Source organism: Indicator indicator, chromosome 12 (assembly GCF_027791375.1).
Source record: "Indicator indicator isolate 239-I01 chromosome 12, UM_Iind_1.1, whole genome shotgun sequence".
NCBI lineage: Eukaryota > Metazoa > Chordata > Aves > Piciformes > Indicatoridae > Indicator > Indicator indicator.
The window spans coordinates 13,853,086-13,924,268 of record NC_072021.1 but is presented as its reverse complement, the minus strand read 5'-3'; the positions used below and the strand labels follow the sequence as shown (position 1 = coordinate 13,924,268).

At 45.0% G+C, this 71,183-nt stretch overlaps 2 protein-coding genes across 3 annotated transcripts; both read left to right on the top strand.

Moving 5' to 3' along the window:
• Window positions 1-1,401: 1,401 nt before the first annotated feature.
• KLHL38 (kelch like family member 38) lies at window positions 1,402-6,452 on the top strand. Its single transcript, XM_054385604.1, has 3 exons — window positions 1,402-2,760; window positions 4,146-4,251; window positions 6,166-6,452. Exons 1-3 carry the CDS (start codon window positions 1,411-1,413, stop codon window positions 6,450-6,452), a joined length of 1,743 nt encoding a protein of 580 aa, XP_054241579.1. The 5' UTR covers window positions 1,402-1,410.
• Window positions 6,453-35,623: 29,171 nt separating this feature from the next.
• FBXO32 (F-box protein 32) lies at window positions 35,624-55,381 on the top strand. Of its 2 annotated transcripts, XM_054385388.1 has the most exons (9): window positions 35,624-35,739; window positions 38,845-38,957; window positions 40,610-40,659; window positions 41,321-41,413; window positions 48,380-48,473; window positions 49,284-49,468; window positions 52,967-53,149; window positions 54,256-54,399; window positions 55,039-55,381. In XM_054385388.1, the coding sequence occupies exons 1-9, from the start codon at window positions 35,624-35,626 to the stop codon at window positions 55,126-55,128; spliced, it is 1,068 nt and encodes a 355-aa protein (XP_054241363.1). In that variant the 3' UTR covers window positions 55,129-55,381. The 2 variants fall into 2 exon arrangements, with proteins under 2 accessions (XP_054241363.1, XP_054241364.1); XM_054385389.1 differs by lacking the exons at window positions 48,380-48,473; window positions 49,284-49,468.
• Window positions 55,382-71,183: the final 15,802 nt, after the last annotated feature.

The window sequence follows — 71,183 nt, the reverse complement described above, 5'->3', positions numbered from 1 at the left end:
CTGTATGAAACATCAAGCATCATCATAAACTTCTCCAAGAGGGAACTTCCAAGAAGGGACTCTGCTTGGTAGAGGTAGCTGGTCTTTGCAGGGGGTCTAGTGCATCAGCATCTCCCACCAGACTGCAATGGACCGATGCACCCAGATCTCTCCATAAGGTGGGGACACGGTCCAGCCCACTGGGGTCCCTGGAAGCCCTTCTCTCGCCTTCCTTCTCCATGAAACTGCGGTGACAGTGTGTTACCTAGCACAAGAAATTGCAGACTGTTTACAGGCTTCTAGAGTTCCCAGGCACTTTAGGACAGGGTCCTGCCACTGTTTCCAAGCAGACAGCCAGGACTTTTATAAGTGAACTTTCCTCTCCCTGTCTATTTATTATGTGTAAGCATTTGCCAGAAAAACAGCACCGGGGCATGCTCAGTCCTGGCCAGGTCATTGCAAAAGGCAGCGGCGGCGTCCCATGTGATAAGAGCGAGGAGCCCGAGCGCGCCTATTCTTAGCGCTGGAATGTATACAATGCCCCTCCGCCCCACCGCTCCTGCGCACAGCGCCCGGGAGCGGCAAAAGTGACTGCAGAATAAACACGTCCAGAAATCACCCTCTATGAATCACTTCCCTACTGAAAGAAACCTCCCGTGGGTTTATAGGTTTTTATCCAGGCTCTAGCTATGGAAAATCTCAGCAGAGAATAAACGACAGAGAGTAAATGCATGCAGTGAAGGACAACAGAAGGTAAACATTTCTACCCTACCGTTTCACTGCAGGTGGAGCAGCCATGACGATAGATGCTCATCATACTGTTGTTCTGCCTGGTACTTAATTTAGTCATTGTGTGCCTGATTAACATAAAAACCCCCACAGCTAAGCTGAGTTAATAAATAACCGTTTTAATGCAGATTCCCAGTCTCTAGGGTTTCGTTTGTCCTGCTGCAGAGTTCAGTTTTGCCAGCTTTACATTCTTTGGGAGTGACTAACTCTGGGGGAAAGAGGCGCAAGCTACTAAACTGCTAATACATTAAAACAGTGAATAAATGTCTAAGTGCATTTATTCAACGTGATGAAAATGAACAAACCAGTTGCTTCAGCTGTCCAGCTTTCATCTCAGATCAGTGAGATAACTTCAGCACTTTCACTTCTTGCCAGGGACACAGGCAGTGCTGACCTCAGAGCTTCAACCTATCTGATAACTTTATGAAAATTTTAAAGGCTCTTAACGACCTTTTAGCTTCTTTATTATTTTTCCACTGTGCTTAACTCATGTTCCATTTTTATGCATAACAGTGAACAGATATCTAGAGCAACATCAAAGTCCCAGTGTGCTCCTTTGGATCTGGATAGTCCAATAAAAGCTCCTAAGAATTTTTTTTTTTTTTCTGCCAAGTCCAGACTTTGTCTCTCTCCTGTTTTGCTATGGAGAAGGGATCCACTGAGGAGCTTCTCTTCAAAGACCAAGACTTCTCCTGTGCCCTGTTGATGCAGCTGAATGCTCTGCGTCAGAGCAGGATGCTGACTGATGTTACCCTCTGCTCTGGGGGCTTTGAAATCCCCTGCCACCGGAACGTGCTAGCTTCCAGCAGTCCATATTTCAAGGCAATGTTCTGTAATGATTTCAGAGAGAGTCGTCAGGCTAAAGTCATCCTGAAGGGCATTGACGCTGAGATTTTGGACCAGATTATCCTTTACATTTACACAGGGGAGATTCTTATATCCACCGAGAATGTCCTGTGCCTGTTGGAGGCAGCCTCCATGCTTCAGTATGATAAACTGTTTGAGGCCTGCTCTGCTTACCTTCAAGACAAGCTGACTCCTGACAACTGTCTGAGCATGATCAGATTGGCAAAGGTCTTGAACTGCCAAAGACTGAATAAGAAAGCCAAGGCTATGGCTTTGAAATGCTTTCCTCAGGTGGCCTCTTCTGAGGAACTGAAGGACCTTTGTCCCTTGGAGCTCATTGAGTACCTTGGGGATGATGAGCTCTGTGGGGAAGAGGAGCAGGTCTTTGAGGCACTGATGGTCTGGATCCGGCATGACCTCCCGGCAAGACAAGGCTATATCCAAGAGTTGTTCAAGAAGGTCCGTCTTCAATACGTGCATCCAACTTTCCTCTTCCACTTCATTGCCAATGACTCCCTTATTCAGTCCTCACCCACTTGCAGGAGCATCCTTGAGTCAGCCTGGAGACATATGTTTTCCTTGTATAGCACTAATGTGCCTGACATTAAGCCCATGCTGCATGTTCCTCGCAGGTACTCCAACCAAGAGTTCCTCATCATCATCGGTGGCAGGAAGGACAGCCAGCAGACAACAAGGGATGTCCTGCTCTATGATGACAAGACAAACCAATGGCTAAGCCTGGCCAAACTTCCCATGCGCCTGTACAAAGCCTCTGCAGTGAGCTTACACAGCAATATTTATGTGCTCGGAGGGATGCCTGTTAGCAATAAGAAAAGCCCAGTCAGTGATAATATTTACATTTACTCCCTCAAACTCAATCAGTGGAGGTTGGTTGAGCACATGTTAGTACCACGTTATTCCCACAGAAGCTTGGCATACAAAAATTATATCTTATCATTCGGTGGAATAGGCAAAAACCAGGAAATCCTGAATTCTGTGGAAAGATATGATAGCATTTACAACACCTGTGAGAGCATGGCAAACATGCCTGTCGCTGTCCTTCACCCTGCTGTTGCTGCCAAAGATCAGAGGGTCTACCTCTTTGGGGGAGAAGATATTATGCAAAACCCTGTTCGGTTGATCCAGGTAATGATCAGTCCCGTTTGTCGCAGACAGTTTCATCTACAGTATTCAGCAGTTCACCACCCTCCTGAGGAAATCACCCCCCAAAAACCCCTTTATTGTGAGTTGCAGAAAGAGGCAGGATGAGTTGACACACGGCTTCAAAGAAGGCTGCAAAGAGCATTTTCCCTTTAAGTTTTTGTCAGGGAGAAGCCCTGCGGTGCTTCTTTGGATGTCAGTCAGCTCTATTGCTGGTGGACACTGGAGCCAGGGCTGCTGCAGGTGATGCTATGGTAGGCAGCAGCTGACCTCCCTGCCCAGCTCCATGCCTGTAGCCAATATCACTAAAATCAGTGCCTTCCACTTGGCAGCTGAGCTGGGGTCTCAGCCATGCACCTGCTCACTCACAGCAAAAGCAAAGATTGGTGATCATTAGAGCAATTAGATTTCAACTCGTCAAAGGGCCAGGACTTGAACTTAGAGTTACTTCTTACAAACAGCTGTGGTAAAAATGTGGGTCCTGCCACATGTTGCTGGCTCTGTGCCTGCTTTCAGCAGTTACATTCTATGAGAAGGAAAAAAATACACAAAATCTGTTCTCAGCTGATTCGATGCTTTAGCACTGTTGTAATGTTGCTTTCCCTGTGAGTGTTTGTCACTGGTTTAGGCTAAGATAGCAGCCCACACACCAATACTTCCTTACAGTGATAACAATATTTGGTTATCAGGGGGAAGTAAATGTATTTATCAGGTAGTGTGGAGATGTCCTAGAGATATTTGCTATATTAAGAAGTGGATGACATGACGTAAAAGTTTGTGGTGCCCACATACAGATGACTGAGTGATCATCATCTGGCAACAGCTCTTTCTCTCACATAAATTGATGACTTAGATACCACTCTAAGTCCCATCAACAAGTCCCTTTGCCAGTCTGAGTGCATACCAGCCACCAGCATAAACAGAGCAGCTGGGCAAAGACAGTGGCTGCCAGCAGAGCTAGGTGAAGTTGAGGTTTGATTGTCCAGGAAATTGTTAAGAGTAAGGCAGGAACACACAGAGTAACTGAAAGAATAAATGCCTTGTGCTTTGGGAGAACATTTTCCAGGAGTTACAGTGATTTAATGGCCATGCAAAGATTTACGGCCAAGAAAACTGCATATGTCAGATACATTCTGCTTAGTGCACGTGCTGGCATCTCCTGGGCAGACAAGTCTGGAGAACTAGAATGCTTTCCAAGGGACATATTAGGGAAAAAAAAAAAAGTCGATAAATTCTTGAATTTTCAGCGGTTCAAGCCAGAGGACTGTATTCATTAGGACAAAATAAAAACCATAAGTTCCTCTGTAATGACAATTGCCAACTAAAATGCAACATAAACACCTGCATGTATATCTTTATTTATTTGTCAGGTCTACCATGTCTCCAGGAATATGTGGTTTCGAATGGAGACCAGAGTGGTGAAGAATGTCTGTGCACCAGCTGTTGTGATTGGAGACCAGATTATCATCGTAGGTGGTAAGGACTCTGTTTCACCCTCCCTCCCACCTCCCCATGCTCAGCTCCTGTGGGATTTCGCATCCTTCTTTCTTGGGGTGCTCCCTTAGATAAGATGTAGAGCTTGAAAAGGAAAGGAGGAGTGTGTCCATGCCTGTGTAAGCAGGGACAAGTTCTCCACAGGGCACCTTCTTAATACAAGTAGCAGGACCTTGCAGCAGGGCGCAGATGGGGGACGACACTGGGGTAAAGCCAATGCAAGTTACTGCTCTGCAGAAGAAGGGATGAGGCCAAGGGCATGGGGGTCCTGCTGCCCCCCTGCAAACTCACAGCCTGGCCCTCCCAGACTGCTCTTCTTGGAAGGGTGGAGAGCACAGTTACTACAAGTCCATGAACAGCTCTTTGGGATGTGTGGGCTACAGAGCTAGGAGGAGTCAGTTGGTCCTGTAGGTGTCTCCTGGGGGTAATTGTGAAATGTCCTGAAAAGGGCATGAAACACAGAGGGGAAGCTTAGTGTCTTTCAACATGAGGATGAGCCTCTGCCCATGGCACTTTGGGAGGTCACATCATTGGTAATTGTACACTCTATAGTCCTTAGTGCTGCTCCCCTGACCATAGGCTGCCACAAGGAAGCATGTGTTAGATTATTTAACAGAAAATGAGATGAGGGGAAGCTTTAGCAAAGCAGAGTTCTGAACCCAAATTACACAGGCCTCAAACATGGTGTCATCTCTCAATGGGAGACCACTGCTACTCTGAACAGAGGAGAGCTGAATCAAAAAGTCCAGGACTATCAGCTTTCTGTGACTATCAGCCAGACTTCAGCCAACAGTGCCAAAAATACAGTGTTTTCAACTCTCTTCAAATGCATTAATCTGAAGGGCCTGCAGTGACCCAAGCCTGATGCTGCCAAGCTTAAGTTCTCAATTTATATTTTATTTATCTAATGAAAGCCACAGAAAATCATGTTAACTTTAAACATCTTTCATTTTTCTTGGCAGTAGAGAAACACACCATGGTCAGGTTTTATTTAGCAGCTTCCATGCCAAAACATTGGCCAAACACTCTTAGTTTATCAACAACAGTAAAACCCACAGAAATGTTTTCTCTTAAAAACAGCTTTCATCACATTTCAGGTCCTCTTTGCATGGCTGATCACATCATAACAAAGGGGAGTGGGTAGGTTTAAGCAATACAGGCCTTGATTTTTGTTAGGGAAAGCGGCTTGAAGGCTTGCAAAACATGGTCCAAAGCTGTTTGTTTGCAATGTTGATTATCTAAAGGGCAAGGTATTGCTGGGTACCAAGCTTCCACACCTACATTGCTCCATGGAAATGGCTTTGATAGAGCCCTTACCTCTCAGCAGATGTGAGGTTACATCAGCCTTCAGTGGAAGAGCTGTCCATTGGATCATTGGAATGGTGGCCAGCACAGTCACGGCACCAAGGGTTTTGGGAGAGGAGCGAGCAACAGTGAACACTGAGCTATTGAGCACCCAGCTCTGCTCAGTAGACAGCTACAACTCCAATCCAACAAGGCATTGTTGCTGCATTCCCATGTGCCTTTGCTTTCTGTATTTCCAAGTGAAGCTGTAGGAGTCTGTTGGGTGAAAAGAAATACTTTGAGACATTTGAAGGCACATGCAGAAGCTGCAAGCTCCAACTGTGTTTGACAGGTTGCTTGCCTGGTTAGATGGATTTTATGGTGTTCATCAAGACTTGGCTGCCAAAATGCTATGAGAAAGGGTGGGGACAAAGAAGAAGGGATTCCTGTGATGCACTATCACTTCCCATTTTAGATATATTAATTCTGCCAAATTATGTACCAGTATAAAATGTTTTATTGAAGACTACCAGGAAATATATTATCATTCCTTCTGCTGTCCATAAGCTCTAATTCCCAATCTGTCTCTTCCACATCTGGCTTTGCATCTAGGGTACACACGAAGAATAATTGCTTATGATACAAAAGGCAACAAGTTTGTTAAATGTGCGGACATGAAGGACAGAAGAATGCATCACGGGGCCACTGTCATCAAGAGCAAGCTGTATGTCACAGGAGGACGATGTCTCACCACAGACAATGTCATCGAGGACTTGGATTCTTTAGATTGCTATGATCCAGAGACGGATACATGGACACCAAGGGGAAAACTGCCACACAAACTCTTTGACCATGGGTGTCTTACACTCCAGTGTGTTCCTAGTTCTAACCTTCTCTGAATAACCTTTGACACTTCCAAAGACATTTTGTGCTTTCCTTAAAGGACCCACCTAGTTCTGTCAAGAGTACACGGGGAATCCTCATGGGGTCTCACAAACTCCTGACCTTGAAGATGCCAATGGCATTAGTCATTCCCCAAATGCTCTGCCAAAAGGTCATGAGCTTGGTGCTCATGCCATATTCACCTGATGAGTATGGAACATGGTGCTGCTATGTCCAGCCCAGGGGACTTACCTGGAGTCTCAGGACAAAACAGGGAAAAGACATCTTCTGGATGAGAACCTGGTGCAGCATTTAGCCTTATACAGACTTTAAAATGAACAGTGAATAAGAATGGTGGTAACTCCAGGGAAAGTAAGAGCTGGGTAACCTGCATTTGTTGTCTTGTAAACTCAGCTGCATGCCACTAGCCTTTGCTGCTCAGTGCTGACCAACATTTCTATTTCGAGTAGTGAAGGTGTTCAGAATATAAAGCCCCAAGCTCTAGTCTTGTAGTCAGCCCAACAGCAGCTACCTGTGTTAGCTGTGGTAGTCATCTCATAAGACGTATAACGTATGATGATAGCATATTTTTAATGTTCCTAACATCAAACTAGAAATGAGCAAAAAAGGCTGATGCTTTGATCTGAGCTCTGACATTGCTACAAGATGCAGATTTCACTTCTCTGAGCTACCACTCTTTGACAGTGCAGGAAAGGTTTTTGTTCCATCAGCCTACTTACTCTCTGAAGGAGCGGAGAAGGTGGGATGGAAATGAGGATCATGAGGGATCTTGTTTTGCATGAGGGATCTGCTTCTGCACAGGGATGGCAGTTAGGAAGCCCTTGGATGAAATTCCTGAAATCTGAAATACCAGAGAGTACACATGGAGGAAAGATGTAAAAGAGAAGAGGTATTTGGGAGAAATAATTTTTTTTTGCTGTTCCTACTGACTCCAAACCACTGGAAAACAGCAGTGAGAGAAAACCAGGGACAGGAAACCAGCTTTCCAAGAAGAGCAAGTCAAAGTTTGCCACTTGGCAGAGCACCTCTGGCTCCACCAACAATTCTGTGGGGTTCTGCCACTAAGTGCATATTTTTAAAGGGAGGGGATTAATCATCACATACTGAATAGGTTGTGAACTGCTGCCAGGTCACCAGGCTTGGTAAGACTGCTGAGATAGCAAGAAGCTTTAAAGATAGCACTGGTGACCACCATCCAGAAAGAAGATTGTAGAAACGACACCTCTTTTTCCTCATATTTGAAAGAAAGTGGGACTTTTTCAAGGATACAGAGGGGCATGAGGAAAGCATGCTCAACTCTCCTCTTCACAGAAGGCTGCATGGCCATGTGGTCACCACCACATTGCAGGATGCCAGCTCCAGCTGCCAAGATCTCTCCCATAAATCTTTGTCTGGAGGCAGAAGGGTGACAGAAATAGTTAATGAAGTGGGGACCTGGAAGTAATAATTGCATATCACTGTTTTAACAATTCAAAATAAAAGAGTTATTGTTTGTAAGAGCTTTGTGTTCTGGAGTCCCCATTGTTCCCTCTGTTGATAAAGGGAATTGGTTTTGTACCAATGTTTTTTGACAGAGTTTCCTTCTAAGGATCTGAGTAAATCTGCAAAAAATGAGTGGGAACCCAAACTCATTTTCCAGCTCAGAAGCCTTTGGCTATGTTTTTCCTCTGTCTTTCAGTCTATATCATCATCTCCTCACCATGCAAATCAGGGCTAAATCATGACACTTGCCAAACTGGACCAGAGCAGTGATTCATTTTGCTTCCTCACAGGCCAGCTCCAGCTCTCTGGAGAAAGAAGCCTTGTCATGACCAATTATGGAAAATCTGCCCCAGGGAGATACTTATTCCTAACTCCTCAGTGCCAGCTTCCCAAACTCCTTCCTGTTTGACCCCACGTGGCTCCAAAACTCCAGGACACACCAGTTGTTTCTATGCATTTTAGCTGACATGGATTCCTGCCAGACTCGTGACTGTACCCAGAACTGAAAGGGAAAAAAAAAAAGCTGACTTGGGGCCATAACTCCATGTTTGCAAACCATTGCCACAGTCATTGGCTTACACTTAGAAGCAAACAGATTTTTTTTTTTATTCCTGCATCATATAACTAGTGATTTTCTCAGCATTCATGCAAGGACCAAATGGTACATTGAACAGATGTAGCTGGGCAGGAAATGGGGAGTGCAGAGAAGAGGCAAGATTGCAGCAGCAGCAATGAGCACAGCATCCTTCCCCAGGCCCTTGGGGAGCCCTCATGTCACCTTCAAGTCCTTGGAGATGCCAAGGGCTATAGCCAGCTCTGCTTCAGCTGCAGCCCTGTGCTCCTTCCTTTCACAAACTCCTTATCTTGTGCCTGTAATTCAAAGAATTTGAGTTTTCTGGGCAGTGAATAAAAAGCCTGGGTTTTGATAGACTTCTGTCTCGTGGTCAGTTTTTACACAACCTCTAACGAAAGCTTTTGAGGCCCTTTGCAAACAGGGTTGAAAGCAGAGAATGGTGTTACCAAGGCAGACAAGGGCTGGCAGTCCCTTGGTTACAGGGAAGGCAGCAGCACACACAGCTTCAGGGCAGGGGCTATGCAGCCCCTGGGGCAGACATTATGAGGAGAATGGATGCTGCCTTTCTAATCAGGCTCAGGCTACCACCTGCTTCACCCAAAGCAATACCAAGTACCATCTCAAGTGCTTTGCAGTTGTCCTACATAGTGGTGCTAAGGGTGAAAGCACTTCTAGGAAAGACTGACCAAGGTATCCCTTCCTCTGGTGTCAGGAGGGGAGTTTCCCAAACAGGAAACTGTAGGACTGCATGGCTGAAAGCAGCAGCTCCACAGGACCCTGAATTACCCAGTCCCTTGTGGCAGGTACTTGTCCAACACATTTAAATTCTCCCATGGGAAACACTCTACTGCCTCCCTAAGTAACATACTTGAGCACATTATAAACCTCACAGCTTTAAATACTATTTATCCTAAATCTTCTTTTCTGTACCTTCTGCTATCCTCACAGAGATAAAGGGCAATCACTAACCCTTTTTTGATACCAAATTTTTTTAATATCTTTCAAGTTTATTAGGATGTTTCAAATTCTCTAGACTAAACAAACCCAGCCCTTTCAATCTTTCCTCATAAGTCATGTTTTCTAGACCTCTGATCATTTTTGTTGCTCTCTTCTGGGCAATTTCCAGTTTTTCTGTTTGGTTTTGGGGAGTTTTTGTTGTTTTTTTTTTTTTCTAAGTGCAGGGCCATGGCTCAGCCTCCCTTCTGCATGTTACCTACAGCACTCCCTGTTTCACAGCACAGAAGAATTTTTGCTTTTCACAGCAGCAGCAGATTCCTGACTTGGGTTCAGTTGTGTTTGGGATTATGGAACGTTTACAAGTTTGGGCAAGGCCTGAAGGATCTCCTAGGGTTATGCTGTAGCTCCATCTTTGCTTTGGCTCACCAGAATCCCAAGCCAGATCACAGTGAAAACAATAAGTCTCTCCATGGGCTTTGGACTGGGTCCTAATTACCATGTTCTCATCTGGGTTCATCACTAATTCTATTAATTTTAACTGCAAATATTTAATGTTTGAGTCATTTTTATACTAGGGGAAAAGTTTTAGGCAAAAAAAAAATATAAAAAATTGAAGGGAGGAGATTACATTTTCTTTTTAACTTTCTTCCACCTCCCTTACTTAAGCTCAGGGCTGAATGCTGCTGCAGCCTGTGGTGGCAGGTAGCTTTGCTTTGATCTTAGTGAAGAGCTTGGTAGGTTAAGCCTGGGTTTTTTCATTGGAACCGTTTATCTAACAATACATTACATTCCAAGGGCAGCCTTTTTCTTCTGCAGTAATATGTTTATAATTATAATGCATTTCCTGCTTCTTTTTGATTAAACACACCTGACAAAGTAGGAAAGATGTCAATGCATAAATAAACGGGCACTCTGAGTTCATCAACGAGGAGTTCATGGTGAGGTGAATCCTCCAGTTGAGAAGGAAACAACTGGGGAGAGCATATATGAATAGCCTACAGGGTAATTTATCCCTGGCATTGTTCCTTAGCCTGACCTGAAAGCCATTAATAATTGACAGCAGCAGAAACAATCCCTTTTTAAAAAATATAAACATCCATTCTTTTTTAAAAGCTGCTTGAATGCTCCCCCACAGAAGTTATACAGTCATACTCTCCATGGCACAAATGAGCATGAATTCCTTGGTGCAAGCTTGCACCAGCAACAGAGCTGAGACCTCCTAATTAGTGAACTGCTAATAATGTTTTCAGTGGCTGTTTCTGATGAGCTTCTCCAAGGTATAAGTGAAGCACAGTGCAGGCAGAGAAACTGTTGTCTCAGGCTGCCACTGCCACCAAAATTGTGTTCCTCAGGGTTGGTGCTGGAGTACTAAAAGATTGATCTGGCCTCTTCTGTTTATTGAAGTTTCCAAAATAGTAGCAGAGTAGTGAGGAGCCCAAGAGCTCTGTCACTCGGCAAGTCACCCATCAACTTCAGCTGCTGCTTTTCAATTCTCTCCCCAAGGCTCTTTGTTTGCCTGCACTTCTTTCATGTTGCAGGAACCTTTTCTGAGAAAAGCAAGGAGCAGCACAACTTGAGCATTAGGTGGATGCTGCATGGATGCTTTAAACATGAGGCCACCCCATAGCTGTTGGAGATGTTTGGCTTTAGGCTAGGGGTGAGCCATGGGAAAACAGTACTGCTGGAGGTGAGGGAAATGGCAAAATCTGGTCCACTTCTTCATCTGGTCAGGTCTATAAACCATCCTCCTATATCTAATCCTCCCATGTATAGTCTTCTGAAGTTTGTTTCTTGTTCATGCTGTGTATTCTGCTGCATGAGCCATGTCCCACTACTCCTCCCTAAAACAGGGATGCTGGAACAAGAGCAAAGGCATGTCCTCTTTAGGTGTCCCAGCACCACAGCTATAGTAGCATCCCCAGAGTGTTGCCCTGGTCTTGGCATGTTGCTCAGGTTTCTCCCTGTTCTCAGGCCACACAGCTGGGCAGGTGTGCTCTGCAGGTGCCCTGCATTCATGTTTGGAGGTGATAATGACCACTCAGAGCACAGGCAAGTGGCACCACGGACTCTCAAGTCCAAGTTCTCAAGTTGATGGCATGCTCCTAGTCTGACAAGTGCAGCCAAAACCATTCTAAGCCTTAGAGCAGAGTCCAGATACCTGTCTGTGAGAGCTGGGGGACTGCACAGGAACATGTCCAGCCCCAAGAAACAGAGAGCAAACTGCACAGAGTGTGCTGCAAAACAAAACATAGCTACAAAGCTTCAGTGATGGGAAAGTGCAGTGTTTTATCCACATCAGCAGCAAGCTCTGAAATTAATAGGGTTGATTAAACCATTTTCATGTGCATGGTATGTGGAGATAAGAGCCCAATTCCCAAGGGCTTCCAGTGAAAATTAGATGCTAATCATAACAGCACATGACATCTCCTGACAGGGGTGAGGAAGGCTGCTGGAAGACAAGAGACAAGTACAAACCAAGGGAGCAAAGAGGCATCTCTTGGGAGAGCAGAGTTACCATGAAATTTTGCTGGATCTATTTTGATGCTGAAATGATGTGTACCCTGGCACCAGGCAGATCGAAAGCAAGGGAACTGTGCCTGCTTTATGTTGTTATGACACACATATTTCCCTGAAAATGACATTAAAGAGTAACAGAGGCTCAAACATTGTTCTGTTTATCTGTTCCCTGGGTAGGGCTCTTATTCTTAGAGGAAGCCTAAGCACTGCAGAATATGACCCCTGTCAAGAAAACTTAGCCCCTGGCATGAGAACAAGTTAGCAAGCATGACATGGGAAGCCAGCCCAGGTTCAGGGCATGCAGGACTACTGCCGCTGCCACCTAGCAGGATGGCATCCTTTTGAGACACACAAAGGGATGAGTCACCAGAGGAGACTCCCCTGCCAGGCACTAAGGTTCATAGATAGGAAGCTGATGGCAGAGGACAATTCCTCCCCAAGGTGTTGAACTAGGGGTCAGCCTACGCAAAAGCATGGAAAGGTTGCTCATCACTCAGGCTGTGCCAATGGTGAATCCAAATGTTTCAGGCCTGGGATCTCCTTGCAGTGGAGCTTGCACATCCATTAGCCATTAATGGAATGCTAAATTCCCTCTACCCCCGGTGTGAACTAATCCATGCTTCTGCAAGCTAAGCACACAAAACCATGGCATCCTAAGGAGAAGAGTCCCAGCACTTTAATTGGGTGCCACCTCAAAGTTTGACCAAAGAAGAAAGCAGAGAGGTCCTGTTCCTCAAGATGCTGATGTTTGATGGGTAATTCAGACCTTTTTAAAAGAAGGAAGTCTTTGGTCTTGGGAGATGCTGGCTAAAGCTCTGAAGGCTTCTAGCTGAGTGATCCTGTTTGGAACCTAAAAGAGTTGTCTTTCTGCTCTTTAAACTTGGAACAAATATAAGTAAATAAAGTCTGTTTCTTCTCCAGGTTTTGGAAACTTTCTCAAGAGAAAAACAACACCACACAGTGAAAGAAGCAGTGCCTCCAGACTGAAATACAAATGGCAGAGAAGCCAAAAGCATGTCCGTCCTTCCAGCCATGAGCTTATGTTTTTAATGTCACGAAATGTGGCATGCACAGTGGGTCACAGCTTTCAAGCCAAGAGTCTGTTATTTTTGATGGCAGTGCAAAATACACAAGTCCTTACTCCAAGGAATCTACAAGAGAGTCAGAGTAGACAACAGAGATGACCCTTGGAGCATCAGCAGCTGGAGTTTCAAAGCCTCCATTTAATTTGTCAGGAAAGAACAACACCTATACCATAACCCAGATAACTCAAGTACCCCTCAAACTAACTAACTGATCTTTCCTATGATTCTCTGGTCCACAGCCCCTGCCACAGATCACCACACAGATTTGATCAAACAAGTGCCAGGCCCACGACTTCCTGGAAACTCAAGCAACATGTAGAGAATGGGCATTAGCTGTCTAACACCTTTTCTGTCCTCAGGTGCCCCATAGTCAGAAGGGTTTCATTAGCCTAAAGCATGCCTAGGAGAAGAGGGTTTTTTTCCCTGGTTTTCAACATCCAGATTTCCCCCTTCCCCAGGAAAGGTAGCAGAAGGTTTGGGAAAACTCTAATAGTAGGCACAGAACTGGAAAAGGGAATCCCTTCTGCTTTTAAAAAAAAATGCTTTGTAAGAGTGAGGAGGGAGAACATTCAGACATCTCTAGGCTCTCTGATTTCTAGGAACTATAAAAGCCATTTAGACTGACTGACAATACTCTGGCCTTTCCATTTCATTTTTCTAAAGCAGTTTTGAAGATAAAGTGATAGGTAGTGCAGACCAACCTTCTTAGGACTGTCACCAGGAAAGGAAAATGCAGCTGGGGAAATGATTACATGGATCAGTAGGGTTTTGCATTAATCATATCTGGTATAGGTGATCGGGCTCTGGCAGAGGGGTTGGACTAGATGATCTTTCGATATCCCTTCCAGCCCCTAATATTCTGTGATTCTGTATTTGTTTTATTCTAGAATACATTCTCCTTGTCTGATTTGTGGCTGGACTGGTGCAAATACACAGCTTTTCATGTAACTACAACATACCACGCTCTGGCTGCAGGATGTTGATGAGCTCAGCTTGATCAGGAGAAAATCCCTGCCCAGGTTGTAGTAGAAATCTGCAATCAAAGTATTAGCAGAATCCTGGTCCTGCCAGGCTCAGTGGGATATGGCCCTTGCAAACGGCATGAGTCATTTGCCTTGGAGCTGTAGGAGCAGAGAACATCTGAAGATCTAGATCAGACTGGTGAATCAGCAGCATCACAGTTTAAGAGGTTAAGCCTATTTATAGACAAATTAGGGTAATTTTCATATGTGAAGGGATTGGATTTGTTTTTTTATAAAAATTCATAATAAACTCTAGGAAGGAAAATACTGAGATCTGTTCTCAGTTAACTCCTTGGAGACAAGATGAAGTTTGTCCAAGATAGGGATGGAGTCGAAGGAGCCAGAAACTCAAGAGTTCATTATTCTCACTGCTTTGCTTTTTTCCACTCGCAGAATGAAGTTATGCTTTCAGGACAGTACAAATCATCCCTGTGGAGGCAGACCTTGATCTTCCTGCTTAGCACATGGGTGGGACTCCCCTGGCACCTGCACAAGTACTCTGATGGGGAACACTGGGAGGCCTGCATGAGGAAACAAGTCCCTTCTTTACAGGGGACTTTCTGTTCATCATTTCTGGCCTTGCTCTTCACACTTTGCTCTTGGTTTTCACTAGCCGTGAACACCCGAGTTTGTTTGTCAGTGTGTCGCTACACAGCAGAGTTGTGTGTCATCAGTCAAGTGAGAAAGGATAGGACTTGCTGAGTGATTGTGGGCAAAATGGTATTTCTTCTATGTCTCCAGTGCCACATCATTAAAATAAAGATGATATCAACCCCAAGGCAAAGGTATTGTGAATTAACCCACTAAATCCTCAAAAAAGTATTTTTGTGCAATCCCACTTGCAATTTGGGAAGTAACCACACATAGGGAAACAATGCTCTTAAATAAATATAAAGGTGATGTCTAATGAACTGGTAATCAACTGGATAAGTATAACGATGTTCATTTTGTACACTGCTTTCAACAGAAGTGAAGGATGGGTTTAATACAGTTACAGACCCACTAAGAGAAAAGCCCTTGTGAAAAGGACACTTGCAGGGTTTGCAGGTGGATTGTGCCCATGCACTAGAAATGCTTTTACTTAAGCAAAGACTCTACTTCTTGGGAGGCTATCTCTCAAGTAAGCTAAAAGATATAAAAATCAGCCCTTTGAGGTCATCTGAAACATTTTTTTTTCAAATTCAGAGTAATGATGTGCAAAGCACTTCATTCACTCATTTAATTCCCAAGTCTGCAATTTCAGATTATGCCAACATGTGGCATTTCCATAACATTTGTTTCTACATCCAAGGTCTGTAGGACCAGGTTCCTCCTTGTGCTCTTGGAAAAAGCAAGTTTTTCATCTCTTTCAATGTTTTTGCACCAGCCTTTCTGAGACACCTTCTTATAATCTCCCCTTAGCATCTGTTTTATTTTAAAAGGATAAAAATGCATCACAATCTCACATATTCTTGCTACTTTTGAGGTTCTCCAATTACACTACTTATATGAATCCATTCTCTTTTGTTAATTAGGGGTTTGTTTGGTTTTTTTCAGTTTAAATTTCATATATCCAGTGGCAAGGACAGAGACCTGAGGGGCGTGTTGTTTTTAAAAAGAAAACATTTTATTTTGTCTGTTCTGTGATGAAAACTGCCTACAACTGTCAGATTGCAAGGATGTTTGGGCAACTGCCACCACTCTGTTAACTTTAAGCCAATCCTAGGAACTGGCAGTACTTGACTATCTGATTACGAAGTAGCATTTGTGAACTGCAGGAGTCCTTCAACCTTGTCTCCCAAGCACAACTCCTTAGGTCCCTGCACTCACCACCTGTCTTGGCAAGCTCATTTCATCCTGAAATTGCAAAGCTGACATGGGGCATCTCCTTTCTTTGATCTCTTCATGCCTGTCTTTGCACAAAAGGAGACACAGCATGGAGGTGCCCAGGCTGGCAGCTCAGGAGAATCAACAGTGTACACTTCATCTGTGCTTGTCCAAGCCAAAATTCTCTAATTCATCTCCTGCATTTGATCTGACAGTAGATGAGTCAAATGCTTCAAAGCAACCTTGGGGCATTGGTTAACTCTCTCAGGACTAGTGTGGGGCTCCTTGATGCTCCACCATTTCCCACACCTTCACAAAAGAGGCTTTGCTCAGTCTGCTTCAAGGAAGGCAAGGCAATCAAATTAACTACTTCTGAAAATCCTGGCCTCGGTCTGTTGTAATGAGATCCTGTTGGTAACAGCACTGCCTGGAGTGACCAAAGAGCTTCCCTTGTTTTCCTCTATTCAAATTCATGCAAACTTCTGCTGACCTCTTAATTTTGGCTGTTTGATTTCAATGGGAAATGGACTGCACAGGAATCTTTGACTTCAAGCCTTGTATATTTTCTCTAATATTCTTTTATCTTCACAAAAAAACATTTGCTAATATCTTAAGCTAATGTTTCTCTTCAGAGGGTCACACACAGTTCAGCATGCATCTTGCATCCAAAGATTTCTTCAGGTCTCTAGTGTTAAGTTTTTCTAAACAGGTTGGGCATTTACTTGTTGTTGCTGAAGGGAGCAAGCAGAGCCCTTCTAAGTGACATCTAAAATAATGAAAGGAAAACCATATGTAAACCATACTTTCTAGAAATAAACTGACCCTTCTACATTTACAGGGTCAGGGGAGTGTTAGTAGCCCCACATGTCCCCATGTGACTGCCCAAGTTTCTACATAGCAGGAGAGAACAGGTCAGACAGATGTAGTTACAAACGTTGAAATGGGGATGCAGGGGAGATGAAGAAACACTGCCAGATTTAGCGTAACAGGTGGCTCCTCCACAGCACCCATGAGGAATGAGTGGAGTTGAGTGCTGAGAGCAACCTCTGCTGAGGTGCCTGCATGGCATGGGGTGGAAAAGTGCCTACAGGAATGGGGCACCATGGAAATAAACAGAGGAACTGACACCCACAGCATCAGCCTTTTCCTAGGATTGGTCCTGCAAGGAGCTTTGGAGAAATCCGACTCTGTGATCAGGGCTCTACCTTAGCACTTTGGAAACACTGGGTTTAGGCACCTGCTGTCCCAGACTGCATGTGACTATCAACAAACCACTTGGCCACAATGTGCAGATCCCAGCGAGTGCTTAAATACCTCCATAGACGTGGGCGTTGATATCTCGGTTATCCTGTTTCCTTTCCATGCCAGGGAGAAAATAGCTCTTCCCTACCTCACACAGTAGAGAAGACAAGCGTGTTCTGCTCTGCCAAATGCTATTTGAAATGAGGTCCTTATTTCAAGGGCCCACTTGATTCAGAAGAAATAACCCATTCTCGTGTTTCCAGCTCAGCACAAGCACCTCATGTGACCCTGCAGGTTTATGGCCAGCAGAGGACAGGTCACAAAGAGATGGTGACAGAAATCTAAGCAGAACACTGTGATCTGAAGAAGATTATCAAGCCCTGGGCTGCTATGAGAGTGAACTCATAGCAGGGGAATAAGAAAACAGTTAGTAGAAGGTTTGAAACAGTCTCTGGGGAAGGTCAGAAAGACTTCCCATAGAAGTTTTAGGGTCTCACATGGGCACTGAGCTTAGTTCTCAACCATCCTACACCCTACCCCTCATGTGGGCACTGGCACATAAAGTGCACATGAAACACCACCTGGCTTAAGTCATAGTTTACCTCCAATTCATGCTCCTGAGCCTGTCCAGGAGAAGAATGAGCTAGATTTTTACATACTGATCTTACAGGATTACACTGCTGCTGTGTGGCTGAGCCTTTCAGAAGTTAAAACCAGATGCAGCCAGACCCTTTCCAGTCCCACTGACCTTTTCCCATCAGTGACTAACATCAGGCTTGTGTGTATGAGCAGAGAGCAAACAAGTCCAGAGTGGCAGTTCCTTGGCAGGGACTTAGTTTACCTTTCAGTGCCACATTTAATAACACTGGATGGCACTTATCGGAATAGATTTTCCAGCAAGTGGCATGCCAAAGCCTTGATGAAATCAGGCCTTCTGTCTGATGTCAATCACCTACCCTTTTCCAGTTCAAAAGTGCTATCCATGCTGAAAAAGCTAGACCCAAGGAGCACTTCATTCCAGAAGCACACAACTAAACCTGGCCTAGCAATGCGCTGTAGTAAAATGAGGTCATCAGAGCAAGGCTTTCAACCTGTTCTACACTATGTGTTAAACAACAGATTCATCAAATTAATAGATGTGCTTCCACATGTCTTCTTACCTGTCTTATTGGAACATTGGTGCTGGAATATGCAAATAGGCACTGGTGTCTACTAGGTGAAAGAAGTAGAGGTGCATTCACTACCTTATTTTTCAGACATTCCATAGTCTTTATGATAGATTGACCCAAGAAGCTGATAACAAACAAGGGTGTGGCCAAAGCTAATTCTCAGCTCATGGTCTGAGCCCATCCTTGCTAAATATGCAAAAGTAGACATTGTTCTCACCCTAGACTAGGTTATAGTTTCGGTTCTTCTTGTTCCCTGGTGTCAATAGGAAGTGTGTTCTCTGGCATCTGCGTTAGGCCAATTTGCACCAGTCCCCAGTGGCTACGGAGCTGCAAGTTCTGCTTGTGGGTGGTGACTTTGCCTCCTGATCTTTTGTTTTCAAAATGCAGCTGCAGAGAAGAGGAACACGGCATCATTACTGCTATGAAAGGTCTTTTCATCCTCTGTGGTTTCCGGGTTAGAGCTGTGTTGGCTGAGGATTCCTCCCCCAGGGTGGAGGAGTAATGGAAACACAGCCTAAAACAAGATCAGGAGGAAGATGTGAAAATGAGTGTAAATGTGCAGCATATGAGTCAGTGCCACAAGGAATCTCTATCCCATAAGTCAAGATCACACCTCCTCTTGGTACAGCAGAGATGTTCCCACACAGAGAAGTGTTAAGCATCTTAAAAAGAACTTGTGTCCTTACTGAAACTTTAATAGTAGAACAATGTTTTCAGGTCAGTAACACTGCAGGTTCAGAGATGAGTAGGAGAAGCAAGCATGACATGCTGCATTAATTAGCTGCTGTAAAATAACATAGACCTAGCACTGAGGCCAAATCCTCTCTGTATGCAAATCAGCAAAGCCTCACTGATGCTAAATTGATGCTGAACTGATTAACTCCAGCCGATGAGCTGGTCTCGGGTAACAAAACTAGTTCCTGTACCATCAGAGGTCTCTCATGGGGTATCATGCTTTGAAATTTTCTTTGACAGACTGTTTAGGGAAATGAAACTGTAGCTTTAGCACAAGGAGTAGGCAACATGGGCTGAGAAATACCCAAAACAACCACTCTGCTGTCAAGTGTCTTCAGACCCCTAGATCCTCAAGAGGCAGTCCATGGCAGCCTGATGCCAGCTAGACATCTGAGCGCACTTCATGCTTGACACCAGCTCACTGCTTCTGCAAATGGGCCTCACAGATAGATGACAAGCAGTGGCATGCCACACCACCTGCTCATCCATCATGTGGCAGACAAAGCAATGCACTGGCCATGCAGCCAACACAGTGCTGAGCCTGCATGCAGGCTACCTTGCAGCCCAAGGAGGCATGTCTCATGCTTCTGCTATGACTGTAGCTCATCTGGCCGCACCCAGCTGTCTGCCACATCAGCACCAGGTGTTGCAGTGCCAGCCCTTCCACCAGTGGCTCTCCTAGGGAATGTGGAAGGAGCTTTTCCAGGAGAGAGGGTGCTTACAGAGGTGGTGGACCATAGTGGACAGATGGCTCTAGGGACAACCACCTCCAAGAAAATGCAAGATGAGGATACCTCGAGTCTCTCTACATGCTCAAGTGTCTTAACCAGCCTGGGAGACATCCCAAGGAACACAGGACAGGGAAGGCCTATGACTTGGCCCAGGAAGACAGTCTGGGTCATGCCTTGGCATCCATTTCCCAGCTGGTTGCTCAGTAGTGTCCCTGCAGATGTGCACCTGCACGGGAAGAGGGGACACCTCTTTTACTCCCTGGATCAGTAGGACATGGCCAAAAGCAAGCCCTGAGCCATTTTGGGTGCATGTCTCCTATTTCTGGTGGGTCTGTGACACAGTACACTATATTATAAAAGCTTGTATGTAATTTCTTGAAGCAACTGGTCTCTGCTGTGTTCAATTTCTAGCTGCAATGACTTTTTCCTAAGTGTTGAACTGATGAATGCCACTGGTATCCAAAGTTCAGGATGCTCCCGATTAAAAAATCATCTTTCCAAGGACACAGGCACATCTTCCTCTCTTCTATGATTTACATGGCCGGAACCTGGTGAACTGCTCTACAAGGCACACAGAGGAACAGGGTGCAGGTCATTCTTTGGTATCCATCCTGGCTTATTTGAAAGCAAGCCTTGTTTCAAATACAAAGTGCTGAATAGAAGAGTAGATTTTTCACTGTAGAAGCCCTAGAGTCATTTACAACAAATTGCCTCATAATGTGCAGGTGATTTATGACATTATTCATCTATAAATTATATTTACATCCACACTATGATCTCTTTACATCATTAAAGTGTATTAATGTGTCTGTAGAGTAAGTGATATTGATAACTTGTCTACAAGGAAAAATTCATCAGAATAACTGTGTGCATGAATCTTTTTTCATCTTGGAAGAACATTCTTTCTGGTTTCCTTATGTGAAACAAACCCCGAACATTCACATCACAGATTTGATCTACAGGCATTGTTTCCCTTGACCTGCACACCACAGATATGTGCTGAATCTTTGTCTGAAATGGGTTCAGGAATTATGAATCTCTTCTGTAACTAACATTATTTTTATTCACAGTATTCATCCAAAGATCACAAGCATGGAGAAGAAAGCTTCCACCAGAAACAATCTAAACTCTGAATGAGGATAAATTTGTCCTGTTTGCTTTCTTGCTTTGCTTTTCCAGCATCCGGAGAATATATCTCTTTCTATTATAAGCTATTTTTCAAGGGGGATCTTACTTACAGTCAAAAATGAGCATTGTGAAATCAATTGTTAAATTTAGATCTTCGGGCTGTTTTCATCAGAACAAAAACACAGGGATTTGTAGTCCTAAAATTGATTCATACAGAATAAACAAATCCTGAGCTCAATTACTTTAAGGTGATTTCCTGTGATATCAGAGCCACGGGCATGACATCAAGGTCCCTTTGGACCTCAGGATCTTTTGAGCATTTCAGGCAATGACCAGATCAGGAGAAGTAATTGGGAAAGAGCCATTTTAGTGGTTTCTCACTGACAGCTTCCTGCTGAAACTTTTGAAAGAGGAAAACAACATTTCTGGTTTCTCATTTTTCTTTCTATTTTAAGATATTACTTTGGCTATAGTTGGAGCTTTCTGGCTTTGAAAGCCATTAGATCTACAGGACATTTTATGTGGGAGGGAAAGAAGCAAGTTGGCTGGAACACATAATGGAGGACCAACAGAGGATTCTTCTGTGCTTCAGATACTGGTCACAGTGGATCCATGGTGATTGTGTGCTTGGGATAATGCTGTATTTGTCCAAAAGGAGGCAATTCTAGTACTATTTGCACCACTAAAACACACGCAGTGTGCCGAAGTCCTCCCATACACTGTCTGATGACTTTTGAGGCCAGATTGCTTAATATGATAAATTATAGCAAATTGCCTTATTATTATGGATAGAGTAGTTTTGTCCAGCATGCCAGGGAGATGAATATTGTATGAAGCACAATGCCTCTGAAGTTCACAGCCATTTTCTGAGACATCCACCTGGTTTGCTGGAAAATGCAATGCCTTTTATAACTTCCCAGTAGAGGGAATTGACCAGATAGTGGATGAACTCCTGCCTTCAGATCTGTACTTGAGTCCTGGAATTTAGTCCAAGACCTAAACTCTGGGCCGTATCTCTGGTATCTGCCAACTTGAGTTTTTATCTTCATTAGTCCAGCAAACCATATGAATGGTCTGACTGATACTGTCAGTTTAATTGCAGGAATCATTGCTTTTAATAATCGTTGTACCAATGAAAGATTTTATGTGCACGCTCATTTTTATGTCATTTTGAACGTCCTTTACATCAGGTTAGTTTTCCTAGCCCTGACCCTCTACATTATCTCTGTGTTGCCTTTTGTCTAGGGGAAAAAAAAAACTGTTTGCTACCAGACTGGCTGCTGCTGATAGCCTGTAAGTAAACTAAAACCATGTATGTGGTTAGTTGGAAAATTAGATTTACACGAGAAGAGGCACAACTCCAGGGCTGACTTTTTTTGTGTTTGTGTCAAACATTATGGAACCTGTAGCTAATGCACTTTATGCTGCCAATCCTATGGGCCGTTTCACTGGTAAAGACCAAAACACAAGGGAAGCACTAAAATCTGTTTTGGAGAAAGGAAATGCTATGAAAGACATTGATGATGATCCACCACAAAAGACCTTCTGTAGATGAGAAGGACACCCCACAGAAAAGGACAGAAAAACACAGAGACACAGGTCCTGCCTCCTGGAGCACACTGAGGTAATATCCCCATGGCAGCTCTTAACGTTTCTCAACCCAGAACGTCTCTGGAAAGCAGGCACTTCATGAAAAACGGCATAAAGTTGAATTTAACCTTTTGCTGCTGGAAATGTCACAGCCAAACATTTTGCCTGCTGACAGAGGATGCCACTTTTCCTTTTTCCTTTCTTTTGTTAACCCCAGAAAACTCCAGGCATGCGGTATGGACAATCAGGCTTTGACCGGGCTACAACGTTGGGAAAGAAATGGAATCAGAATGTGGAAGGCTATGTCCTCTTCTGCCCTTTGTGCTATCCAGGCCTGAGGAACAGGGGGATATTTTTGGAATATTATTTTAAATAGCAGGGAGGGGCTATCAGGTTTCATTTTGTCTGTTGGTCCTGGTCTGCCATGCCAGTCGAGCCATAGCTGTAAATTATAAAATGGAGTCATATGTGAGGAGGAGCAAAGGAAGAGACAATGCCCTCCTATGCAGCTGGAGCATGCCTGTGGTGATCTGTGCTTTCACCCCTAAGCCCATGTTACTGCAATGATTGTCTACCTCAGACTTATTTATTTGAAGCCTATTATGTCAGCTTAGTCAGGTCAGTGCAGTAATGCTCTGCCCTCTCTACTTCAGCACCTGGCTGGAGAGAAAATAACTTCCTCTTTCTAGCAGGAACTGGGGGCCTTCTGACAATGTGTGACAGGGCACAAATTCATGGCACAGCTGGCATCATCTAAATTCTCAAGTCCTTACCCAAGCCCCTCTCTGGGAGATCCACCCGGATCCCATGAACCCCCAGTGAAGGAGGATCAACAGGAAGCACAGCCGATCACCCTCATGCTCCCTTCCTCTCTGGGAATAGCATCCACCCGTGCTTTCCATTTTGTCCCTTTACAGCCTACACGTCTTTCAGCCATTTTTGTTTTGCATCAGCTTCTGCTGCTGCTGAAACAGCTGATGATCATACAGTCTGACCATGTGGGGAAGATGGCCCAGAGATGCACTGAGCATCTCTGTTTATATCCAGATAAGGCTGGGCATTGGGCTGGGGAATGGCTTTGAAGGTCCATCAAGATAAATGAGTTGAGTGGTATCTCCAGCTGACTTTTCTTGAGAAATACATTTGAATGTAATCTTGCACAAATCCCAGCACTGGGGAAGGGTGAAAAAGGGATCAACTGTTCTCATGGTATCAGCCATACTTGTAAGCTCTCAGCTACAGTGAAACCACACCAGAAGATAAGGTGGCTTCTGACTGTGGTGACACGAAAGCTTCGGGGCTGATCTTGAAGGTGAATTTGCCTTCTCTTTCTTCCTTCAGCTTAAACGCTCTATTCAAAAGACAGCAGGAAGGCTTATTTCAAAAACATTGTGAAATTAGTTATATGGGAAAAGTAATAAATGTACATCCTGGGTTGCAGTATTGTATATTGGCTACATTGCTACAATGATCTCATTTAGCTGGAGGACTTAAGACTCCAGTGTGAGGACAATGGCTGTTTCTGCATGGGCTAAACAATAACAGCTTTGTATCAGGTAGGCTGCCATGCCTGGGAGTGGGAGGATAAGACTGGGTTGAGGCAGTTTAAGATAGGTAGCTGCCTTATGATGTACGTCTGCATTTCAAACAGCTCAGAAATCTAAAAATTCAGCTGTTTCATCAGCTGTCACCTGTTCAGGGTTTCCTAATTCTCCCATGCTATGCACACTACCTTAGAGGATATGTATTTTCCACAGGCACATGATGAGATCTCCATTAGTCCCCATGTGTCATTACCCTCCCAAACCAGAGGTAATGTCCTTCCCTTAATGGATAGACATAGCGATTACACAACACACCTTCTTCCAAAAAAAGCTTTCCAAGCTTTTTCTGTATTAATTTAACCTCAGTTGTATTATCTGGAATTGATTTTGCTACATTACTTGTTGGATGTTTAACAGGGAGACGAATGCTGTAAGTTCTTACACAAGTTTCATGTTCAACTTGGATCTAGAAGAATTTTCTCTTCTTGTGCTCACCTTATTCACCTACAGTGGTCACATTTTAAAAATCAGCATTCTCTGCACAGTGCTCAAAACCCTCCAGTAAATAGCACAGCATCTGCTGCAAAGTATTTTTCTTGGTCATCAGCTCTGCTTCCAGCCACCAGAGTTAGAGGAAGAGGACTACTGGTTCACTGCAGCCATCAGCAAAAAGCCTCATTTGAACCACCACAGATTTTCAAGCTAGAGTATTCCTTAGGGACACAAGCTGCAAATTTGAGAACAAAACCTGCCCACTAATATCGGTGGGAAAGTCACCACCAGTGGCTGCATATGCCAAATTAGCTGTTCTGGCAGCAGCAGAAGAGGCTATTTTGTACTCTCAAACTAATACAGCTAGCATGTCCCACCCAGCCTGGGCAAACCCCGGGTGAGTTAGAGTAGAACAACTAAATGCCAGCTTAGGAGGCCTCACCTTTTCCTTGATGCAATATGGGGAGAAAAATCACCTTAGAGAGTATAGCTCTGAAAAAAAGCAAATCCTGCTACCAGGGACGTGAAGAACAGGCTGGGACAGACTCAACAAAAGACTTGCAGTTAATTACTGAAATGTACCAATTTCCTGCCTGTGAGTTGAGCCAGGGTAACTACCTCTGAGCACACTTCTGACACCAACAGAAGGTAATCTGACCTCCTGTGAGGAGTGAGGAGGCACATTGCATAACCCCACAGCTGGTGCACACAGAGCATGGAGCCACTGCGTCCCTGAGCTCTGCTTGTGCATGGGGCCTTGTGAAACCCAGGCAATCCTGCATCACCACTGCCAAATGAAAAACAGAAGAAAGGTCCTGTCCTAGGCCAGGTAATGCATGTTGGATCAGAGGGGCAAAAATTTCTGCTGAACTGACTTACAATTATGTGGCAACTCACTTATCTTACAATGAGCCAAGGAAGGATGACAGGTTACATTTTTTCCCCCTTAGGATTAATTCGCAGTGGCTGCATAGAGCACCTAACTGCTTCTGCAGAGTGCAGAGGCTCTTAATGCACAGCAGTTCTTGCCAATAAAAACCTCACAATCGGTGTTCCAGCCATGCAGGTGGCCTGCTTGGGCTGCTTCTGAATTACAAGCCTGCTGAGTTTGCTGAGTTATTCACAGATCTGCAAGCCCATATCCCAGTTTTACTATGGCAGGGGTTAATTATTTAATTTCCATCAGTCCCAAACACCTCAATCTGTGCCATATAAAGAGGCTTTTTTCTGACTTTGAGAAACTATCAGGGTTTGTACCTCAACCTTTGAGAAACAAACCTTGGATACTCCAAAAAAAATTATTCTGCCCATAACCCAAGTTTTGAGACAAGCAACTCAGCACAGAGGTGTGTAATTGCAGTTTTAGTCTTGATTAAGAGACAGGACTTGTCTTTTGAATGGGACAACCTTTAAAGCAGCAAGTTGATTTATTTCCTGCAATTTTAATTATTTCTTAACATTTGAAAATCAAGCCACTAGATATATATTTATAATGATAGATCTAGTATACTCTGATCTTTCTTCTATTTTACAAGGATAAGACTAACTCTTTCTCAGCTAAAACTTGGAAAAGAGATAACTGCAGCCAAAGAAATACTGACTTAAACTCTGAATTCATTCCTATTGTTGCAGATAGAAGTGTTATGCCCTTTCCTTGCACCTACCACTTCCGGATTGATGAAAACCACCTTGAGGAGTATTCCTCTTGGGCTATCTCTGGGCTGCCTTCCCTCTTCCAGCATCTTTGAGAAGTTGGGCTCCATTGCCTAAAGAAAGACTAAAAGGTCCTAAAGATGTAGTAGGCACCCATCATCATTTCAGCACAGCGTGTGCTTAAAATCCCCTCCTTGTAGTAACAGCAATGGTGCTGTGACTCCTGAGCACTTTCCCTGCAAATCCACTTGCTTCCAGGAAAAATCAGGCACACTACTCCATTCCCAGCCAAGAAAGTCCAGATGCTTTATTGCTTCATTCTTGTGCTGCATTTAGTTTGTTAATGCTTTCATGTAAAAACAGTGTGACACATGGGAACCCTGAGTTGATATTCTATTTACTTCTCCTGTGAAGTCATTTCTTGATGAGAGAGTTAAAGTTTACAACCAGTGAATGGCTGTTGACTCCAGGGGTTACTCTTATGAAGTAAACCAACACTGTTTTTTATTTCTGTTTATCTGAAGCTTGAAGAACACTACACACCACGTAAACATCACAAGGCAGCAAGTGGGAAGTTGAAAGCAAGGACTGACCACTGAGATTACGTCTGCAGACAGCACAGGGAAGCCACCAGAAAAGAAAAAAAAAGAAGATTAAAAACTGTGGTTGCTGAGCTACAAAGTCTGTCTCTGTTGGAGCAATACCAAGCCTGAGAGAGATGAAGCTAAAGCCTCTAAGATATGTCTTCATATTATCTGCTGGAAGGGAAAAGTTCCAATGTGCAGTGATCTTCAGCAGGAGGTCTGAGTAGACAATATTCCTCCTTCTTGCAACTCTTCATTAAAGAAAAAAAAGGTTTATAAAAATATCTTACTTGTATGTATTTAGATTGAGAGTGCTGGCATCAGGGTTGCCTGTGGACAATGAGGTGCAGAGCAAGGTGAAGGAGACAACTTGTTTTGATGACTTCCTACCTGCTCCTCTAAAGGATCCTGGCATGAAAGGACTTCAGTCACCACTGCAGCTCTACCCTTCTCAGCACTTCCTAGGAGTGAAGGGAAAAATTTGTCATCTATTCCAGGACACCTAAATCCTTGGTTCTCAAAATTATGGGTAACATCTCCATAACAAAAAGGCCTAGTACATTGGCATCTTTCCCTGAAATGGCCAGTGCAAAGTACTCGAGGACTATGACTTAGCCCTAAAATACACAATAGTCCTTTTTTGAATACCTTCTTAACCAAAGCATGGGGTGTTTTGCATTTTTTGAACCACAGGAACATGCTTGAAAGTCACTTTGCAGCTTCTTTCTGCAGCTGTTAGGCTGCAAATATGCATTCTTGGTTTAAACTGAAAGCTTGACCTTCTCATCCCAAAACTATGCTCCAGATACTGGTTATGTCAAAAGAAAGCAGCTATCTCAAGACTTAGGATAAAAATCAGAAGCCAGTGACTGCCCTTCCAGGAAAGCATTCTTTGTGGCTGCAAGTACCCATCTGAACTTCAGCTATGTGATTTTTAGAGGCAGAAATTAGTACCTCCAGCTGCACTACAACAAGCCTTAACTATATAACCTCAAGAAGGCAGCTCCCCAAAAGTCACTGCTTACTGATACCCCTGTGCTGGCTCCATGCACAGCCTAATAGAGGGCAATGGTACATGCATAGCTCCCGTCAGGTGCTGAAGAAACAGAAAACAAAGCTGAAAGAGTGGTGGTGTTTATAAGTCATAGATGTGAGGGATAAACAAATAGATGGCATTAGGTAGAAAAGGCAAAAAGAACAGTAATGACAATACTTCTCTCCTGATCCGACTTCAAGCATACTGACCAAGTGGCCCTGTTGAATTAAACATGTATTTGGGAGAGGTCCCACAAGAAGCCACAAGGTTATTCCTGGCCACACTCAGGGTAAGCTAACCCAGCAAGGAATGTGTACATCAGGAATGCAGCTGGACAGGCTGTGTTTAGGAAAAGTTGTGTATCCTACCAACAGCGAGGAGGATCGGAACTCTCTAATAAGTGAGGCGAGTGAAATAAATGAGGCTAGAGATAGCCACAGACATAGAGATGAGCATCCTGAGAAACTCCTGTGAGCTTTCATTGAGATCAAGTAATTGAAGCTCTGGCTTTTGTGGAAAGCAGCTGCTGGTGCAGGAGAGGGCTTTATCACATATAGAAAAATGAGCTGTTCTGTAAAACAGATCATTCTGGATTAGGAACACATTAATAGACAAGAGGATCAGCTAAGGGGCACCTTCAAATCCATCCAGGAACATCATCACAGGCTGTTTCCCCTGCAGTGGATTCTATAGCATGACCATTTTCTTAATGGCCAATAAGAAAAACAACTTTCAGAACCTGTGAGAGAGGATAGATGTGCTGTGTGGTCCAACAGCACGGGCTTACCTTCAGTTTTTTCCCCACATCGTGTTTAACAGAGGCCTGGAGTGAACATTATGCCTAACGGGCAAGGCTGTGACCCCCAGCACCTTCCTAAACCTCACCTGGGGCCACCTCTCACCTTTAGAAACTGCCTGGCCCAGGGATGTATCTTCATGCAATGGAGACAGTTGCTCTCTGCAGCCTGCTAGAGGGAGAGGACAGAAGGACAGAAATTTCACACTCCATTCCCCCCATCTGTGTTCCTACCTTCCCTTCCAGGGACATCCGTCCTCCGAAGAAGGCTCTGCCCTTGGACTGCATCATCATTTCATTTCTGAAGGCTTAAAATCCCTTTAGGAAACATCAAAATTAAGATGTATGGAGACTGCAGAAGGGAGCACCTGGCATTAATGACCTTGCCTGTAACAGGTATCCAAAGAATAAGAGCAGTGGGCAAAAAAAGGGAGAATTTTGGTGACCAAACTGGATCCCCTCAGACTGCAGGCACCTGGACAGCAATGCTTGCATAGGTGGCCACAAAAGCCACAGAAAACACTGCAGCACCAATCACAAACTTCAGAGCCATTGTAAGAGCCACAGCCATGATGTGCCACAAGGAGGATGGAAGAGATGAAAGGCATAGCCTCGCTATGATGTCCCTGCGGCTCACTGATTATTCTAGGAGGTCAGCCATGGTCTGCACAACAAAGCCACGCCAGGTGTGATACCCTCAGAACTTAGTCCCTTTTGGTGCCTTCTGTTTTTCCCAGCACTGGCAGTGCTGCACACGTTGCCATGGACCTTAGGGAGGCCCTGAAGCTGATCCAGCTCTTGGCTTGGTGCGTTGCTGCCCCACAGAGAAACCTGCATCCTGCAGGACTGTTGCTTCAGCCAGTTCATGCACCGCTGGCCCCTTGCCCACTGTAGCTCTCAACTCCTGCTCTTCTCCTCTGTGGAACTGAATGTCAAGTACCAACAGCTCCTAGCTGCAAAATTCTGGCCAGCAGACAGGACGTGGAGACACCCTTTGACATGGAAAATACCTATTTCCTATAAAATCAAATGCCCACGCCTGCCGTCAGCTACACTGTGCACAATTTACTATAAACAAGAAACAATTTACGGACACATTTCCAATTTGACAAGTCCCTTGGGCTGCTCCTTTTCTCAGTCAGTTTGCTGACATTAATTTGCTGCCAGTCTCTTTCCTCCTTTAGAGATACCTGTGGTGCAGGGGGGAGGGAGGATGGGCTGGCCCATCGCGTGCGGCGTACGTGGAAGTCGGCTCATGTTCAACATCCTGCTGATTGCTGATTCCCTACTGGTACAGGGAACTGCCAGCACTATTGTGGCTTTCTCTTTTCTGTTGTCTCTACTAACCACATCTCCCCATGGTTAGGGGTACATTTCTGTTAACTGAGGTAAAGCCAGGGCATCATTTTATTTTTCCTAAATATTTGCTATTTTCACACCAAATCTGCTTGCAGGTACTTGCCCAGGAAATTATGTTGTTCCTCTCCCTCTGGTTCCCAAGGAGCTGCCATTCTGCCCCGCTCCTGTTTCATTGTGGAGCAAGCTTCTCTCCAAGGAGATCAAGTAACTTGACCAAGGTCAAGCAGCAGCTGGTGAGACCAAATCCACCCTTGGGGCCAGTCTCCTAGGCTTGATACCTTACTAGCAATTCTCATGAACAGCCCTCTCCCTGCCACACCAGCAGCCAGAACTCCGTCCAGAGGGCTAAAATCTCAAGCTCAGACTTTCAAAGTCCTGCCCAGAGCTGCTTCTCTTGGCCCTTCAGTATCCTTAACTGAGTGGTCTCCTACTGCCAGACCCCAGGCGTGAGCTGTCATTGGATGCACCTCTCAACTCTCCAGCCGTATCCAACACCAGAACTTGCTTCCAAAGGTGAGTCATGGCCCAGCACCTCCCAACAGACTGCATGACTTGCAGCCAAAGGAGAGGTTGGCTCCTGCACTTCCTTGGATGCCAGCTACCTCCTTGATGACTACATAAGGTCTAATGGTCACGGGATGAGCAGGCAGGAACTGCTGTGATTTCATCGCAGCTGTGACCTGATTCACCCTTCATCACATCATTTACTCTGTCTCTCTGTAGAGCAAGGGTTATGAGTTTTGCCTGCCAGGTATGAGGATTAGTTCCCACCAGCTAATGCTTTGAAGATGAGAAGAGCATACATACTGTGTGCTGCTGTTATTGCTGTTAGAACTGTGCTCTGTCCACCTGCAACCAGGCACAGGTAATACACAAGTAAGAGCCTGTGGTGAGAGGCATCTATGTCATGGGTGTCTGTGCAACATACCTCTTTCAGGATGAATCACTGTGGGGTGTCTTGAAGGACCTCTGTCCCCCAGATAGTCACCAGGAGGCTGCTGGGCAAGGGCAGGAGGGTCTCCTCACGTGCCTGGGGCCAAAGAGAAACCTGATCTAGGGAAGATTTACTGATTTTTTTGAAATATAAGACTCCACAGGATACCTGTGAGCATCTAGACAGGAGAAAGAGAGTATCCCTGTAACATGCCCAAAACAGAAGTTTACTTCTGGCATTTGCTCTTACCTAGTGAATTGCTGCTTTCAGGGAACAGAGGTGTAGGAAAGTAAAGCTTGGGCCACAGCAGGATGCACTGTGCCTGAAGTTAGATGCCCTTCATTATCACGATTGGGCTTTGCCAGATGGCAAACCCTCCTGCAGCAGCATGAATCAAAGCATGCCAATTCCAACTCAATTTCCAGCATGCCCAGCTACAGATGGTGCAGGCATGGAAGTTACCAGACCTGTGTCCCTAAGGAAATAACCATTAACTGGATCATTTTTGGGGTAAGGCAGACAAGTTTGCTTCCTGAGGTTTGAGAGCACAAGCCTACACAGCCACACACAGGCTAGTCATATCAGATAGTGGGAGCATGTCTGGAATGGCCTGAGTCTGTGGCATGGACAGGGTCCTGTAAAATGTGCCAAATGAGGGTTCATTGCCCAAAGTTTGCTCTGAAAGAGTGTTCTAGGCTTTACCCCATGCAGGAAATACATCCTTTAATGCAGAAAAGATGATGCAATGACCACATCAATACTTTTCCCATAGTCCACTTACCTGTGGAAAACCCAGTGAGTCACAACCAAGTCAAACATCCACTGCCTTTTTGTAAACCAACTCTGCCACGTTTTGTTATGCTCTGACCAGCGCAGTGCCTGTTTTCACTGCCAGAGCTGATTTCCAGTGTTAGCTTTGCTCTATGGTTTTTATGCTGGCTGTGAGTCTACACAGGTTGAAGTTGAGACACTGATGGAATTTACTTCTCACTACTCCCCATACAGAGCAGTTGTACCACTGCTCTGGGTCTGTGCTCACTCCCAGCTGCATCCTGTGGCCACTTGGCAATGTCACCCTGTACCCTGATCAGTTTTTCCCTTCGAAATTGCCCTGCAGCAAATTCCTCTTGCTCCAACTAGTTGTAGGCAATGGCACAGCCACCCTGCCTGGTTCCTGTCTGATGTGAGATAAAACATATTCCTCAGTGTGAGGAGCCCAGCCTTGGAGAGGTTCAAGGTTGGGGAGGTGGGGTTGTATGCAGGAGCTCCAGGAGGAGGCATAAAAGGCTGCTTTGATGTCTGTGCAACCCGCATGCTCACATGTGTGTGGGGCTAGCTGTATGTCACTGGTTTCTACAGTGCCAGTAATGCCAGTCGTGATGGATATGCTGTACAGAGGCCCCTCCCAGAGCCACCTCTCTGGTGCAGGGAGGGGGACATTCTCCTTTGACAGCTAAACACACCACTTTTAATCCCTTTGCTGCCAGTTCCTAGATCTGTAAGCACAGGGCCACAATCGGTCACAGATGTACCAGCTTCGGATAAAAACAATGACTCCAACTGGCTCCTTTGTAAATCTCTGCACCTTCCCAGGCATGTGCATGGATTTGTCCCTGCTTCATTAACCCCTGCATGCCAACAGCCTGCAAAGTAACAAAGGCAGAGTTTGAACACCTGTGTACATGCTACGTAAAGGCTTAAGTAAATAAAGGAGGCTGCTGTCCTGCAACACTCTGGTGTGGAAACATGTTTGTCAGAGGAGCACCCAAAAAAGCTGCCCCTCTGCATCCAGCTCTATGCACACCATTGCTACTGCACTCCACCAGTGCAAGCAGAGCAGCTCAGCCATGACTGGATCTATTTTGGTCTCCAAAGAAAGAGTTCATGCTCCAGAATAGCAGCTTCCATTTCTGTCTGTGCCACCATTTCCAAAACATCAGTGCCTGCAGTGTGTCCAGCCCAGCTAACCCTGGCTCTGCAGCTGTGTGTTCACACAGTGAATGTCATTCTCAGGCTTTTTCAATCATAAAATTTTTTAGCCTGAGTTCAGGCTGTCCTATTGTGGCCAATGGCAGCAGCTTTCCTGCTGCCCCATGTTAACATCTCCAAAGGTTTTAGCATGCCCCCTGTTCGGTTGGACTAGTGACTCTCAGCAGCTCATGGTCTGACACAGCACTTTCAGTCAGCAGCCAACCACCTGCTGCAGACCACCAGTGGCTCCCTGGCTGTTCACAAGGATTTGATGGTGCTTGCAGATTACCACTTCAGATCACAATGGCTTTGAAAAGACAAACCAGTTTCTGTGTCTGCCTCACTTAGCACTCATTTCTCTTTCCATCCCCTTCTGTAGACCTGCAGTTCAGAGTTGCTGAGCAAATCTCGTTAAAAGGATGAAAATATTTTCGGTGATCAGGATCTGCCTGGCTTAACTCACTCTGAGAAGCAGGGTGTGAATGACAGGCAGTCACAGCCTTTCTGGGCCACACTGAACTCAGTGACACTGTTAGGAGGTTGCCTCACCTCAAGCAGCTCCAGTGCTGCAGGACCTGGTCCTTTCCAAGGTCTCCTAGTGTGTGAAGAGCATCACCTACAGTGATGTTTTTTGAAGATGCTTGCTTGTCAGAGGCATGGGGCATTTCACTGCATAAAAAAACTCACTGAAAATGATTTTGCAGCTTAAACAATATCCCCTGCCACTCAAAAATAGCCTGAACTGACTGCAAGGGAAGGTGAGATCATTGCTCCAAAGGAGTGGATTGGGTGGGCAGAAGGAAGAGATTTGGGCCCTGGTGTACCTGGATTCTTTTTTTTTTTATGTGCTGCTGCTCACTGCCACTCTCCAGTGCTTTCTGTCCTCAGGGGCTGCAGGCACCTCTCAGACATGGCAGCTTTTAGTCAGTGGGCTTTCACACTTCCTTCCACCAACCCCTAAGTTTATAAAGCCCACCCAGGGGAGCTGTGGCAGGAAAGAGAAATAAGATGACCAGGAGTGGCTGATGCTCCCAGTGCGTAGCTTCCTGCATCAGCAGTTAACTGTCCCACAGCCCTGCTGCCTGCAGAGTTCCTGCTGCCTTCAGCCTCAGCAGTGCTTCATGTGCACATGCAGCTTTCCCTGTGCCTCAAGTGCTTGTTTTTATAGGAGTTTATTTGATAGTAAATACATAAAACCATCGCTTGCAAGCACAATATGTTGCTGAATGCCCTATGGTGGCAGGTAACGCAGCCAGGGAATGGCTGGCAACGGTGACCTGGATTAGGGCATCTTATCTTCCCAGCCCCGCAGCCACCTGCTCTCCTCGTCTCTTCAGCCCTTGGCCCAGAACAGCATCCCCGTCCCAACGGCCCGACGGCCACCTGCCGCTTCCTGTGGGACTGGAGCTGCTCCTGGCCGCCCACAGCAGCGCCTTCCCCAGGAGCTCACAGAAAACACCATAGCTGCCCCACACAAGGTGCCCCCAAGTACCAGCAACTCGGCAATATGAAAATCAGTGTATTGAGAAACATGCACCACAGCTCAGGGCAGGTATGTCCTAATCTGAATACAAAACGTCCTATAATTACAAAATGAGCTATAGCGCATTCCTGGCTGTGGATACACCTCCACAGCCTGGGCTTTAGAATGTAAAACCCCCTAAATTTTTAATCTTCAGTATATAAAACTTTCTCCACCAACTACCAGTGCATGCACCTAATAAGTTACACATATCTATTTTACATATTTTCATATATAGTTTCATATATATTTATCTTTATTCCAAGAATATTTATTCATAAGCTATTTTAAAATGTCATTACATGTATAACATAATACATATAAAAGTACACCCACATATAACACACAGTCATAAAACATGATATATATACATAAAATATTATAGATATAAAATAGACTCATATGAAACATACAGTTAGAAAACATATTTTCTCTGTATATAACATTCTCTGTATAGAACCATATATAACTACATATATTGTTTATGTTCTCACAATGTGTGCTTAGATTCTGAGCTTCTATAAGCAGTAACAATTTTTGTGATATGTAAATATCTAAAACACATTTAGAAGCATTAGCAAACATTCCTGCAAAGGTTTGAGTGAATATGTATCAGTAAATCAGATATAGGAGTTATATATAGAAATATGCAGAAAACGTTTGGTTTATACACATTTGTACTCTAATGCTATATAGATCTACGTATATTGATAGATATATATACAATGCAAACATATTAGGACGTTTTTATGTCCAGTGCATACATTGATGCATATTATGTATAGATGCAGTTTGTGTGCCATAGCACAGCCGAACACTCACAGATCGCGCAGAACCCGCAAACCCCACAGCTCGATCGCCCCGGCCCCTCCTCCCGGCCCCGCCCGGCCCCTCGGCCCATCCCCATCCCCTTGTCCCGGCCCCATCTCCTCGGCCCATCCCCATCCCCTTGTCCCGGCCCCGTCCCCTCAGCCCGGCCCCGCAGCAGGGCGCTGGCAGAGGGCGGGACGCTGCCGATAAACACCGCCACGTGCGGCGGGCGGAGGCGGGGCCAGACCCGCGCTTCCGGCAACACACCGCCCCCCGCCGCCTCATAAATAGCACGGAGCGGCGCGGTGCCTGCAGCTCTGTCTCCGTGGATTTCATCGTGTTGCTCTTCTCCGCTACAGGCTCTGGTCTCGCCGCTGCTCCTAGTCTCGGTCCCCATCCCGGTTTTGGTCCCGATCCGTCCTGCCGCCATGCCGTTCTTGGGGCAGGACTGGCGCTCTCCCGGGCAGAGCTGGGTAAAGACGGCCGACGGCTGGACGCGGTTCCTCGATGAGAAGAGCGGCGGCTACGTGGGCGATATCAGCAGGTACCGGCAGTGACGGCGACTCGGTCCCGGCCGCCCTCCCTCCCGGCCCCCTGCGCCGACCGTGCCGCTAGGGGGCGCCGCGGTGCGGTCGCGGTGTCGGGACGGAGGGTGAGCGGTGCTAAGATGGACGGCAGCGCCTCGCTCGCCCCTGGGTCGGGGGCGAGCTGAGCCACAGGGGCCGTTCTGCTCCGCTCTTGGTGGTGGGAGCCTCGTTGTGCGGGCCTGCTGGTAGCTCCGGGCCCTAGCGTCGCTGAGGCGGCCGGGCTTGCTAGCGGCAGGATTCGGCGGCTCTCTCCACGGCCTGTCGTGAACCCAAACCTTATCTCCCCCAGCCGCTGCAGGTTCCCAGGACGCCTGGGCACGGAGGTGTCAGTTCCTCCCTAAGGCGGCTGGGCCAGCCCTGCAGCTGCAGGATGGGGTGGAAAAGTGAGGGCAAGGTGAAAACAGTGTCTGCCCCACCGATTGGGCGATGTGACCCCGGGGAGAATCGCTGAGCTGTGTGTGTCCTCTCAAAACATCCCTTCCTAGAACTTCCTGGCTTTCAGGATGGAGAAGGATGATGTCTCTGAAGCCATAAATCTTCCTTAGACCATGAGTAATGTTTATTACATGCTGCTTGACTAATCAGGCTGCAAAACATCCACGAAACACCAAGATGGTGAAGCATCATGGAGTTGTGTGCATAGGAAGCCTTTGCAGCAGCCTGGGTATAATTCTCTTTCTCTGGATTGCCCTTCTCAAAAACAGATTTTTCTTGCAGAGCTGTGTCTTTGTGCAGTCAGATTTGGATTTGCTGAGACCAGAGTGAGGGATGGGTTAGGACTGCCCATTACAAGGGATTTGGAGCAAACTGGATTGAATGTGGACCATTAATGAGACATTATTGTGGAGTAAGATTTATGTAAAAGGTCTCTTTCTCTTTGCTTTCTTTTATGCAAGCTGTAAAAAAACCCTGAAGTTTAGCATCCAAAGAATCTGATTTGTAAGTAGGTAGAAAAACATCAAACTAGTGATAGTGTCATTAGGAATACTGAATTTGGCATGCATTTATACATCCTTTTCCCATTAAAAAGCAAGGATGTGACATGCTGGCCCCAGGCTGAAGTCCTTGCAGTGCCATGCCCCGATGCCCAACTGTTCAACCTGTCAAGATGCCTTAGAGAACTGTATGGAAACCTGCCAATACATGAACAGGGAAATATTCTGCCTCCCATACTGGAATTCATCCATTGCTGTTATGAAGGTTTCAGATTACAGAGTCATTCAGTAGGAAGTCAACAGTCAAGGGTGTGCTGTTGATATGTAAGATTTAAAGCAGCTCTGTCTTGCACTCTTGGGCTTGGATTCTGCCACTGTATGAGGCATGTTAACCTGGCAAGTTACTGATTTTGTACAACCCTGAAAATAGGAGCTTGAACATCTCAAAACTGCTTCATACTCTGATCTCAGGTTTCAGTCTTCTCAGTGGAAAGAAGCATGAATGGGGGAAATGTTTAGCTGAGATGTTCTGATTACAGGTTTTGGTTCTTTTGGGCCAGCATCTGGTGGAAGTGTCAGGTTCCCTGAGCTGTTGTGGCTGTGAACATTGTCCACCTCCGTTGCTGCTGCTGTTCCCCTTCTGCAGTGTTGTTTTGGAGCATGCAGGAGTGGTGCCCTCCCCACAGTTGTGATGCCCAGTGAGAGGGGAAATGTGGAGCAGGAAGGAGGACTTGAACTCTTGATGCTCTGAAGCAGAGTGAGGTTTCCTGCACCAGTGGGACCATGCGCAGGTGTCAAACCAGAACATCCATCTGGGTCCTTCACAGTCTCTGGCTTGGTGACTTCTGAGTGTGTTAGTGGTGTGGTTGTGCTTGACAGACCATAATGAGTGGAAACAAGGGAGCCTTGTCTTGCAGATTTCATTCCTTTGCAGGAACCTGTGCTGAATAGCAGTCAGATGTGTGAGTTGGTATGGTGCTCATGGGGTGGGGTTTTTTTGAGACTAAACAGTATAAACATGTCTGAAGACGAAGCAGCCTGGCTGCATGAGGGTCCTTGTGGCTGTCACAGAGGAAGCTTGCCCAGTGCTACAAGCAGCAGCATGTTTCAGTGCTTGCCAGGGATTGTGGGGTGTCCTAGCCACAGCAGCTGAGATGTGCCTGAAATCCTTTGAATTTAAACCTTCAGGCAGCCATCTCCCATCCCTTGTGAGCTGCAGGAGCAGTAGGGGTGGCTCTGTTTTGTTATCCCAGATTCTTTGCCAGTCTTCTCCCCAGCACCTTCAAGGCATCCTTGCAGTTCTGGGCAGCATGCTGTATGCAGAGGAGACTGCTGAGAGCTTCTGATGGGTGCTGCCTTCTCCTGCCACCACCAGGGATCGGCACAGCAGTGCTGTGGCTGCCCAGGGCCTTCTCAGTTTCACATTGCTGCCTGGATCTGCTGATTTGCAGGTCTGCAGAATGTGGAGATGTTGATGCATAGCATTTTTATAGATAGTCTTTAATTGCCCTCAAAGGAAATAAGGGGTTATAGCTCCCTTCACTAATAATATAGCTTATGCCAGCAAAAGCAGAAGATGGACAGTCTTGGACAAGAGATCCTAGCTGTTGTAATTTGTGTAGTCACTACTATGTGAGGTTTGGAAAGCCACCAGCCAAGTCTGAACCTCAGCTGAGCTTTTCCAGTAATCTTGAAAAAATGTTTTGTAGGGATTCTTCTGTTAATACTGACTGCATATGCGTGTGCTCAGAAATGGCTAAATATGTCCTCCCTTAGGAGGCTGCCTGGCTTAGAGGAATCTACCACTTACAGTAGGAGGGTATGGTGTTACTTAAAGATAAAAAGGTTAAAGGGAGGAAAAGAATTCTGCCCAGCAGTGTCCCAGCACTATGATGTGGATTACGTTTTTGTCTGTTATGGGTAGCAAGCACAGGAATGAGGTGCCCAAAGCTCATTTAAAAATACCATTACTGGATGCAAAAATGGTGTGCAGACTTCTCAAGAGCAGCCTGCAGTGAAACAGCTTTGGAGCTCACAATGAACACCTGTGTATTTTCTCTCCTTGCAGGAAATATAGTGTTCATCAGACTGCAGAAATAAACAGAATCCTTGCTTTGTCATTCACAGCTTTTGTAAAAAGGATGATCACAACAAAGAGAATCTCTTCAACAGCCTGAACTATGATGTTGCTGCCAAGAAGAGAAAAAAAGACCTACTGAATAACAAAGCCAAGATTCAATGTAAGATTTCCGTTTAGGCTTTTTCTTAACTAAAAGGTCTGCAGAATGGAAAATGCTTCATATCTATGGTTTTTGCACAGTGCTTGAAGAGCCTTCCAGAGTGCCTTGAAGGGCTTTGTGCCCATGTTTGACCTGAGTAGGGAACTTGGATACAGCTTAATGTGAAGATTTATGCCCCTGTTAGTAATCCTTGCTCTGAGAAGTTGTGCTTGTTGTGTTCAAATTTGTCATTTGTGTTTCAGAAGAAGGGTAATTTTTTCCTATGGTACATTCAAGTGAACCAGTTCCAGGTTTTTTTTTTTTCCCCCTGTAGACTTCCTTGTGCACAACAAGCTACAGTTATTCTTCCTTCCATATGCATGTTGAGCACTAATCTACATTACTGGAGGCTACAAGCCTGAATGTGTGCTTTGATCCTATCTGTGTGTGGACTGCATGAAAAGAAAAATGAAATAAGATTTCAGCTCACTCAAAACAACGGAAAGCTTGAAATCTTGCTGTACACAGTGAGCAGCTGAGATCTCAGATGGTATATTATGGGAGGACCCTGGGAAGCCTGCAGGGACAGCAAGGTCTGCATTGGTCTGATTGCAAGATAGGTACTGGAGTTAGAAAGCTACAAATGTAAACATACACAGAGGAAATGAGTTACAATTCCCACACTACTATTAGCTCATTGTGCATCCCCCAGGATTTTGGAAACTGGTGCCAGAAGTTGGCCCCTCAGTACATTTGATTCTCTGAACAAATAAATGTTACCATGACAGTTTTTGGCTGGATTCTGCAGTGACCTACTGTTTTAGAAGGTCCTGATACAGGATCTGCATGCCTGTAACTAAGACTGGGTTTGTCCTTGGACTCACAGTACCAGGCAGGAATATATTCCTTCATTCTCTGGTGGAAAAATACTCAGGAGCATAATATTTCCTTTAAGGAAAGGAGTCTAGCAAGTTGGGGAGAATTTTTCTTACACTAGCTGTTTAATTACTAGTGTCATGGAAGTAGGGTCAAAATCTCATGTGAGAATGGGATGATGGGAGGAGGATCAAGCAGCAACTACTTGCAGAAAGGACTCTTATGCATGTGGGTACAGGGAAGCTATTTTGGGGAGTGGATGGGACAACTCCCGTTTCTGAGGAAAGGGAGGGGCAATTAGAAATAGGAAAACTTTGGTCCCAAGTAGGTTATTATTTAGTAAGTTAGCTGCAAGCACAAGCATGTTCCTCGGAGCCTGACCTCACTACTAAAAGCTCTCTCACATGCCTGGTGTCTCATGACATTTTTGCTCAACTTCAAATTTGACATTCAGTCCTAAGCCTGCAGCCAAGGTAATGAATAGTTAATAAAATCAATAACAAAACCTGGCTGTCAGCCACACATTGTTTGTGACCAAAGAGGAGGTGCTATGGTATATCTGTGGCTGGCAGATTAAACATTTACAGCCCTTTTTAATGCTCAGAACCGCAGTCTCAAATGAAGCAGTACAGAGAAAAACCAACTCATCCCAATTGCTAGTTTTGATTTCAAGTGCATTGGGGTAAACACAAAATAACTTCATTTGCCCTAAAAGGGCAATGAGTGTTGAGGAGAACTGAGATCCAGCCTGCTGCAGCGTGGAAAATGAGCTAAGCAAAATGTCTTTGTCCAAACAGATTTCCACCAGGAGAAGTGGATCTATGTTCACAAGGGGAGCACAAAAGAGGTGAGTGACTCTGCAGGTTCTTTGTTCCCTTTTCTGCTGTTTTTTCCAAGTGGTGGAAGATTCTGTGCTGATATAAATCAGCAGAAGCTCTTAAGAGATAAGTGGGAGATCTGGCTTGTGGTTGGAATTTCAGTAATGATTTTAAGCCCTGATCAGGAAGCCAGAGCTTGCTGTACAAGGCTTTGTACATGTGTTTAAAATATGACTTGTTTGCTTCCCTCAGTTAAAAAATACAGCCATTTGCAGACCAAGCCATAATAGTGTTCTTGGCTTTCACCCAGTACAGTCCTAACATGGAAAATCATTGGAATTCATCACAATGACTTGAGCTCATGGAGAGAAGTGGCCCTATGGGACCCCTCTGAACTCACACTATATGTTGAACCCCAGGAATGTGTGGCTTATTCTCACCAGTAAATTCATAGGTCATGAGCACAGCTTGGATGATTCTTGGGGAACTGCCATAATCTATACTGGACCATGCCCACTCTTGATGTCAAGTGCAGCTCTGTGGGAGACAGGCCTCCTTTCTCTGACTGTGATCTGGTCCCATGGTTTGTACCCATTAGCTTGCTAAATTGAGGTACCCTGGGTCATGTCTTCATGGTGCTATCCGGACTCATGTCTGCCAAAACATGACCCAGACTGTTTCTTTTCTCAGCGCCATGGTTACTGCACCTTGGGAGAAGCCTTCAACCGACTTGACTTCTCCAGTGCTATCTTGGACTCCAGGAGATTCAACTATGTTGTGAGGGTGAGTGACTAGTCAGGGTTTATTTTACTGTGATGGTGATGGAGGCTTTGAACCTGGCACCAACTGAGTGATAGAGAGGTCCAAGCATGCAAGCATGGGGGTGTTGGGCTTTGCCGCATGATGTAATTGATAGAAGTTGTGGATGGGTGCCCAAAACTTGCTCTTTGATCTGTTAAAATGAAGGGAGGGAGGTGTCAGTAATGTAGCATTCTAGTCTAGCATTCCTACTTTCTGGTTGTGAAATTAATTTCTGAAACCCAGAAAACTTAGCTTTTAACTCCTGAATTCTTAGTTCAGCTTCCAAATATGATTCCTGTAAAGTAAGTCCCAAAAGGAGCATGGGCTGTCTGCAGAGGCTATAGAGCAGTGGGGACTTCTCTTCACAGAAGGCTTCAGCTCCACAAGGACTGTGGAGCTTTGTCTCCTTTGAAGGGAGTCTAGGGAACCAAGTCTTTTGAGAATGAAACCTCTTGGAGGCACTGATTTTAACTTCTCTTTTAAGGATTATAGTTGCTCTTAATCCTGTGACTGGCAGCAGTTTCAGTGGGTGAAGCATTTTAGTCCTGATGCTGTTAGTTGGTAGGAGGGAATCATCAGCCCCAGGTTCCCCATGCTCTGGCTTTGCATAACAGGGTTTTTCTTTTGGTTCTGGGTAGCTAAGAGGGGTGGTAGTGGTTGGGGGTGCTACTGTCCTGGGGGCTGCAGATGCTTGATCTCAGATTTCAGAATGCTTATGAAGGTTTGGAATTCAATAAGATTAAAATCTGTTATTAACTTGAGGCTGTTTATAAACAGCTCCTTTTCACATCTCATCAGCAGTTGATCACTAGTGAGGCACCAGCTGTTCAGGTTTTAGTTTCTGGAGCAGGCAGTATTGGTATTGCTTTCCCTTTGCCGAGTCAAATGTCATGAAAAGTGTCTAAGAAAGAAATGATCTAGCAAGTTCACCTTAGTTGTGCAAACCTCTGTCACCTTGGGGAGGTTACAGGCATTGGCAGTTATTACTCACCTGCTGTGCAGGAAGGGCACTGGCAATCACTTGGATGTCCCACTGCAGGGGTGGTGGCAGAGGCTGGGAATGCTGGGGGAGTCAATTGGGAAAGCAGGAAGTCAATTTGTTTTCCTGATTGTACAGAGAAACTGATCACCAGCACTGAAGTACTTGGTGTTTTCTGATACAGAATATCTGTACACAAATGTGTCATCTTTATGGGAATTATTGTGGAAGGAACAGTTCAAGGCTATAAACCCCTTTAGTCAGCTATGAAGGAGGAAAAGAAAAGAACTTGTATTTGGTGCTCCAGAGGTCCCTTTGGCAGGCTTTCTATCTTATGACAACAAAGAATTTCAATTTCAAACTCACAGCACAGGTTGTGCTGTGGTGGCTTTCTCACATGGGACTAATGATTGGGCAAAAGTCCCATTTTGATTTTTTTGAAGAGCAAACTCAAATTTCTGTGAAGCCGATGTGATCTGGTGGGGAGGCTCAGGCTGACCTTCTTCCCCTTTTTCCCATAAAGACTTCATAAAAGCATCCCGAATCTTCTGTGCATACCAGATAGCATTGTGTATGGAAGCCAAGATGTGTTCTTGTTTCTACAAATTACCTCTTTTGAGCTTTTCAGAGTAGTTTTTCCCCTAGCAGTTTTAAGGATACAGCACTACTGAGAAGTATGAAGATTTCTAGTTAAAACTGACTTAAGGTTTGTTAGGTTAAAGAAAAATATTAAGTGCCATGGATCAAATATAAATCTGACTTCTTAAAATGAGAGGCTTGTATCAGCCAAGTCCCTGATGCATAGTAGCTCATAAAATGCCGTAAGTGCCAGATTTACTTGTGAGAAGTTCTGCCTAGATGTGGATCTTGTTTATGGTCCTTTGCAAATTGCAAGCCTCCTAGGGCATGCAGATGAGCAATCTATCACATGGAAAATGCCTGAACGTTGGCAGGCAAAACATTTTTCCCTTCCCTCCCTCTCCTTGTTCCCTCTAGTTCCACCCATTGCTTGGGGTATCTGATTAATGTCACACTACTTATGAACTAAGGCAAATGCTTTCCAAGGAGACAAATTTAGGGTTGAAGCTTAGGTGAGAATTTGAGGATGTCTGTAGGGGAAGAAAGAAAGCACTGCAGGCTTGGGGATCTGCTGGCTATACCCAAACTTGCCCTCTAGAGGAATAAGCTCTGTCACTGCTGATAGCAAAAATGGGCTTTCAGGCTGAACATGTTGTCTTTCTCAAAGCATTCTTTCCTCCATTTCTCTCAATATAAGTACTACAATGTTTTCAGTGCTGATTTTGTTTCATGCTTGCACAGAAATGTCTGCTTCTTAAGATACTCAGACTAACTTCTTATTCTTAATGGTGCAGTGATAAAATGGGCACCTCCTTCAAGTGAGGTGGAGATGAGCTGCAAGAAGCTTGGCAGGTATTTTTTCATGGGCAGATACCATCGCTTGTTGCCAGTGAGTTCATGTAACTGAGGTGGAAGAAATTTTCTTCCAACATCAATCTCATTTTGACAGACTGCTGATAGAGTGCTTAGTAGTCCTGCTGTGACATGGTCCCTGCTGATCTTTTAAACTACAGCATCTGCCTACAGGTTACATGACAATGTCCCCCTTTTAGAGCTGGTAAGGAAGTGTGATTGACCCAGAGGATCCAAACTGCTGTTCAAATCATAGAATCATTTAGATTGGAAAAGAACTTTATGATCATGAATTCAAACATTGCCCTAGCACTGCCAAGTCTGTCACTAAGCCATGTCACGAAGTGTCACATCTACACATCTTTAAAATACCTCTAGGGATGATGACTAAATCGCTTCCCTGGGCAGCCTGTTCCAAGGCTTGTTTTCAGGGAAGAAACTTCTCCCTAGTAAATTTTGTGCAAAGAGCAATGGAGCTGGTGAAGAGTCTAAAGCACAAGTCTGTGAGAAGTGGCTGAGGGACCTGGGCTTGTTTAGTCTGGAGAAAAAGAGGCTCTTGAAGCAGCCCTGGTTTCTCTCGTCTTCCTGATTTACAAAACTGGAGGTGTTCTGTAAGGGTAAGTATGAGCAGAGCCAAAAGTGCCTGCAGCTCAGAAGTTACTGGTTCTCCTTTGGAAACACTGGTCAGATGACAGTGAGGCTTTGCAGCCTGCTTCTTTCAGAAAGATTTGTTGTATGATGATTGTGTAGTAATATCTCAAGGGAAGGCACTGTTTCTCATCATAAAGGTTTAGGTCAGGTTAAGCTGCATGGGCACAGCTCTTCTGGAATAACATAATGCAGATAGTGTGCAGCCTGCTAAAATTGTCTCTTAAATTTAAGTTTTTGTAACACTTGGCTCTGGGAGTCCTGGATTTATGCTGTGGTGAAAGAACATCAGTTTGATGCTGTCTCATGGAGATCTGTCAGCACCTGTGCTGTAAATCATTATAACTTTCCTTGCTCTTGCTTTGCTACCTTAACAAAAGCCAATGTGATATTTCAGCCACAAAGTGAAAGTCTGTGAGAGCAAGGAGGGCCTGGAGGTGTTTTTCATTGGAATACGTTTCTCTAAGTAGTCCAGATGTGAGGAGCTGCATCCCAAACCAAGGGGAGCTTATGGATCCCCCTGGGCGTAGTTCAGCTCCCTTATAGCTGATTTGGGTGATGCATGCTTCAGTAGTTTCCAACTTGTATTTTTCATCATTACAAAGTTCTTCCCTTTCTGAGGCAAGGTTACAACCTCCTGCTAGGTGCAGCAGGCCTGTTGAAGCTTTTTGCCTCTGTGCTGCAAGCCCCTAGCTGTTGTGTTATTTGGGTATGTACTGCACATGTATTGAACTGGATGGTGTCAGAAGTGCCATCCGTCACAGTTACACCATGCATATGCTGCCCTGCATCTGTTACTGCTTTCATGGCCCTGAAACAGGAGCCCTTGTTCCCTGCCACATAGCACTGTTGGGGTTATTTTTTCCCTTGTGCTTATGCAAGAAGGACCTGCTCTGCCCTGGCACCAGCCACTTCAAACCTGGTGGGGTTGGAGCAGGAGCCCCACCACACTTGTGAGGAAGCGAGTAGGTTATTGCCTTGCTATGGAAGATGCTGCTTCCTGACAACTTTGCAGAGGCTCTGGAGTAATCTGTTCTGTCACTTGCCTTTTCTCTGGCTCTGGCAGACCTCTGAGAGCAAACAAAATGGGGGTGAGGTGGCAGGAAGGAATTTTCTAGGGAAGCTACCAGGTCACATTTTTCAGCTTCTGAGGAGCTGGAGTGAATTGGGAGCTAATGCTCTGTCTCTTGGAAGTGTTGCAGAATTCCCAGCCCTGGTCAAAATCAGCTGTAATGCAATCACTTTGTTTTTGAAAAGTGGACCTTAAAATTGCTCTTAACCTTTCCCTGTGCACTCTTTCCTACCATCTGTCCCTCTCACTTGAGCGTGGGTAGGACTTAATGCAGTTGCATCATAAAACATGCTTGTAGTTCTCCAGCCTTCACCCTACTCAGTGTTAATCTGAATTCACCAATCTGCTTTCAGTCTGCATTATGCAAGTGGCACCATTGATTTTTATTTTAATAATGCTGTAGACCCCGAATTGGCAGTCCATTAACTGAGACCTTACTCTGATGGGTCTGTGCCAGTACTAAAAGACCCTCGATGCACTGGAGCATGTGGGACATGGGTGAATGAACTGTATTGCTTACCTGGGTTTTGTGTATTGTATGAGCACAGAAGACTGAAAAATGTCTTTTCATGGCAGTGTTCAGCCAGTGTTCCTTGGGAAGTGGCGTGGTCCTAGAAGTATTCACAACATAGTTTTCATATGGAATTTCATCCTGTGTTTATTGCTGCGGGGGAAAGGAGGTAACACATGATATCTGAGCTGGTTCACTGAACATAAATTGACCCTTCATAAACACAGATGAGGCAAATTTGAATCTGTTCCTTTGGAAATTAATTTTATACCAATTTAGTGTTCTCCAAGGAACTGAGATTTTTGTCCTTGTGCCTCTTAAAGAATGGCCCTGGCATCTGGCTCTTAAGGTATTGCATTACATGACACTTATCACTGGGTGCACTTCAGTGTTTTCAGTAATGGGCACCACATTGCTAATGCCCAGCCTGGAGGAAACTGTCTCTGTGCCAGTTCCAGAACACTGCAGTCTGGAGACAGCAGTTGTTTATGCATGGAAGAGCTGATCTGGGTACATGTGTGACTAACTTACAGATGGATCCTGGCGAGTTGATCACTGTAGTCAAAGGTCTGAAGGCTAAATATTTAGTTCAGTGTGAGCAGAGTATTGGAGACCACTTTGGAAAACTTTTTTTTAATTTATTCCCCCCAGTATTAAAAAAAGGGGGGGAGGGATGGAGGGGAAGCCCTTTTATCAAATTTCAAAAACATCTTGCAAATTGACATGTTTTAAAGAGTATCTAGTTGTAGTGATCTCAGTTTAGCTGATACAGCAAGAAGATGCATTGATGCCTGTGCACCAAATATTACTCAACTCTCCTGTATCTTTTATTTCCCCAAAACGAGCTGAGAAAGCAGGCAGTCTGCCCTTCACAGGAGTTAGCGCAGGTCTTTTTTTCATCTTGTTTTCTTCTGGTCATGCAAAGTGCAAGGTATTAATAGAATGTAAATTCAAAGCCATCTGATGGTGCTGGCCTGGATGTTAAACGGAAGAAGGGATTGGTCACTCCAGGTGACTTCACTGCTCCTAGCTGGCAGTCACATGGCAGCACCCCAGAGAAGCCAAGTGGGAGAGTGACTGCAGTAACAGCTCTCCCTGAGCTCCCTGCTTCATGGCATGCTGCCGGTGACTTTGGATACGTTCTTGTCATTCTTGTTGCAGGTCAAACAGTTCAGCCCATGACTTATCAAGTCTTGTCAAAAAGCTGTCTTAGTTACTTGACACAAGTAGCTGCACCTTCTCTGGCTTTCTGCAGTGCCAGTGATGGGATACTGTAGCTGCAGATGATAAAGGATTAATAAACTAGTCATGTGGTGATGTGTTGATTGATTTGTGGCATAAAAGGTTTTCCCTTTCCTTTCTAAATTAAAAGAGAAGGCTATGTACATCCAAAACAAATGGACTGACACGTGGACAGTCTGTATTTATATAATGATGGGGGGAAGGGAAGAAGGTCTGGAAGATCACAGGCCACATGTTCTGCAGAGCATGATCCATAGGAAACTTCTACAGCTGTTCTTGTGGTGGTAGAGAGCTGGGAAGAGGGCATCTTCCCTATGGGAAATGCTGCTTCTAACAACTGCAGCCCAACTTCAGCATTCAGCTTGTACATGCTTCAGGAGATTAGTGATGGGAAGCAAATCCTAATCGAAAGCAAAAGTGAGATCTCCGTTAGAGGAGGTTAACGAGTAAACAGAACAGGGAAAGGTGGTTTGGTGTTCAGCTGTGAGAGCTGAAGAGGGGAGGAAACCCTGAGTGGGATAGGATTTGGGGGGAGGGTTTGTTTTTAATATAGTGCTTAACCTTTTTGCTGTGGCGACAGCACTGTGACAAAACCCATGCAACCCAGGAGTTTGACGTAAATCGTGGAGTCTGATTCTCATTAATGCTCCATCAATAATGTCCCCATCCAAACAGGCATTTGCTCATGTTCCCTTCTGACACTGCTTGTTTATACTCCAGTGAAGGACAGTAATGTTGACTGTTCATTGTTTTCTTGGTGTGAATAGAGGCTGTCAGTCTGAGCATTGCCTGTGGTTTTTCTGCATCTCCAAACCATGAAATTATTTTGCCCCCTTCCCCAAGCATTAGAATGCCTTTTTCTTTCCCCCACATCTGTTGAAGTGGGTTTAATTACTTGGTCTCTGCTCTCTTCCCTCTTTGCATTAGTTTGCTCTGTTCTGTCTGCCTTTATTTTCAAGCAGCAAACAAGTCTCTGGACTGTTTTGCTGTGTCATGTGACCAGGAGTCAAGATTAGAAAGGTATCTCTGTGCTCTAAGGCTTGCAACTTCTATTTTTATCCACAGCTGTTGGAGCTGATAGCAAAGTCGCAGCTGACGTCACTGAGTGGCATTGCCCAGAAAAACTACATGAATATTTTGGAAAAAGTGGTGCAAAAAGGTAAGAAGCGGAAACAGTGAGGAGGAGGAGTCTGATTTAATCTGATGTACTGTGTAAACCACATCCTCAGTGTGAAGAGGGGAACTACTGCTTATTTCTATAGTGCAGTTCTACTTTCCCTTAGTGAAGGAGTGGGTGGAGTGGGAAGAAATGTCTGGCTTCTGGTAGGTATCTCCAACTGTCCTTGCTACCATCTATTCTGCATCCTACTGAGTCCTATTTCTGACTGCAGAAGTTGGCTGCTTCTGCCCCCAGCCTGGCACATCTGCAGTCTCTGCTGCTGCCTTGTTGCCAGTTTGTTGTATCAAGTGCTCCTACTGCTCTGGAGGAAAGGAAAGCTCAAGGGCTGTCTTCACCTGCTAGAGGGGCTGAATTGTGGTTGAGATGTGGCACTTCCCTCCCTGATGCTTTAGCCCTGGCTGAAGCCTAGGAATTAAGAGCATCCTGTTAGTGCATGTATGCATAATGAAAGAGTTGATTGAGCTGTCTCCACACATCAGCTGGGGTAGATGGGGAAGAGGTACACCTCTTGCACATCGCAGAGGAACACTGGCTGGTTGCCAGTGGCTGGAAATGTGAAGTGCTGCAGAGAGGGTAGATATCTTATCTGCTTATCCTGGGAGGATCTCTTTCCATCTGCTGTGTAACCTGTTGTGCCTGGCTAATGTTTAAGTGCTTTCCTCCAAAGAAAAGCACAGGCTGCCTTGCTTGGCTCATGAGGTTATAGCAGATAAGCTGATTTGCTTAAACATGTAGATTCAGGAAAGGATTGGGTAATTTCAGTGTTTAACTTTTCCTGTTCTTCCAAAGTCCTTGAAGATCAGCAGAACATCAGGTTAATACGGGAATTGCTGCAGACCCTCTACACATCCCTCTGCACCTTAGTTCAACGGGTTGGCAAGTCTGTCTTGGTTGGAAACATCAACATGTGGGTGCACCGGATGGAGAGCATTCTCCACTGGCAGCAGCAACTGAACAACATTCAGATCACCAGGGTAAGCAGAAATCCTGGAAGATAAGTGATGTGGTTGCTTTGTGAAACCTCATTTGGGCAACTGTATCCCTCTGCTCCCAGTGCAAGCTCAGAGTGCTGGGGAAGGACCTGGAGTTGTCAATAATAACTGAATTAAGGGACACAAGCAGGAATGCATCCAAACTCAGTGTACACAATCCAGAATCATGCTCATTATTACTGGTCACACTGACTGCTTAACAGCTGTGAAGTGCTGTGCAAACAGTGCTGGCTAGGAAACCATCTCTCCCTCTTGAGTCTTCAGAGACAAGGCCTCAGTATGAAGAGTCAAAATTGCCTTCAAAACTTGTTTATCAGATAGTTGAGGGTTTTTTAATTTGTTTAATCTGTAAATTAAATGCAAATTTCCAAATAGCTGCATAACTTCATGGCTCCTGGCTGAAAATGCAAATGATCCTTCCAGTAGTCTGGACCTTCCTGTTCCAGCCAGATGAGTCCTGCTTTCACAACATCTGGTTTTTAACAGTGTCTGTGGGGATGGGAAAGATGTATTAGTTGATGAATTCCTAATCTGGTTTTGCATGAGAACCAAATCTGAACTTGCTTCACTTCACAGAATCTCAGAAGGGTTGAGGCTGGAAAAGGACCTCTGGAGGTCATCTGGTCCAACCCCTCTGCTCAAGCAGGGACATGTACAACCCGTTGCCCAGGACTATTGAGACTTTGCACCTTGAATGGATGCTTCACAGAAATGCTAAAGCTTTTCTGCCAGTGCTGTTCTGTGTTGGTGTGCTCTTTGGACTTTTCTGCAGTGAACTGGACTGTGAAGTTCCCATTTGATCAGACAAAAACGTGGCCTGAGTGAATATAAAAAGCACCTTTCTCCCTGGTGGCCCAACCAGAGGGACATTTGCAAAGGATTAAGCAAAGGGCCTTCTTTCATCATTTTATGTGTCTGTGCTCTCTGGGAACAAGAGGAATCAATTTCCAGTCCCTCAGTTAGAATAAGAGGCACCAGGATGCAGGAAATGAACTCTATGAGATCACAGGGACTTTGAGGAGCTGTAAAGTGGTGGTCTCTGATGGTCTCTGCCCTGCCTCTCCTGTCCTTCCTGGTGTCCAGTTCTTGTGATGGGCTGCAGCTCCCTTTGCCTTGCAGAGCAAGCACTGGCCCAGCTGTGGGGTGACTCCTGGTACACAGCAGATCTTCAAGCTGGGGAACTGCTTCATGCTTAGGCACAGCTAGGGGCAGCTCCACCCAGGCATCTGCTGCCTTGAGTGCACCACAGGTCAGGACCTACCACCTCCTGCTCCATTCACTAGTGGATCCACTCGTGGATTTTTTTTTTCCCCCCCTCCCTCCTCCCCTCATAAAATACAGATACGCATTTAAAAATTGCCTATTCATACAAAAGGATATCAAAATATTGCTTGTGAATAGAACTACCTTTTATACCCACTTGCATGTAGGTTTTTCTAAAATAAAGGAAAGAGGTTAAACTTGAAAAAAAGAAATTCATGCCACTGAAGATGACTTCAGGTCAAGCTAGAACAAAACCAGCTGAGTTTATAAGAAGGAACAAGCTCAGCTGTTTGCAGCCAGTTACTTACAGTACACTGTTTCTGGAGGGGAGGAATGCCTTGCAACAGCCAAAACCTAAACTTTTTTTTTTTAATAAAAAGGAACAAACAAAAATAATTTGCAAAGTCTTGTGTGCTAGAGCTGCTTAAAAAAAAAAAAAAGACAACTCTGTCCAGAAAGTGACAGCGTACTGATCTGCTCTGATCTAGTCTGTTCTTTCTCCAAAAAAAGTAATGTTTGAGAAGTCCTGGAAAATAATACTGAGGGAAAAGAAGTAGCAGATAAGTCTTTGGCGCTGACTCAGAAAACATGTAGGGATTTGCTTGAGTCACACTGGCTCCTTCAGAAATAAGGCACAAGCATCAGCTTGGGGGGTCGGAGGTTGACCCAAAAGCCTCTGAGCTTAATCTTGCTCTAGCAAAGCTTATTTGTGGAGGGAGTGCAGGAGAATGCAGAAGACATGCTATCAAGAAAGATCAACAGGAGGAGATCCAAGGCTGCACAGTGTTGTTGCCACCCCAAAATGTGAGCACTTTGCACTGCTGGGCAGTGATGCTGAATCTGGACTTCTAGATTGTATCAAGGAAGCACCTATGTACAGCCAGGAAGTACACTTACAGTTTAACTCTCAGCATGCAGTCTTAAAGCTGCCAGGGGAAGAAATATCCTCTGGAGATGGCAGAGGCAGTTCACCCCTTCTGAAGGGCTTGTTTCAGGCCTGTCTTGCACACATAGGTGGCAAAAACCAGTCCTTGCAGGTACCAGGCAGTACATAGTCCAGATGGACAGGCCACTGGGTCAGTGAAGGGAAGGTGTGAACTGTTCATATGCAGACAGACTTATGCCTGTGGAGTGCCACATATATGGTCCCATCTCCAGCTATCCCATTACGATTAAAAGCAGCCTCATGCACTGTTCCTCTGATGGCAGTCCACGTGCTTCTTGTTTGAAACAGTTAATAGCTCTGCCAATTGTGAGAGGGGTGCTGTGACTGTGCCTTAAAATAGCAGCATCTCTGTGCAGGGTAAAGGAGAAACTTGGCACATCCATCTAACATTGTTTCTTTGTTAGGACCCAATCCTAAAAGCTGCTGTTTGCCTTAATAAGGCTTGGGGCTGTTTTTGGAGCAGCTGGAGCCTGAGCTGTGGTCCTTTCTGCTGCCATGCTCCTGTGTGTGCCTTGGATTTTCATTGAGTGCAGGACCTTCAGATTCATCATAGTCAATTTGCCCTGGAGCTGTGCTGCTGTGTGGACTTGCAAACAGTTCTGGACCCTGTGTAGACCGGGCAAAAGTGCATAGGCAGGGGGTAGAGGTGGTTTTTTTTTTATATGTGACAACATGGCTGCAGCTGATGGGAAAGGGGTAGGCCCTTCCCATGTTCACAGAGGAAAAGTTAGTGTTGCCAGCAGCGATCTGGGAAAAATAGTGGTGGTGGTACTCATCAGGCGGTGCTGTGGTTACAGCAGGATCCTGTGATGGCATAGCTAAAATATGTCACAAGAGCATGAGATTCCCAGCAGTGTGTGTAGCAGGAGGCTGAACTTGAGAAGTAATGCCAGCATTCCTTGTGGTGGAGAGGCTTGGGTGGTTAATAACTGATATCACAATGTAGCTAATGTCCTGATGTAGTGAAAACTGGTGGTGGTGCTTCAGGAAACAGCCTCATGACTGATGGGCATGGAATGGACAAAAAGAGGAGAAAAGAGCTTAGACTGCTTCTAACTACTGTAATACAAATGCATAGCCCCTTCCTTGGGGCTATCTCAAACTGGTTTTGGGCAGAAGGTCAAACGTCTGTATGTAAAATGCTTCCTTATTCAGAAGAGGGAGCTGCTGCTTATTCTCTGTGAAGAACAATGCTTTCAAAACAGTAACTGTACTGCAAGAAAGAATTGCTTGGGTTTGGCTTCTCCTGAGCTCAATTTTCTCTCTTCCAGCCTGCTTTTAAAGGAACCACTTTCACAGACCTGCCATTGTGTTTGCAACTGAACATCATGCAGCGACTGAGTGATGGGAGAGACCTGGTTAGCCTTGGTCAGGTGGCTCCTGATCTGCAAGTGCTCAGTGAAGACCGGCTGCTATGGAAGAAACTCTGCCAGTACCACTTCACGGACAGACAGGTACAAGGAGGGATGAAAACTGCCATCAGCTGCTTGTTGTACCCCGCTAGCAGCTGAACACACATGGGCAGGACACTCTTACTTGACTGTGCCTTAAATCTAAGGCCTGTGCTGCAAGCTGATAATACAGACTGGCAGGGGAATGATTGTGAAGATGATCTATGCAGAGTTTTGCATGCCACAGTAATGATTCCTGAAATAGGAGCCTGAGGAATTAGTTGTATGATGAACTTCAACCCTAATCCAGGTGGTAACAACTGCAAGTCATGCAGTTGCTTCTCACCCCATGTGTGTGGGGAAAGCGTGCAGGCAAGCTCCTGCAATCACCCTGACATCCCAGGGACTGACACCCTTGCAAAGAATCTCTGTGGATGTGATCCATGAGCAATGAGTTGTACTCTCGTGCCCTTTGGAGCAAGAAATCCCCGCTGAGCTGGTTTGTGACTGACAGGACAGTATGTGGATTGTACCTGAGTAAACATCTTTGGCCCTTTGCAAGCTGGTAACCATCTGAGGTCTTCAAGTCTTAAAAACAAACAAAAATCCCTGTCTGTTTATGGGGGAATGTCTAGGATGTTTATACCATATCTCTGCACTTCAGGGACCACATGCCAGATTTCTTTGCTGACTTGGCTTTATTTGCTCGTTCTGGATCTAACTTTGGAAGTGACTCTGGGGAAGTTACTTCTATTAACAAATTCAAATCCAGTCTCTGCAACTAATGAGCCCTTAAGTGTCTCAAGCTAATGTGACAAATTGCTGACTCTTAGAGTCAATGAAAAAGCAAAATACTTCTGAAACTTAAATGCAATCATACTTGATGTCTTGTCAGCCAGCCACAGTGGCTACCAGTATAAAATATTTCCCATGGTTTGAGTCTTTCATACAGTAATGTTCACGAAATGGGGGCAGACTCTGATAATAATTTTGGGTGAGGCTATTGCCTCCAGGTTGTAGCTGGATATTCAGAGCTTTCTTAGTGGTACAAGGGAACTCTTACGGGACTGATAAGGATGGTGCTTATGTGAGGGAGAAGAGAAGAACATGAGTTGGAAAGAACAAACCATTTTTTTTCCTGCTGCAATTATGATTTTGTTCCTTTTAAGATTCGCAAACGGCTAATCTTATCTGACAAGGGACAGTTGGATTGGAAGAAGATGTATTTCAAGCTCATAAGGTGTTACCCACGGAAGGAGCAGTATGGTGACACACTGCAGCTGTGCAGGCACTGCCACATCCTCTCCTGGAAGGTATGATGTGCTGGTGGGAAAAACTCGACTGGACACAGAGCTACAGGGCACCCAATGGCTCCTCTGGTTGCAGTGATTTAGGGTATTGCAGTTCCTTTGCCTAGATAACGTAGTGTTTCAGAGATCTCATCTTCATGCTGAACAAGGGTAGTGTCCATCAAGGATGGAGGGGAGGAAGTGGGCATGCTGTAGGCTGCCTACAGTAACTCATCTTAGCACTGCCAGCTTCTCCTTCTACCCACTACATGGAGGTGGAGGTCTTGACTGTAGGATTAGCTGGAGTAAGAGCTGATGGCTACAGAATGGCTCAGGACAAAAATCTGCTGGCCACTATGGTGATATCCAAGGCATATCCTTGGAGTTTTAACTCCTGTAACTGGTGGTAGGCTCCAGCCTGTCTTCCCTCAGAAGAGGGGGAAAGAATGAATTGGATCTTTGCTGATTTTACTTCCCATGACTTGCCAGTAGTCCCTAAAATACAAAGCTGAGTTCTGAGCTGTCCATGAGAGTAGAAATATTATTCTGGGCTCTGCTTTATTTGCAAGTGGTATGTCTGGCAGAGGAACAGTGCAAAGTTGGCTGATACTCTGGCACCCTGTCTGCAGTCTCTCTAAATGGAGTTGTTTTCTCCTTTCTCAGGGTACTGACCACCCTTGCACAGCCAACAACCCGGAGACTTGCTCCACCTCTCTTTCGCCACAAGACTTTATCAACTTGTTCAGGTTCTGAACTCAGGTCACGGCAGCTCACGCGATTCTTACAGGACACTTTATGCCACTGAGCTTGGACACTCTGTTTGTAAATAGTGTAAATAATCATGTCTGTTCGAAGCTCCTGAGTCAAGGAACAAGAGGATCTTGGAGATGAAAGGTGAAATCGCTCGCTGATGCGCAGCACTTAAGGAATACAGACTTCCACAGGACTGGTGCATAAGTGCAGCATGTTGTACAGAGTCCCTTTTTTATGATCTGAGTACAAGATACAGGGCAAAAAAAAATTTTGTGTTTTTTTTTTTTTTTAATTTTTAGAAGTTAAAAATGAATTTTCCCCACAACCACTTCTAATAGAGAGAAAGCAATACAAGGCTAGGACTGTTGAACTGTTTCTCGATCTGGTTTTATTTAGCATACATATTTATAAATATGACATTTTAAAATATTTATGAAAAAGTAATCCCTGTGACAAGTTTAATAATACTTCTGGGGTTTTTTTCTTTAAATGGACACATTCTGAAGTACTTAGGATAGAACTCCACAGCCTACTTGCGAGAGAGAATCGCAACTTGCCACTGTCTACCTCTAATAGATTGAGTACCTTTCAAACAAAAATCTGGTGCACAATGTGAACTTTTGTATTTTGTACAATGACTTAAAGGGAAATGTTTGTGACAGTAAGCATCTTTTCTTGTATTAATGCTTACCTCTTTACATTAGTTTTCTTGCTCTACTCAGTGCTTGAATGCCTAGATCATAGGCACCATATAAATACCTAAGACTTTACTCCATCCTCTTTATTTGTTGGGTTTTTGAAAGACTAAGCAAAAGGGAAAAGAGAAGCCACATGGATGAAGATTATCTAAAAGGGAGGAAGTTCTATTCTAGAGAAATAAAAGACTGGATTTAATCTCACAATGTAAATTTGTCTCAACTCCACTAGGTTAATTGCACTGGTTGAAATCCCAAGTGAGGTTAGCATCTGGTTCAGGTTTTCCAGCATGTACACTGCTCTGTATTGCCACTGCTGTCGAGTGAGTTCAGTCATCTTGGAGCTGATAAATTACAGGGAGACGTGGGCCATTGAATCCAGTGAAACGACACGGTTTGTATTTGCTAGAAGACTGGCATCGTGTGTAATTCCAGACTACTGGAGTTTAGGGTGATGAGTGAGACAACATGAAGAAATCAGTCATTGTTTCCTAAAAACAGCAGTCAGGACTGGGATAAGCAAGACATTTCTGACATGGCACTTGGCATCTTTGGTTATTTCTCTGTGCCAGTGGCAAAGACCCATCCTAGTCCCTTCTGCATCCAGTGCTGAGCTTCTAACACTAGGTTAGAGCTAAGTTTTCAGTCATGTAGAGTAAGTGGCCAAAATAACTTCACTGTGGCCATGATCTGGCTCACTGTCTCCTCTGCATACAATGCTTCACTTTTCCTTACAGTGGAGCTGGAAGAATCCAGTTTGTATGTAACAATTTGAACACCTGCAGTGGAAAGTTTTTTGCCATTTGCTGGTAGATTTTGTGTATAGCACTTTCTCTGTATGTGATTAAGCAGGATACCTCTGAAGGGTAGATGTTTAGTGGGTTGTATGTGACTATCTACAAAGACTTGAGGAAGAGGAGTACTCAGGACAATTCAGGAAGAACTACTTGAGTTAATTGTTGATAAATATTCTGTTCCTTTTTTACATTTTTATAACTGACTTTCAACACTTTCTGCAGCTGTTTATATTTTTAAACAATTGACAGTATTTGCATTTTTGCAAACTAAATCATTTTGCATACTCGTGGAAGAGACACAAAAAGGGAAAAAAAGCTGTCTCTAGATGGAACAGTGGGGAGGGAGTAGGAAAACCAGGAAAATGCTGACAAGAACTGCCTATATGCCTTCCAACAGCAAATGCAAGCTTTTACTCTTCCAGAAAGCTCTGTGAGCCTGTGCCACCATTAGCCATGGCCCAGAGCTAGGCACTGTCCAGAGAGAAGGAGAAAACATGTGGGATAGGGAGCTTTATCTTGGTGTGGATGCCTCATCCATCAGTTTGACTGCTGGTAGAAAGCATATGCTGCCTGATAACATTCATGCCAACTGAAAGTGATTTAAAAGCTGTTACCTTGGAAAAATGAATTTATGCTTGTCTGGGGGGGGCTGTTTGTGAGTGAAGGAGGCCAATTTGATTTTGTTCCCACACTGGCAGTGGGTAGATGAAGCTGAAATCTGGTTTGGTGAATGAGGGCAATAAGGACACATGCCTGCAAGTGAAGGGAGTAAAGCATTTGTGCTGTATTTTGGTATTCTTACAGCTCCTTTTTCTAGTGTTGAGAAGACCTGTGCCCCTTGGTATCTTCTGATGCCTGTTTCTAGCTCTGACTTGGGGTTGGTGCATTTCATAGTCTTGCCTTTACCTCCCATAGTGAATCAACCCGTTGTGATGGGGAGGCATGAGTATTTTGGTATGAAATGCTGGGGAGTTCTGAGCCTGTGCTTACCAGGTGTCACTTACCCCCACTGTGAGATTGTGTCACTGGGTGAATTTGAACTTCAGATTTGACTCTGGCCTAGCACATTCTATGCACAGCAAGACAAAATCTGAGCGTTCCACTGCAATTTAGGAATCTCAGCTCCAGCCATTGTCTCTGTCAGCTTTTCATTGGTCTTGACTTTGTCTTTTGCCCAGAGAGCATGGGTCATGCTGACAACAAACTTAATGTGCAGCTGAGGCTCCTCTTTGTAAAACTTACTTCAGTTGGTGTATTTTATTTCTTAGCACTATGTAATCTTAAAGGATCAAAGTGCGGAAGATGATTTGTTAATACATATGGACGCTTCTCTTGCTCGTATGAGGTCCTGGGATATTGTTGTCAGTATCCAGAGCAGCAGAAAACCAGACAGCTATTGTACTGAAGAACAAAATGGACTAAATGAAAAGAAACTGAGTAAAACTCATTCAGTTACTGCCTCAGTCATTACGCTCCTGCTACAGCAATTGTCAGATGAGACCTCGATCTCTTTGGGAGACTCATTGTTTCTCAAGTGGCTGGTACAGGGAGATATTGTGAGTTCAGTACTCTCGTATTTAAAGCAAAGTGTTGCTGCATCCAAATGCATTAGTCTAATCACTTATAAACAAAGTGATCAGTATTTTAGTGGTTGAAAGGCATCAGCTGGGCTGAGGATGGCAGAGTAACAAAACTGACAGTGATAATAGGGGCTTCCAGGCAGGGTGGTTTAAGGCTGATCTCATGTAAAAAGGACCTCTGTCTTAAGACAGTTGTAGCAAAGCTGTTGGGGAAACAGACTGCTTACTTGTTCTGGAAATAGAATGTTCTTTTCAAACATTTCATCTTCCAGTTAGTTGATGCATTCTCATTAGACGTGCATCAGTTCTTATACTAGGAAAGGAGGGGTTTTACTTTTGGAGAGTTTCTCCTGCCAGTATAACCAGAGAAGTCTCAGTATCTTCAGGGGATGTGTTAACTAGTGCAACAGTGTAGAATGTGGTGCTATGGAGAGGAAAAATACATCCATGCACAAGGAAGAGGCTTAGGAAGGAAGATACCCCAGAGATGTGTTTCAGCTTTCTAGAAGAGGCAGATATTTGGAATTTCATTTTAATGTGATAGCCACTTCAAGAGGTGTTGTTTCAGCTGTGTACATACCTGAAGCAGTTTATACTAACTATGGTATGGTAAAGTTTGATCATAAAATGTGTGTACCTCCTCTTACATTGTTTGGGTTTCTTTTTTTAATTGTGGGAGTTTCTAGATCCTTTTATTTTGTAAAGTGATTAGGAAAACTTGTATTACTCTGAAGACATTGCTTTGTATGTGAACATTTAATTGCACCCTGCCACTTTCTGTATATGGGAATATATTTTTTATTACTTTTCTTTGCCCTCAGGTATTGGAAATGTTTTGTGTTCCCATTTCTGTTTGACTTATTAAGTTACTCCCAGAAAGCTGTTACCTTCTAAAACACATGCAGGTACTAAAGCAGCTTTCCCTGCCCACAAAATTTCTTGGTAGCTAGAATTTGATTTAGAGCAGGAGCATTTCAAATTCTGCTATGTAGCTAATAAACCAGATATGCTGTTTCACATGTCTCCTGCTCGATACAACAAACCAGCACTCTCCTCTGCGGTTATTCTTGCAAACCTGTTGCACAGCTTCCCATAGATCAGCATCTTGCCAAAAAAGACATAGCTTTAAATTAAAACGCCACTCTTCCTAGCTGGCCTGTTTGCAGAAACATAGACCCTGTGGAGCTAATGGCTGATCAGGTTGATGAAGACATCCTGCTGCAAGGTCTGGGGCCCTGGTGTTCTGCTTGTGCTACTTTCCTCAATTCATTGTTTATAATGATGCTTGTTAAAGGCTCTGAAGGTGTGGCCAACCATCCACACAGCTGTCAGCATGTGGCTGCTGAGTTGTGTGAGCGTCTTTACTGGTGCCCAATTTCTATCCCATGTCTACCTTCAGTGATTTTCTTGGTAGCAAATTGGCTTCGCAGGATCTGGCCCTAGGGTGAACAAAGCCTTGCTTCATGCAGTTTCTACTATACTGAACACCAGATTCTCCCTCCATTGACCAAGCATTGCTGCTTCTCCTGGGAGGGCAGCTGAGGGTGAAACCTGCATTTCTTTAGCCATTGTGGACTACACAGAATGCTAACAGACCTGCTACCAAGAGAACATTTTCATTTGAAATAGCAAATACGCTCATCTTTAGGAATTAATTTACAGTGATTATAAATATCTACTTACATGTAAGAGAGCGTGTGTTCAGTTTTGGTTTTGTTTTCTTCAAGTTGTAACTAGAGATGAAGTGAAAGGCAACCATATATAATAAGACTTCTGTTTAATATTGTGTGGTTAAACTCCTTCCATTATAAATTTGCACACTTATTTTTCTTCTTCCCTTGCATGTTCAACTCTGATTTTTACAGCTGTTCTGTGCAGACAGTCATGTATTTTTGTAAAACATTTTTGACACTGAATTGCAATAAATGTTCAAACAATGTGAACCAAAGAGTTGGTTGTCTCATTGCTTCCCAGTTGGTGACCTTACCAGCTTTGGGCTTCTGGTGATTGTAAGCAAAGAGTCTCCTGCAGGAACATCTGGAACTCAGGTGGTTGTGGCAGCAGAAGAATATACCAGGCAGAGCTGTTGCTTCATCATACCTTGAAGGAAAATGAGGTGAATGGATCAAAAACAATGCTCCCATGGAGCTTGTGAATTTATACTTCTCCCAAAGCACAGGTGTGATTGTTGCCCCAGAAGAGATCACCAGTGCTCACAATTTCAACTTGTGGCTTACTGAAATGTGTTGGCTTTTATTCTGGACATGTTATACAAATTACTTTCATTTTCATCTTTTTTTCACTTAGAACTGAATCTGGTTAGTCAAACTCCTGCTCAGAGGGAATGGGAGTAGGAGCATGCTGAAGGGACTCACAGTAAATTGGGGAAAAGTAGTTGAAAAGGCAAACTGTCTCAGGTTGGAACAGAAAAACCATGGTAAAACAGGATTACTTACTTTATGAAAGGTATGCTGGATATGAAAATAAGCACCAAATGGAGATGCTTTGTTTTAATCTAATTTTCACTGACAAGGTATGCTTGAGTGGTTTTCTAAGTCTTTTTGTAGTTATGCTGTGCCTCAAGTCTGTAGAAGGTTTTACCCCCAGACAGGTCTCTGGAACCATGGGACAGTCTACAAGATTGCCAGAGCCTTTTAAATGAGGGGATGAGAAAGCCTTTGTTAAGACATTTCTTACTTGAAGCTTTCTTAAAAATACTCATTTTTACTTATTTTAATAGACTGAATCATTTAAGGAGATACTTGATCTTTTTAGGAATGTGTTGGGTGGGTCAGTGAGGCCTGTATAATTCTTTCCATTTCATGCTACTGCTGCCAATGTCTCCACCCTTTAAAGAAAGCTCAGTGAGGCGGCATGAAGTGTGGATGAGATCCTCTCCTGGTGAATGGTAACAAGTCATCCTGTCTAATTCCTTGAAGTGCCTTCACTCTGTTAGAGTCTAATAAAGAAGTAGAGTTTGGGCAAAAAAGCATTTTGAAAACTCCTTGCACAATAAATACGATTCAGCTTTGCCCCAACTTTCCCTGATCAACATCTGCTTCTCTGCTTTACAAAGGGGTTGGACTGAACCCCAGTCAGTCATGCAGGGGGTTATTTTTGACAACCTCAGCTGCTCATGTCATAAAATTTGCAGAAATTGGAGAAAGCTTTTTCTAAAAGGCTCTATAAATAAGTCATTTGGGTTCAAAGGTCTTCCCTAAGCTGGAAAGACACCAGCTCTTGCCATTCTTGATGCATAGTATACAAAGTCAAAAACAAGTGAATGTCTTTTTGTTTTCCTTGGCTCATGTTGGTGTGGGTCAGAACAGGCCTTGAACGCAGGATGCAGCACCCTCAAGTTTTGCAGCTGAGGTGATGAGTCCAGCCTGGACCCCCCCCGCCTCACCAGATTGCTGCTGCTGCTTTCATGCTGTGGGTGGTGGGACAGGAAAGATGTCCACTCCTGGGTTCACAGAATAAACAAGCAGCCTTTCCCAGGCTGTGTTTACAGGCAGAAAACGCAGTCAGCACAGGAAATGCGAGTTCCTCCTCTTCATGACACACCATGAATTTTGATCTATTTTAACAGGGCTATTGAGCACTGAGTTAAACTTACAGGCATATAGTTTTATTTGTGAACAGTGTGTGTGTCAAACTGTCAGCAATGGCCTAGAAGCTTCCTTACTCCCTGCCTGTGCCCAGTGCTGAGATGATGTTTTCTCCTTGCTTTTCCTCCACAGGCACAACTCACACATTTGATGTTACAGGCCAGAAATCTCTCCCCTTCTCCTTCTGCTGCTCTGGTGTGGCAGCTGGGCCTGCAGGATGGGTCTCAGAGGTGGATAGGCACCTGCAGGTCAACTGCCAGGCTTAACCGAGGGCCAATGTCCAGCCCAACCATGATCCAGCTGAAGCTGATGAGAGTCCCATTGGGTCTGATCATGACTGAGCAAGCATTTAAATGCTCTGGTAGGTTTGGAATCAATGCATTGTGGCCTTGCTTCTTGGTACCATGATGATCACTTTTCCCCTCAGGGTTTGGGGTACTCTCCCCAGCTGGGCCTGTGGAACATTTTGTCCATGAGACTCCCCACAACCTGACCACAGTTTTCCAGATAGGTTATCTCTTAAATGACTTTCTCCCAATCTCTTTATAGCTCTCCTGTTGAAGTGGAATTTATTGTTTCTTTTTTGGATCCAGCTGGAGGTGTAAATCCAGTCAAATATAACTCCTGAAGGTGGATCTGTGCCACAGCTCAGCAGTGCCTGTGCTGTTGTTTGTGTATATAAAGCAACCAGGAGCCTTTTTAAACCTCTGAAACTGAAGTAACTTTATTTGTGGTGGTGTTTTGGTTGTGTTTATTTTTTTCCTTGCTTATAGACAATCAAATGGTTCTCCTTTAAAAGAGCTGGCTCCTGGTAGTAGGTAGAAACCTGCAATCTTTCTCTTACCACATGCTTTTTATATTTAAAGCCTCTATTTTTAACCCAATGATGGGATTCAGGGTTAATGCTCGTTAGAGCTGTGTCTAGACAGTTGTGAAAAACAGGAAATGAATTACATTATAGTACAAAAGGAGAATTTAACCTTTTCTCTCCTCGCTAACACATGTGACTGGGGAAAATATGTTACAGCAGAGTATTTTGGAAAGTTTAAGGAAGTAGACAAACGAGGGAAAAAAACAACAACAAAAAAAGCTGAGTTTCCACAAGGCCTCGTGGGAATTATTTCATAGAAAATAATGAGCCAGACTCTGCCCTCAGCTACACCCAGGCAGTAATTCATTTCCTCTGATCCCTGTGGACAAGTTGCATTTTATTATGCCCTGCTTAGGCTGAGCATTCAGAATTTTAAAAAGCCGAGTGAACTGGTTTCACACACACGCACCCACGTGCGGTAGCTGCAAGAGAGAAGCACCACGTGTCACCCATCCTGGCACAGGGCGCCAGGCAGAGCAAGTTTATAACACCCCTGGGTGTAACAGCATGTTACATCCCTTCTTCAACCTCATGAGGTTCAACAAGACCAAGTGCAAAGTCTTGCATCTGGGTCGAGGCAATCCCAAGCACCAATAGAGGCTGGGCAGCAACTGGCTGGAGAGCAGCCCTGAGGAGAGGGACTTGGGGGTGCTGGTGGATAAGAAGCTCAACATGAGCTGTCAGTGTGCACTTCCAGCCCGGAAAGCCAACCAGATCCTGGGCTGCATCAGGAGAAACGTGGCCAGCAGGTCGAGGAAGGTGATTCTTCCCCTCTACTCTGCTATGGTGAGACCCCACCTGGAGTACTGTGTCCAGTTCTGGAGCCTCTGCTACAAGAGGGATATGGACATGCTGGAATGTGTCCAGAGAAGGGCCACCAGGATGATCAGAGGGCTGGAGCACCTCTCCTATGAGGACAGACTGAAAGAGTTGGGGCTGTTCAGTCTGGAGAAGAGAAGATTCCGAGGTGACCTTATTGTGGCCTTCCAGTATCTGAAAGAAAGCTGGGAAGGGACTTTTTAGGATATCAGGTAGTGATAGGACTAGGGGGAATGGAGCAAAGCTGGAAGTGGGGAGATTCAGGCTGGACATAAGGAAGAAGTTCTTCCCCATGAGAGTGGTGAGACCCTGGAATGGGTTGTCCAGGGAGGTGGTTGGGGCCCCATCCCTGGAGGTGTTTAAGGCCAGGCTGGATGAGGCCCATGTCCAGAGAAGGGCAACGAGGCTGGTGAGAGGCCTTGAGCACAAGCCCTATGAGGAGAGGCTGAGGGAGATGGGACTGTTTAGCCTGGAGAAGAGGAGGCTCAGGGGTGACCTCATTGCTGTCTACAACTACCTGAAGGGAGGTTGTAGCCAGGAGGGGGTTGGTCTCTTCTCCCAGGCAACCAGCACCAGAACAAGAGGACACAGTCTCAAGCTGCGCCAGGGGAGGTTTAGGCTGGAGGTGAGGAGAAAGTTCTTCACAGAGAGAGTGGTTGGCCATTGGAATGGGCTGCCCAGGGAGGTGGTGGAGTCACCATCCCTGGAGGTGTTCAAGAGGGGACTGGACGTGGCACTTGGTGCCATGGTTTAGATAGTCATGAGGTTTAGGGTGACAGGTTGGACTCGATGATCTTTGAGGTCTCTTCCAGCCTTCTTGATTCTATGATTCTATGATTCTAGGCTCTGGCCAGCCTGATCTAGTGTGAGGTGTCCCTGCCCATGGCAGGGGGGTTGGAACTAGATGATCCTTGTGGTCCCTTCCAACCCTGACTGATTCTATGATTCTATGATTCTCAGGCTCCCTAAGGCCTCAAGACATATTTCTTTTTTTATATTTACAAAGTTATTTATTCTTTTCTTGAATTAGAGCCTGCAAAAATGCAAAATTCCCTCACTTGATCCTTGAGGAAAAAGCCTGAAGGCTCCCTGACCCCAGGCAGCAGCACTGCTCTGTCTGCCCACACATGGGGTAAGGCCCGAGTTTTAAAAGACTGTTGCAATGAAGCCAGAGTGCAAATTAAAGCTGAACTACTGAGGACAGCTGACCTGTTCAGAAAGAGCTGGAAAATGGAGGTCTAGGTGATCTCTACCCATTTTTCCTCCTGGTTCCTTGCAAAATGGCTGCTGTTTGGATGCAAAACACACCACAATCTAAAGTGGTACAGCAAACATCTTCAGTGCTGATTCTGAGCTCTTTCCTCAGACCCCTAATACACCCTAAATAATGTATTTTTAAGCCTTTCTTAACCCCCCACAAGGGCCCTAGAATGAGCCAGCAGTCAGGAGCCTTAGGAGGCTGCAGAGGAACTGTGTGAGCATCTGCTCCATTGCAAAACCACCATCCTCTCATCCATGGCTGCATCTCTCTGTGCATGCCTGGTTCTCCCTGAGGGTGCTGTGGGCTCTCATGCCTGACCCCACTCACACCTACTGGAGACGGCCCTTGCCCAGCTGGATGCTACTGCAAGGACCTGGTTTATCTTGTGCACAACTTGCCTCCCTCAGCTGCAGCTCTTTGCTGGAGCCAAATGTTTACACTCAGCACACATGCTGTCAGCTGGCCAGAAATGTTAGTATCTGTATGGCAGAGCAACAAAGCCTTCCCAAAGACCCTCCACAGCACTCAGGCCATGCTCTAATGCTCCTGCCCTCCTGGTACCCTTTCTGGCTTTGGCAGCTTAGGGGTTAGAGATCACCTAGATAAGCTGGCCACCCAGAAATCCATGGGCTCTAAAGGGATGCATCCACAAGTGCTGAAGGAGTTGGCTAAGCTTATTGCTAAGCCACTCTCCATCATTTTTGAAAGGTCACGGAGAACAGGGGAAGTTCCTGAGGACTGGAGGAAAGCCAGTGTCACTCCAGTCTTCAAAAAGGGCAAGGAGGACCTAGGAAACTACAGGCCAGTCTGCCCCACATCCATCCCTAGAAAGGTAATGGAACAGCTCACGCTGAAGGTAACCTCTAAGCATGTGGAGGAAAAGAAAATTATCAGGAATAGTCAGCACGGATTCACAAAGGGGAAATCATGTTTGACCAATCTGATAGCCTTCTGTGATAGTGTGACCAGCTGGGTAGATGGGGGGAGAGCAGTGGATGTTGTCTGTCTCGACTTCAGCAAGGCTTTTGGCACTGTCTCCCTTAACATCCTCATAGGTAAGCTTAGGAAGCATGGGCGAGATGAGTGGACAGGGAGGTGGATGGAGAGCTGGCTGAATGACACAGCACAGAGGGTTGTGATCAATAGCGCAGGGTCTAGTTGGAGGCCTGTGGCTAGTGGTATTCCCCAAGAGTCAGTACTGTGCCCAGTCTTGTTCAACATCTTCATCAGTGACCTGGATGAAGGAACAGTGTACTCTTGGCAAGTTGCTAATGATACAAAACTGGGAGGAGTAGCTGACGCACTAGGAGGCTGCGCTGCAACTCAGCGAGACCTGGACAGGCTGGAGAGTTGGGCAGAGGTGAACCTCGTGAAGTTCAACAAGGGCAAGGGTAGATTCTTGTACTTGGGGAGGAATAACCCTTTGCATTAGTAAGGGTTAGGGGTTGAACTTGCTGAAAAGCAGCTCTGCAGAGAAGGACCTAGGAGTGCTGGTAGTCTCATCATGGGTCAGCAACTACTTGTGGCCAAGAAGGTCAAGGGTATTCTGGGGTGCATTAAGAGGATTGTGGCCAGCAGGTTCAGGGAGGTTCTCCTCCTCCTCTACTCTGCCCTGGTAAGGCCTACTGGAAAGAGTCCAGTGGAGGGACACAAAGACAATTAGGGAACTGGACCACCTCTCTTACAAGGAGAGGTTGAGAGACCTGGCATTCTTCAGTCTGGAAAAGAGAAGAGTGAGAAGGGATCTTATGAATGCATATAAATATCTGAAGGGTGGAGGTCATGAGGATGGGGCTGGGCTCTTTTCAGTGGTGGCCAGTGATAAGACAAGGGGTAACAGGTACAAATTAGAACACACAAGGTTCACTTGAACTTAAGGAAAAACTTCTTTATTTTGAGGGTGATGGAACAGGCTGCCCAGAGAAATTGTGAAATTTCCTTCCTGGGAGATTTTCAAAACCCACCTGGATGATTTTCCATGGAACCTGATCTAGGGCATACCTGCATTAGCAGGGGTGTTGGACTAGATGATCTTCAGAGGTCCCTTTCAACCCCTACCATTCTATGAGTCTGTGACTGCTGGGAGCATGGAGGAAATGGATTAGGTCCTCCTCAGGACTCTTTACTTGCTTCATTTTCTCATGGTTGCTTTTAATTTTAAAGGTGCATGAACATGAAGTGTACAGATCACTGGATTAATACTGTAGCTAATTTTATGGTATCTTTAGCACCATCCATAAAAGAAAAAAAAAACAACAGGAAAAACCAAACAATTTTTGAAGGAATACCGTATTTGCCTGTATAGCTGTCAATGTTTCCATCGCCAGTTTGACTTCCTAAAGGAACCAAGCTTTGGCAAACCTTGTATCAGAAAAAAACCCAACATTTAAATGTTTCCAAGGGCGTATGGGATGGGGGGGGGGAGGGCGGGGGGGGAATAGGAAGTGAAATCTCTAGGAGTGCAGTAAAATGTTGCCCTAAGAGCCTCAGAAAACAAAGTATATTGATTTATCCAGACTGACTTGCCTGTGCCCATGCCAAGCAAGGGAGGGAGCAGAGCAGGAGCCCTTGCAGTGCTTATGCTCGGTGTAAGCAGCAGCCAAGCTGTGGGTCCTCCTCAGGAAGAGCCAACTGCTAAAGAGAACAGTGACAATAGTACTTAACACTGTTCACTGCTAATGCTGAGGTGAACTTAGGAAGCATGGGAGCTGCTACCCACTGCAAAACATGCTGCTGTGAAGGAAGCTGTCTCAGTGTGTACCCAGAGACATGCACGTGCAGACATGCAGACACACAATTAATAAAAGCTGTCTTTCAGAAGCCTTGCTCTGTAGTGTAAGGAAGGTCAATAATTTTCTTGTCAGCAGCAGCTTTGCTGGAAGGAGTGGCTTTAGGACATGGCTCATCCTGTGGTGGGGAAGGAATGTTTCTGTATTAATCACAAACCTCCTTTCTTTTTTTTCATGGATATATTCTGCCTTATGTAAGTATAGCCTGCTTGGCAGGCTAGCACAGCCAGAAATTATGGTTGATTTACAGAAGTGGAAATCCAAATAGAAAAGGAGACAGAAATTCCAAGGGTCCTCTGCACGAGCACGCTTGAGTAAGCTGAGGTACCCCTGAGGTTTCTTGCCATTTGAAACTGATGGAGGAAGCCCAGAGCTCCTCTTGCTGGCCGGGATGGGTTGTTGTAGTACCCTCTCAGATATCTCAGGAAGCCATTTTGATCTCCAGCTCATCTTCAGGTTACCAGATGAACTACATCAGCTGAGATCTTGCACCCCACTTAATATTTAATCACCCTCTGCCTTCATTTTCTTAAGCTGACAGTGAAACCCTAGCTAGCCTGTGTGCCACAGCACAGCGGTGTTTTGTTACAGAAGGCTGGAAACAAAAACTTGCTAATCCAGCCATGCTAATGGCTGCAACACTGGAGCTCTACAGACCATTCTCAAAACAGAATGAAACAGCAGTGAGAAGTAGTTAGGACATTATTCGGGAGAAGGCTCTGATACACTATGCAGGCAGGGCAGAGCAGAGGCCTTAACAATGATGCCATCTCAGATGAGACCAAGTGACGGAGATGGCAACACCTCTTTTGGACCCCACACCTATGCTTTTGTCATGTGCTGAGGCTCAGATGTCCTCAATGCTGGAAAAGCTCCATGTGCAGGCTTTTGCCATGGACTCCACCTCCTAAGCCAGGGAAATTGCTTATTGAATGTTCATAAATAATCCTAACTTCTGAGGATTTCCATAAACCCAACAAACATCCTGTAATGTCTTGCTACCTCGACCTGCATTACCCCTGCAGGGAGCTAACAGCAGAGACACCATGGCTCTTGGCAATGACTGGAGACCTGTGCCTGTGCAGTCGGGTCTGGGCTGAGCCATTCCACAGTCATGGAGTTCTGCAGTGGTTGAAAGCAGTTGGGCCAGAGAGCACAGCAGAAAGGTTTCATTGAGCCTTTGCAGCCATTGGGGCGAGCAACTGCTTTGTCACTGCTCACACAGCCTTTGGCAGTGGCTTGGAGAAGGCTGGGGCTTTGCCTTGAAGCATGAATCCAACCTCTGTACACTCTGTGAGCTCAGAGAGACTGGCAAGTGGGGGCTGCTGGGGCCCTGTGTGGGTCTTCTCTGATGAGAACGAAGGCATTCACTTGGTCTTTCAGGTCTCAAAAACATCCAACACGTTTTGTTTTGGGTTTGTTTTTTTTTTTACTTAATAATTATTAAGCAAGTTGAATGAGAGTTAAGGAAATAATCTTCCCAGTAAAACATCTCTGACAAATATGGCAAACAGGCCACTGTGAATCCCCTCCAAGTCCCCTCTTCCTAACCTATTCCTGGGAACAGAGCAGGGGAGTGCCTGTCCTTGGGTCAGGAGAGAGGCTGAGGCCCTGCAGCCATTCCCGGTACTGGTGATTTTGCATCTCAGGACTGAGCTGGTTTGGCTCCATTTACTTTGTAGCAACTCCAGGGAACAAGGGTTTGAAAACAACTCCTTGCCAGACACATACCTTAGCATATTTAAAGGTATTTTTAGTACTTCTGGCACGGCAGATCAAACTTTGCTTTCAGCTGTACTAAGCCAACTCTATGGACTTTTCTGGCCATGCTACATACATTCAAGGTAGCAACTGGTAGAAGCTACTCAACTGAAGAGTCACATTTACTTCGCTCAGGACAAAAACACAAGCACAGATAAACATTGGTGGGATTCCTGACTTGGAGAGGGCTGTATTTTCTTCCCAGGGGCATTACTTTGCCTGATAAGAGTTTACCTTGCTGAAGAAACAACATCATGTAAAAAATACAAGTAAAAAATACTCTGGATGTCTCCTCCTTGATTTGTGATGCCTTTTTTTTTTTTTAATACTGGAATAAATATAACTGTGATCATTTCATAGAGCAAAGTGCTCTGTGATGAGTACAGTATAAATAGCTGAACTGGTTACACTGGCTATAAACAAGGACTGGAAACCCTTGCTTCACCCCAGCAATTAGAAATGATGGAAAAGGAGGGGTCTTTACAGCTAAATGGTTAAGAGCTGCAGAAGAACATTTGCTCAGGATGGCTCCAAGCACGGAGCTGGTGCGCTGTCATTTCAGAAGCCCAGATGAGATGGTGGGAAGCACATGGCCACAATTGCATACTAAAAGGAAGGGAAGGCTGAGATAACTACCATCTTCTTACTGTGTGGGCTGTTGGGCTTCCAGATATAGCCCTGCATAGGAAGGCTGGTATGACACTGAACCAGGCCAAAGGAGCATTTCCTGCTTTTTAAGTAATACAATGTCAGGAGTCCAGCTTGTTGGAAACACCCCTCTCATCTCTCTCTGCACCTGGGCCAGACAATCAAAATGAGTTTCAGGTGAACAATGCTGCTTCTCTTCAACTTTGTGACAGTGCACAGCTTAGGTCCTTTGAACACTTATTTTTATCGCTCTAAAACAAAGCTTGGTATGTTTCATGCCTAGGAAGTGGCTTAGCTCACTCAGAAACTCAGGGACTTGCCAGAGGCCTTAGATAAGTAAGATTTGTATTAGCTGCCCTCAGTATCCAAGGTATTTCCTACTGTAAGTATAAGGAAACACTGAGGATACTTAAGCAACCATATTTGTTTATCTTAGGTCAAACTGGAGAGATTTTCCAGAACCACTACTGCAGCTGCACTTAACTTGTTGAAAGACTGCATTTGTATGGACTCCATGATCACAAGAGCTGAACTCCACAGGGAAGGGTGCATGCAGCTGCTGAGCAAACCTGAACAGATGACTCCAGACACTCACTCTCTGGGTATGCTTCATTAACCTTGGCCTCAATTGCGCCAACTTCTGCATCAGAAGGAAGCCAGGATGGAGAAGAAAACCACCAACACTCCCTCCCTCAAATTTCTGAGCAGGTAATTACCTGAAGAGAGACAGATGTCCAGGCAGGTTTCACCTCAAGAGGAGATGAGATTCACCAAGCCTGCAAATCTAAAGTGTCATAGGAGAGTGCCTCCACCGAACCTGGAGCCATCTGCTCAGCAGGGTGATGTGTGAAGTGATACCCTGCAGGTCCTCCCTTTTGGCAGTGTGGCTTGTGCTAGTTGGGGGACAGCCACCACCTAGGTGGTCTCTCAATAATTGTTCTGCAAGGCACTCAGTGGGAGGTAACTGCAACTACTGCAAGGACATGGTGGGATTGTCACACCTCCCTCCTGTTCCCTGGTACAGCTTTCTCACATCATTCAGTCTATAAACCGTGCAAAACAAAATGACAAAAACTGTGAACATTTGCACCAAAGTCACTCTAACAAAAGAAAAATGGACTCCAGAGATGGCCACTTGACAGTCAATGTTTGGAGAGAAACTGTGCTTCAGAACACATGAGGCTCAAGCCTATAACAGTGAAGGGGTGAGGATAGAAGGCCACACA

Coding starts and splice junctions, on each gene's coding strand:
- KLHL38 (XM_054385604.1), top strand. CDS start 1,411: ATGGAGAAGGGATCCACTGAGGAGCTTCTCTTCAAAGACCAAGACTTC. Junction 2,761..4,145: donor ACCCTGTTCGGTTGATCCAG/GTAATGATCAGT, acceptor TTTATTTGTCAG/GTCTACCATGTCTCCAGGAA. Junction 4,252..6,165: donor CCAGATTATCATCGTAGGTG/GTAAGGACTCTG, acceptor CTTTGCATCTAG/GGTACACACGAAGAATAATT.
- FBXO32 (XM_054385388.1), top strand. CDS start 35,624: ATGCCGTTCTTGGGGCAGGACTGGCGCTCTCCCGGGCAGAGCTGGGTA. Junction 38,958..40,609: donor TAACAAAGCCAAGATTCAAT/GTAAGATTTCCG, acceptor TTGTCCAAACAG/ATTTCCACCAGGAGAAGTGG. Junction 49,469..52,966: donor ACAACATTCAGATCACCAGG/GTAAGCAGAAAT, acceptor TCTCTCTTCCAG/CCTGCTTTTAAAGGAACCAC.